Here is a 72,089-nt window from a genome sequence, read left to right as displayed (position 1 = left end):
ATAAAGTCACAGAATGTTTGGTTTTTCTTCAGCAGCATTCCAGTGTGTGTCTGGTCTCTATCTTTTTGAGTGTTGAGAGTTCATCTTGATGGTGGTAGCACTGAACTCAGGGTTCTCACATCCAGCCCCTGGCTTCAGGGTGTGGGGAGACAGTTGTGACAGCAGCAGTGACTGCTTCCTGATCCCTGGATTGCAGCCTATTGGTCTGTCTTCACCTCAAAAGTCCCAACACCACGACAGACTGCTACAGGTCCCCACCTGCATAACCTCTGCTTCCCACGAAGGCAGGTCCACTCAGGGCTTCTGTTCTGGAAATCGTCTCTGGAAGTCCCACCTATAGTTCACTTCTCCATCCCTTTCAACAATTTCATAATCACCTAATTCCCAGTATTAATTCCTTTTCTGCCTAAAATAGAGATTTTTGAATCACTGAATACTGAATGATACAGATGATTTTTTTAGTGTTTTCTATTTATATCTCACAATTGTACTGTTGTCAGAGAATGTGTTCTATATGATACTGAACCTCTGAAATTTGTAAAAGCTAGATTTGTGACCTAGTATATGGGTAATTTTATCAAATTCTATACACTCTTTTAAAAATATGTGTATTCTCCAATTGTTCACATATGTTCTTTATGTAATGCTTGCTAATCGTGCTATTCAAATCTCAGATATCTTACTACTTGATCCAAACCTTACTGAAAGTGATGTGTTAAAATCTTGCATTGTAATAATGGATTTGTCACTTTCTCCTGGTAGATCTGTCATTTTGCTTTAAGTACTGAGATGCTGTGTGATCAGATACATATAAGGTTAGTTAACTTCCCAGTGAAGTAGATCTTTAATCTTTATGCAGTAACCAGCTTTACTATCCTGTGACTTTGCACCTTTTTGTGTCCTTATGTCTCATTTAACAGTAAGATTTTATTTTTAATCCAGTCTGACATTCTGTATCTTTTAACTATATTGTAGTCCATTTACTTCTCTTTCACTCTCACTATCTCCTTTTAATGACTACTCCTAGATGTTTTAAGATGAGTATTTTTACAAAGACTAACGTTAATATCCTTAACCTCCCAAATCACACAAGAAGAACAGAACGTTTTAATTCCAATCATACACTTATAACTTACATGCTACTTTTGTTCAGTATTTTGGTTTTATTTGCCTCCACAAATATACACTTATGACTATCATTATCTTAAGGAGTCAATATTAGTTTATATATACCCATATAGTTATTTTTGTTCATCATTCTTTTTTGTTGTTGTTGTTCATCATTCTTTTTTTGTGTGTGTGTGTGGTTGGTACGCGGGCCTCTCACTGTTGTGGTCTCTCCCATTGCAGAGCACAGGCTGTGGACCAGCAGGCTCAGCGGCCTTGGCTCACAGGCCCAGCCACTCCGCAGCATGTGGGATCTTCCCGGACCGGGGCACGAACCCGTCTCCCTTGCATCGGCAGGCGGACCCTCAACCACTGCGCCACCAGGGAAGCCCGCATCATTCTTTTTTGCATCTCTGGAAGCTTTCCTTTCTTCCTGAACGTTATCTCTTTTTTTTTTTAAGATATAAATTTATTTATTTTTGGTTGTGTCGGGTCTTCATTGCTGAACACAGGCTTTCTCTAGTTGCAGCAAGTGTGGGCTGCTCTTCGTTGTGGTGCGCAGGCTTCTCACTGTGGTGGCTTCTCTTGTTGCAGAGCACAGGTTGTAGGTGCGTGGGCTTCAGTAGTTGCAGCACGCGGGCTCAGTAGTTGCAGCTCACAGGCTCTAGAGAACAGGCTCAGAAGTTGTGGCACACAGGCTTAGTGGCTCCGCGGCATGTGGGATCTTCCCAGACCAGGGATCGAAAATGTGTCCCCTGTGTTGGGAGGCGGAATCTTAACCACTGCACCACTAGGGAAGCCCCTGAACTTTTTCCTTTAATTTGATTCTGATGAAGGTCTGTTGGTAAACTCTCAAGTTTTGTTTCTCTGAAAATATTTTTTCCTAATACTTGAGATATATTTTGAGTACAGAATTCTAGTTTGACAGTTATTTTCTATTAGCAAATTAAAGCTATTGTGCTAATATTTTCTGGCTTCCATTTTTTTCTGTTAAGAATTAGGCTTCTCTAATTGCTGTTCCTTTTTAATATGACTATTTTTCAGATCTCTTTAAACTGGCATTCTATGGTTTGCTTATGATGTATCTTGGAAGATTTATTTTATCTATACTACTTGGGATTTCCTGGGCTTCCTGAATATGAGGATTGGTTGCTTTCATCGGATGTGGAGAATTCTCAACCATTGTCTCTTCGAATATCACCTCATTGACACTGTCTCCTTCTAGAACTCTGGCTGATCATCTGTTAGATCCTCTCTCTCCTCCAAGTCTTGTTACCTGTCTCATTTTTTGTCTTTGTGCCTCTGATCTGCATTATGGATAATTTCTTTGAATTTCTCTTCCAGTTTATCATTTCTCTCTTCAGCTTCCTCTAACATCTGATATTTAAACCAACCCTGGAATTTTAATTTTTAATGATTATTTTTTTTGTGCTAAAATTCTATTTGTTCCTCTTTCATATTTACTTACAGTCTCTTTTCCAATCATATTTGCAGGCTTATTTTATTTAAACACATTAGACATATCTATTTTATAATTTGCATCTGATAAATTACAATATCCAAAGTCTTTCAGGTCTGTTTCTGACATCTATTTTTCCAACTAGACCTCGGTCATGTCTCTCATTTCCACCACCCCCTTTTTAAAAAAAATAATTTTTGACCTTGAACTGCTCACTTACTTAGAAATGAAGAAATTCTTTAGAGAAAATCTCTGGAGCTGTTGAAGTTGTATTCCTCCAGAAAGGGTTTATGTTTAATTCTACCATTTTCCTAAAGACACTATCAACCATGAACCATTCTTAATTTATCTGTTTCACTTTTTTTTTAACCACACAGGTTACATAAATTTGGATCATAACTCTATGAGAACCAGCTTGTCATTAGAGATTCTCAGGGGAGACTTTTTATTCCTTCCTCGTGGCAAGGTTGAAACAGGCAAGTCTCCTTGCCATTGTCTGTAGCACATCAGGTTTATTTCTTGTTCACACTTACCCTTAGACTGTAACCTGTTGGATTCCCAACCTTAAGCAAAAGGGTCTCCTAACAAACTTCTCCCTTGGGCATGCTCTAGCCTTATCCCTTATCCCTGAGCCACCCACAGCTATCAAAGAGGAGAGTCAAGATCTCCACCCTTTAGCAGAAACTCTCTGTGCAAGCAAAGGAAACAATAAACAAAATGAAAAGACAACACACACAATGGGAGAAAATATTTGCAAACAAAGCAACCAACAAGGGATTAATCTCCAAAATATACAAACAGCTCATGCAGCTCAGTATCAAAAAACCAAACAACCCAATCAAAAAACGGGCAGATCTAAGTAGATGCTTCTCCAAAGAAGACATACAGATGGCCAACAAACACTTGAAAAGATGCTCAACATCGCTAATTATTAGTGAAACTCAAATCAAAACTACAATGAGGTTATCACCTCACACCTGGCAGAATGGCTATCATCAAAAAGTCTATGAATAATAAATGCTGGAGAAGGTATGGAGAAAAAGGAACCCTCCTACACTGTTGGTGGGAATGTAAATTGATACAACCATTATGGAGAACAGTATGGGGGTTCCTTAAAAAACTAAAAATAGAACTTCCATATGATCCAGCAATCCCACTCCTGGGCATATATCCAGAGAAAACCATAATTCAAAAAGATATATGCGGGCTTCCCTGGTGGCACAGTGGTTGAGAGTCCGCCTGCTGATGCAGGGGACATGGGTTCGTGCCCTGCTCCGGGAGGATCCCACATGCCGCGGAGCGGCTGGGCCCATGAGCCATGGCCACTGAGCCTGTGCGTCCGGAGCCTGTGCTCCGCAACAGGAGAGGCCACAATGGTGAGAGGCCCACATACTGCAAAAAAAAAAAAAAGATACATGCACCCCAATGTTCATAGCAGCATTATTTACAATAGCCAAGACATGGAAGCAACCAAAATGTCCATGGACAGAGAAATAGATAAAGAAGAAGTGGTACATATATACAAGGGAATATTACTCAGCCATAAAAAAGAGTGAAATAATGCCATTTGCAGCAACATGGGTGGACCTAGAGATGATCATACTAAGTGAAGTAAGTAAGACAGAAAAAGACAAATATCATATGATATCACTTACATGTGGAATCTAAAAAAAGAATACAAATGAACTTATTTAAACAGAAACAGACGCAGACTTCAAACACAAACTTATCGTTACTAAAGGGGAAGGGTGGGGGGGAGTGATAAATTAGGAGTTTGGGATTAATATATACACACCACTATATATAAAGTAGGGAATTCCTGGTGGCCCAGTGGTTAGGACTCTGTGCTTCCACTGCAGGGGGCACGGGTTCGATCCCTGATCTGGGAACTAAGATCATGCATGTCTCGGGGTTGGGGTCAAAAGAAAAGATAATCAACAAGGACTTAGGGAACTCTACTCAATAATCTATATGGGAAAAGAATCTGAAAAAGAATGGATATATGTATATGTATAACTGAATCACTTTGCTGTACACCTGAAACTAACACAACATTGTAAATCGATATTCTATTATAATATAAAAATTTTTTTAAAAAATAAAAGAAACTTTCTGTGCAGAAGCCAGCTTTGTTACTCAATTACCTCACAAGATTCTTGCTTTCTTTTCATTTTTTTGACCCTTGCAGATTTTAGGGAATCTCAACAACATATTTTTAAAATATTTCCCTAGCATTTTGGTGTTTTCCAACTGGAAGATCATTTAGAGTATCTAATCCACCATATGAACAGAGACAGCTATCCCACCCCACAAAGAGTGGGTCACCAAGGGGGTAGGGACCCTTTGATGCTGGGTCCACAAGTGGCCAGTGCCAGACAAGGACTGAGCCAGTATTTCTAGGGCCAGTTTGGACTCTACGAAGTCCTGCAAGAGATGACTGCTAAGGGGTCAGACTTAGGAGGGTGTGAATATCGGAGGATTACATGCTAGCAGCACCCTTCTCTAAAGAACCACTGCCACGGGAAAGCATCTCCTTATAGATGTAATGCAGCTGATAAATGAAATGAAAAAGAAATGAGTTTCAGAATACCACCATTTCATAACGCCCAACAAATTAGTGGATCTAGATATTGAGAATCAATGGCTACTAACATCACACAGTCGAAGGTTAGGAGATAAAAGAAGCTTCACCACCTGGTATCTTGCCAAACAGTTCGAACCCAAGTGGGATCCAGCCTCTGGATCCAGCTGTCAATCTGCAGGGAACACGGAGGTCAGAGGAATACAAGACATGCCATGCACACGCCATCACAGGGTCCAAACTACAGGTCAAGGGACTTCACTGGCGGTCCAGTGGTTAAGACACCATGCTTCCACTGCAGGGGGTACTGGTTTGATCTCTGGTCGGGAAACTTAGATCCCGCATGCCTCGGGGTGTGGCCAAAAAAGAAACAAAAAAAACAAAAAAACCCGTGAACTACAGGTCAAGTGGCCTAGGCTCTTCCACCGATAAATTGTAAGGAAAAAAAAAAGCATGAAGGGGGAACTTGTAGATTAAAAGTGACTTGATATATCAAATAAACTTTCAAAGGGGAGACACTACTAAACTACAGTGTCTAGAATTACACACCTGGTTGACAAACTAGAAAGACAAATGTGAGGAAGTATGGATAAATGCTATAGAAGAATAATGGTTACTTTCAGGGAGAGGAAGCAGTTGTGTTTGGATGTTTGTTCACACAAGGTGGATATTCACTTTGTAATAATTCATTAAGCTATACTTCTGTAGTTTTCTGTATCTGGTTTCATTTCACAATAAAAATATAAAAGTGGGGGAAAATGATTCCTATCTCAAAATATTATCTCATTGCATAGCCTTTACTGAGCCAATCCCACATCAACTATTTGATAGATTTCAGCACTAGTTAGTCTCTAAGAAAGCTAAGACAATCTCATTCCACTCTTTTACTAACATATGGGCACAGATATATATACATATATAGGTCTCTTATACTTGTGTGTGTGTGTGTGTGTGTGTGTGTATATATATATATATATATATATATATGCATGTGTTATGTAAGTATGTGAGTGTGTGTGTGTGTGTGTGTAGTTAAAGTGACAATAAGTAAATTCAGTTTATTAACCATGAACTTCAAACAATACCAGAATATGGAATAAAGACAGAAAAAGGAACTACATTCCTACCTGCCTTCCCCCAGCTTCTCCCTGCCACCCTACATGTGCTCTACTCTCTAGACAAGCTTGACCACTCTCCAATTCACAGCTCATCCAAGATAGCCCATTCTCCCCTCTGTTGAGACCTGTTCCTGTTGTTCATTGTCACTGGAACACTCACAGCTCCTCACAGCCTACCTGCATTTGCTGCTTGCCCGAGACCTCTCTGATCTCTAACTGAACCTGAGCACTCCCTCATCTGAGCCCCATCACGGTCTCGGTCTCGTACTGTCTCATGGGACTTACCTTGAGCCGTCTGGTTTTGTAATTACTTCCCTTCCTCCTGAATTATGTGATTATAAACTCACTGCAAACAGAAGCTGTATAATTCATTCTATGTGTCCCTCTAAGGATGAGCACAATATCTTGTATAGTATAGCCATCAATAAGCATTTCTTTTAAGTACAAGAAATTTACTGTCTCTTTTTTCTTGATTGTTAAGTTCAGTTAAAAAGCAACCATCTTCATCAGTTGCTTGTTAACAGTGATGTTACTCATTCTGTGTAAATATAGCATTGATTTTACTTAGTATTCAGTTATAAGTTACAAAGGTCTGTAACTTGAATGTCAGCTTCTCTGTTATAGAGCAAAATGAAGTATCAAGAATTAACCAGGGCTTCCCTGGCGGCGCAGTGGTTGAGAGTCCGCCTGCCGATGCAGGGGACGCGGGTTCGTGCCCCGGTTCGTGCCCCGGTCCGGGAAGATCCCACGTGCCGCGGAGCGGCTGGGCCCGTGAGCCATGGCCGCTGAGCCTGCGCGTCCGGAGCCTGCACTCTGCAACAGGAGAGGCCACAACAGTGAGAAACTCTAGTGGTGCTGGCAGTAACATTCCAGCAGAGGGCAGAAGAGGGCCGAGCGGAGGGCAGTAACCTGTTGGAGGGCTCCAGTATGCACTTGGGAGATCGATGAGGGGAGGCAGCATTTTAGTTTGGTTTTTTTGGGGGGGGCCGTGGGGCATGCGGAACTTCCCCGACCAGGAATCTGAACCCGTGCCCCCTGCGTTGGAAGCATGGAGTCTTAACCACTGGACCACCAGGGAAGTCCCGAGTTTCCCATTTCAAGGCAGAAGTTTTCCAGAGTTAGAGAATAAGCAAAGCTAGAATGCTCCACGAGCCTCTTCGATCTCAAAGTGATCACAGCCTTGATGTGATCTGTACTTATTCAAAGTTTAGACTGCAGGGGATGAGGGTGGGTTGGGGGGGAGTGGAGTAGAGGGCTCCATTATGTAACATTCTGAAGCAACCTGCCTCCTGACTCAAAACCGGCCTCCTGGAAAACCACCTTCCTTCTAAATCCTGCCTCTCCCTGGAAATTCCTCCTAGGGGCAGCTGCCCTATGCTCTCTAAGAACAGGGCCAGTTCGTGAAGCAGCCTTATGTTTTCTTCCGTGGCCTGCCCCCTGCCTTACCTGATTCTGGTCAGCAGGTTCTCTGCAGTTAAGGTCTGTCCCACCCAGGTTTTGAAAGGGACCATCATTATTGTCAGGCCCAGATAATGTATATTCGCACAAATTTTTTTCCATACTTTAAGGAGTACATGTTTAAAAGAGAGATTCCATGACAGTTCTTCTTTTTACAAGAAGCCCATCTCTGGCCATTGCGGGTCCCTGGGTCTCACTGCTCAAGGCTCTCCCCACCCCCAAAAAGGGTACAGTGTTCCCTCTAAAAACTGCAATGCCAAGCATGTCTGCAACTTTAGTGACTGTCAAAAGAATGCCGGGGGCCCAACCATATGTGAATAGAGGGAATAGGGGAATGACATATAAGAATCTCCTGCTCCTGTGCTAGCTCTCCTTGATCATCTGTACTGAGAACACTGAGCCCTGACGGACGCCAGCCCAGGGGTGGATCTGCTACACTCTGCCCTGAGGGTGAACATGGGGCTGACCAACTTGCAGCAAAAGAACCATCTTGTTGAGCAGACTCTTCCCAGGGGACTCTTTGTGACACCTTTGGTTTTCCAGTTTTTCCAAAATTCACCTTGATCCTAAGATCTCTGGAACACTATAAATTATGAACTTCGCTGCAAAAAAAAAAAAAAAAAAAAAGAGTTTTTAGGGACTTCCCTGGCAGTCCAGTGGTTAAGACTCCGTGCTTCCACAGCAGGGGACAGAGGTTAGATTCCTAGTCAGGGAAGATCCCGAACGCTGCAAAAACGGGAGTGACCAAAAAAATAAATAAATAAGCTTTTAGAATATCTGAGACTGCTAGTTGCCTGCCTAGGGCCTAGTCTCTCTCCTTCTTTAGTAACAGACCTCAGGGCAATGTGCCAGGTTGTTTGTCTACCTATATAAATAAATAGTTAAATAAAATAAATAAATTAACTAAACTAACAAGTCTGAGTCTCTTGTGAGGATCGGATGTCACCGGATACAAGTGCAAGCCTTGGGGTGAGGCCTCTTGGAAAGCATGTCTGCCTCTTCCCTCGTCCAGTCCCAGCCTAAACAAGGACACAATGGCTAAAGGTCCAGCTGTGGTCTTGTGAGCCCAGGGGTGGGGCAGAGACAATAGGAGCTTGGGCACTGAGGATCTCTGGAGCCACCACACCAGCCCTGGACTCCTCCCTCCTTCTGTTACTTGAGAGAATAGACCCCTAATTTTCTTGGGTCACTAACATTCGTCTCCACTATCAACTGCAGAAGGCGATGCTGACTGATGTTATAACAAACATCACTGCCAGATATTGAGGATAATTAGACAAAAGATGCCCCCTTAGTCTTTCTCCAATCCAGATAGACATAATCTTCTGGGTTTTTTTTTTTCCCCATATTGCCATGCAAACAACCTTAGCCAGGACCTTTAAGGAGTCGGAGTCGGGGTCGGGGGGAGGTCAGGGGTATCTTTTGGCTCTCACCCTAAAACTGAAGGAGCCCCACATTTTAGCAGCTGGTCGGTGGCCAACATGTGGAGGTAAACCTGTTACAGGTGTGTAAGTGAATGATACTTATTACGTGTATAATATGAGTGAGGCTTGATTCCAAATGCTGATTCTAATGGGAATCCAAAAATCTACCCTCATCCCAGACAAGTTAAAGGAAACGTCCTAATAATGTTCCTTCCCTTTTTATTCTAATTACAAAAGTAATATAAAAACCCATTTAACTACACAAATCTGCAGATACATACTACAAATGCAGAAAACAGAAGGACATAAAAAAGCACCAATAATTCCACCCAGAAACAGTAACTTTTATGCCATGGAAATAACCTCTCGGATCCTTTGAGACAGACAGATGCACATATCAATACATGCAGTTATCGTTAGATAGGATCATGCTATAGGTATAATTGTGTAGCTGCAACCCCTGTTCAGGGCATGGCAAACATCTTTCCATTTCATTGCAACAAGTGCACCCTCCTCCGTCCAGCTCCACCCAGATACTGGACCTAGGACTGTCCCTCCCACACCGCCACCTCCCTCTCTGTTTCTAGAAGGGCTTCCGAGGTAGCGGAGACCTTCAGGGGATGGTGCTGAGGCCAGGACAGCCAAAGCCACTTCTCTGCACTGTTACCAACTGGTATGGTTTGGGGCAGGGGCAGGCTGGCTGGCTTGCCCCTGGGCGTGTAGGCTGTTCTGGCCACTCCAGCCCCTCACTCCCCTAGGATCACATCTCTGCCTTCCTCCAGGTCCTTAGCCCCCTCCAGTGTGCTCCAGGGCACCCCCCCTCCCTGTCTCTGTCTGTCTCTGTCTCTCTCTCTCTCTCTCATTGCTCTCCAGACAGAGGTATAATCTCATTGCTCTGCTCCACAGGGCTCTTTCATGTTGGTTCCCTAATAATAAACTAAACGTACACTCTAAGTTTCTCCCTGACACATACAGCTGCCCTAACAACCCCGACTCTCCTTGAGGCGGTGCACATACCCTTGATGTGGGAGAGCTCCCCGGGGCAGTAAATACCCCATAGCACCAATAAGTAAGGAAGGGCTGATCTGAACCTGCTGTTGAACAGGACCCTGGGGCATCACCCTGACTCTCTCCACTTGTAATTTCTATGACCTTGGAAACATTAAGTTCAAAGAATTGAAGGAGTTGAGTGTGTTAGGTAGTTTTCAGCCAAGGACATAAACCAACTGTTTTTTCCCTTCATACTGCTGAGTGACAGATAATAACGTTAGGCCAGCTTGCCGATGACTGTGCAAAGGAAAGCCCTCTGCATCTAGAAACGCAAGAGAAACGTCGGTCCGCCATTCTCCTATGTGAGTCTCAAAGCCCTGGGAGGGAAGAGGAATTCTTCTCAGAAAGAATAACGGCTAACATTTACCAAGCACTTATTCTATGCTAGGAACTTTTCATGTATTATCTCATTTAATCCTCACAAACACCCATGACGTAGATACTGTTATTATCCCATTTTACTGATGAGGAAATTGAGGATGGGGACGTTAACTAACTTGCCCGAGGTCACACGACTAGCAGTTGGTATACCCGAGAACTGAACCCAAAAAACCTGACTCCAGAGCTCATTCTCTCTCCAGGGTGCAGTCCCCAGGGGAGGATGACCTCTCAGTCGGCCATCCATTTCCAAAGATCAGGTGCTTTGTCCTAAAAAGTTCACCAGCTGTTTCAGATTCAGTTGCTATACTTCAGCCTGTTCCGAGAAGTAGAATGTAACAAATATGGGGATTCCAAACATCGGACCTGCGTGGACTCAAATCAGATATTTATTTAAGACACGGATGGCAAAGTTCCTGGAAAGGACCAACTGGGAATTTAGGTAAATCACTTCTGAGAACATAGCCCCGGAAAGAATAATAACCCCCTGATCCTTATTCCAAAAGGGAAGTTCCAAATTGGAGACAGTTCTTGTGCAAAATGTCAAAATCTTAGCCAAGGCATTCTCGAAGCAATACAGAGGGAGAACTTGAACATTTGGATGTCAAAACTTAGTATAAAGCTAGAGTAACTAAGAAAATGTGTTGGCGCAAGGAGAGAAAAATAGAACAATGGACAGAATGGAGATCTCCCAACCCACACACATAGGGACCCTTGGGTCATGACGAAGGTAGCTCTATGGAGTACTTGGGAAAGGACCGACTTTTTAATAAACATGGTGTTGTGGGGAGGAAATGAAATCTTCCCTGTACCTCACGCCATACACAAAAAACACTTCCCAGAGGACTTTAGATCTAATGATTAAAGGCAACTGAGGAGAAAATCTAGAAGAATATCTTTTTGACCCCAGGTTAGGAAAAGTTCCTTAAACAGGTCATAGATATATTGATAAATTGGACATTAAAGTCAAAAACTTAAGCTCGTCAAAAGATATTCTTACAAAAGTAAAATGGCAAACAGTGAAGTGGGAGAAGATGTTTTCAACTTTTGACAAAGAATGTCACCTGCCATATCAGTAAGGCCATCAAGCCATCAGCCACTACAGCTGCCGGGACTGTGCACCCTCAGGGGATACAGGATGGAAGAAAACAGGATACCAGTCCTAGAAAGTTCAGGAGCCTATCAAAGGAATGATTTCAGTGAGCCCAGACTCTTGCATCTTTCCATACACAGAAAAGTGCTAAATTCATTAACTTGAGATGTCTGTTTTTTCTTCAGTTAGCAGTAATTTTTGATGTTCTGACCACCTGGTTTTTGTTGAAAAAACTCCTGTGTATCGTGGTTCCTCCCTTACCTCTTTGGAACAGTCCCTCAGAGCTATCTGAGGGCTGTCTCCTGGACTTAAGTCCTCAGTTTATCCACCAAATAAAAGATAATTCTCAACTTTTAGGTTGTACATTTTTTTTCAGTTGACACAACGCATATCTAGAATAAGGAACTCCTACAAATCAGTAAGAAAAAGAGAAACAACAGAGCAAAAAAGTAGGCAAGAGACTTGAATAGGCACATCACAAGGGAAGAAATCCAAACGGCCAACAAATATATGGAAAGGTGTTCAGTCTTGTTAGAAATCTAACACATGTGAATTAAAACCACAATGAGACTAGCTTAATCAAGCCTTTACACCTAACTTCCAATGTATAGAAAATACCAGGGAAGAACAAGTGAGACACCAAGAGGGGACATCAGACAAATGCACAATGTGATGCTTCTTCAAGACAACTTGCCTGGACATATCCAATGACCTGGCAATTCTCCTCCAAGGTATCTACCCTACTTAAATGTGTGTACTGGAGTACAGGGAGACATCAATGAGAATGCTCAGAGCTGATGTATTCATAAAATCCCCACATTGGTAACAAGCAGAAGTCTACAACTAGGTGGATTTGTAAACACCTGTTGATTACTCAATCCAATAATAGAGTGACAATGAATTAACTACAGCCGTGTGCAACGACGTGCAGGAACCTCACAAACACTATGTTGGTAAAAGCAGTCAAATAAAAAGAACACACACTGTATGGATCCACTGCTATACACTTAAATAGTTTGATATAAAAATCAAACAGGGATGTCTATTTACCTCGTCAAATTTTAAAGAAAAGCAAAGAAGTGAATGACCATAGACTAGGGACAGTGATTATCTTTGAAAGGGGGAACGACAATGGAGAAGGGATAAGCAGGAGGGGTCCAGGGGGCTAGCAGTGTTTTATTTCTTGACCTGATACATTTACTTTACATAAAAAATTAAATCGTATCTTATGTTTAATATATTTTTCTCTATGAGTGCTATAGCTCACAATGAAGAGAGTTAAAACAAATGGCAAAAACCATCTGCAGAAAAAATTAAAATCTGGCCTAAAATCTCTCAGTGTTATTGCACGAAAGTCCTTTGCACCATGTTTGCCTGGGGGAAGATGGCTTTTGAAATGAAACCACAGGTTTCTGGGTTCCTTCAGGGAAAGCCTTTCCACTGGCCTTGCTGCAGAGGAATAGGATAGCTGTCACCACACTCTGAGTTTTGGTGTCTAGGAAGTAAGCTAAATTACTTCTTTTGGAATTGTGTCCCGCCTACGAGAGAGGTAATTCTCATTCCTTCAGCCTGTAAGCTCTGTGAGGGAAGATGAAAATCTCCCGTATTTGTTATACTCAAGGCCTGGAGCCCAAGGCAGAACACAGAGGACATCACCCCTCTGAGAGGGGCTGGTGCTCAGAAGAAGGTGGTCCTGCCTGGACATTGGGCACCGGGGGTAGAGTGACAGGCTCAGGGGCACAGAACAGGATAACAGATCCGGACCTCAAACCCAGGCCAGATGCATCATCCATGCTCCTAGAAGGAAAGCTTCTCTCCTGTTTCTGTTCCCTTGGAGATCTTCCTTAATGTTTTCATTCACCATTAAGGAATTTTATGCAGCTGTGGGTCATGGAAACCAGTGGAACCAGGTGAGGTTTTCACTTTCTTTCATCTAACAATGAATCTTCAGGTTAAATCGTTGCTGGTGTGGGTTCAATGATTGGGTGCGGTGGGGGACAGGATACCACTGCTATTCTCTCAGCCTTTTCCTTGTGGCCCCAAACCAGGGCCAGCATTAGGACAGGTGGCGCCTTTGTGCAAAGTACACGAGAGGTGTCCTTCTGAGCAGGTGAAGCAGGACTCACCCCACCCCTGGGTGAACGGTTTACTGATGGACACCCCACCAACAAAACCTGATTTTATAGCTGTCGCTACCATACTCACCAAGGCAGTCAAGACATCTCAAGTGAACCTCAGGAGGTTTTCATATAGTACTGAAATCTGAATTACATGAAGCCTAGGACCTAAATTCTGAAATTAAAATGACCACCATCCCAAATCCACAGTGATTGCTGGAAATTAAAAAGTTAGAGGTCCATTTCCTGGCCAAACCTAGGCAATGCATCAGATGGGCTCAGAGGGTTCACTCCCAAGTTGGGTGTGTGGGGAGAAAGGGAGTGTGGCAGGTGTCCCCGCAGAGGCAGGTGCCGAGCTGTCCAGACACAAGTTCAATGGCATGGCAGTTTCAGTGCCTGTGGACATGTACTCTAGGCTATGCAGGGTACAAAATGTCACCTCTCGATGTGAGAGAGTGGCAGGGACATATACACACTACCAAATGTAAATTAGATAGCTAGTGGGAAGCTGCCACATAGCACAGGGAGTTCACCTCTGTGCTTTATGACCACCTAGAGGGGTGGGATAGGGAGGGTGGGAGGGAGGGTGACAAAAGAGGGAAGAGATATGGGAACATATGTATATGTATAACTGATTCACTTTGTTGTAAAGGAGAAACTAACACACTATTGTAAAACAGTTATACTCAAATAAAGATGTTAAAAAAAAAATGTCACCTCTGCTGTGGCATCCACTTCTACATTCTGGTCAGCTTGCTCTCGGACCTCAGGGAGGGCAAGTTCCCTTGCTAACAGGAAAAAAATCAGGAGGGGAGTGGTGTTCATTGCATACAGGTGGAGATGGGGCTAGTTGGGGGAGGGAGAGCACACAGCAGGTTAGCATTTGAATCCCCGTTCTTCACATGTGTAACTTATAGCCCACCAAACTCTAATGGGAAGGAATCTGAGTAACAGGCACAGCAACTACCTTTATAAAGTATGAATCAAAGCCCCACATTTATAGCTGCCAGATCATCTTCTACACAAGTGGAAAACTCGGGGAAGTGCACAATATTTTCTCTCCTAAATCACATCAATCCCTAAAAAGGACTTGAGAGAAGTCCTGTTTGGGTCCATTTCTGGAAACCAAATGTCCACCCTCTCTGTGATTACATTTTACCCTATTTTCAAGCTGATTAAGTTAGCCTGTTGCTGTTTCTTTCATGCTGCCAGAAGACAAGGGACAGATCAGAGATAAGAGACCTAATCACATCATAGCATGCAGCGTGAACATCAGCATCACTGCGTTGGGCCTCCCCCAGCCTCATGGGAGCAGCCAGATGACATAACCCAGAGGGACACCACACACGCAGTTGTGTGCACCACAGCCGAGGAACGCTGAGCTTGGGGAACCCACTGGTTTTATAGCAAGCAAGCCTGCTCTTTGTCCAGGAGGAGAAAATATCTTGTCTCACGAGGTTACCAACCACATAAACAGCCTGAGAAATGGCTGAGATAATACACCGGTCAGGACTTTGCATTCCGGGCAGGCACAGCCCAGCGTGTGAGCCCAAGAAGCCCAGGGAGGACCCTGTCTCCCAACACTGACCACCTCTGTGGCTGGTTAGCCAAAGCCACCTGATTAACAGCCCCACTGGAGCCTCATAGAGGAAAGTGGCAGTTCACAAAAGAGGGATTGCAGCCATAAACAAAAATGAAACATAACAAAATCAGGTATGGCCCAGCCTTAACTTAGCTGGAGCAGGGTCGTACCTTAACCAGTGTCCCCTTGTCAGCGCACAGCAGATCCTGACAGGAAACGGAGTGTCCACTGCGCTCTTCCTGCCCTGGCTCTCTCCAGGAACACCCTCTGCCAAGCCCTTTGCTCCTGCTAAGCTCCTGCCGCTGCCTCCTGTGGCCACAGAGGAGCGGCTGCCAGGGGAATCTCCGAGGTCCTCAAACGTGACGTCTGCAGCCACAGGTGGCCACCCAGGGAACTGGGAGCTCCCGCCCTTTTCTTTGCGTTCCAGTCCATTAGATGTGGCCAAAACAGTATTCTTATTGCCCAGGGTCGGACGGTTTTCAATGAGCAGATTTTGCCGTTCTTACTTCCAGCTCTCGGGCCCTCTCCTCAAAATTGACCGCAGACGTGGCGCGTGTGGGGGGGTGGGGCTGCGGGGAAATGGGCGGGGCCGAGTGCGAGGGAGTGGGAGGAGGCCTCCCGCTCTCAGCTCCTAGTGGCCCACACTCTGCGCTCACCACGCCAAGGTCAGCGCGTTTGCTGCCCTCTTCCCGGATGACGTTTCTCTCCTGGGAGATTTCTTAGCCTCTGTGTAAGGACTTAGGCTGGTACGTTACAGTTTGTGAGAACTGCCCAAACGTCACAGGGGTGGACTCTACTTAGGTTCAAATTCAACCACGTTAGTATATGTAAACACTTTTAATATTTCAGAACATAATTATCTGTTATTTTGCCTTCCTTTTCTCTTCACCTCCTGTATCAGCTGTTATGATTCTCTTTTCTCTTTCCTACTTGCAGTGGCTGAAGCCAAAGAGGAAGGGGTAGGTTAGCGTTGTCAGAGTTGGAAACTGTCCGAACTAGTGGAAACAAACCATTTCAGTTCCTTTCCCAATTGCTACCTCAAATCTTGAATTAAAGAAAATTCCTCTTGAGAAATTTAAACATTTAGGCACAGATTCCCGCAGCCCCTATGTGATGTGCAGCGTCTTTGCAGCCCTCTAGCGGTGGAGGCCTCCAGGCTGTTGGTGCTACCTGTGTTGAGGGGCACGTACATCCACCTGGAGGCAAGTAGCAGAGGGTGAAGTGGACACTGCTGACCGTACTGTGTAGGACATGGACTTTAGATGACCAGTTTCATCCACACTCACTTCTCTGTGTCCTTGTGACCAATGGATTCGATTTCTAAGAGAGCTAGCAAAGATTAATTACCTACAGAAGACAGCAAGGCCAAACTTGGCCTCATTAGCACTGTGAGCTATTCTCTAAACCCTAGCCTAACTCCAGAGCAGGGATGGCACACCAGTGTACCTTTCATTAGCAACACACAGTGATCAATACTGGCTTCCTAGAGCAGGGATCAGCTTTCCTGCATTTCAGATAAATAAGTACTTAAGGCTTTTGGACTGTATGGTCTCTGTGGCAGTTACTTAGCTCTGCCACTGGAGTAGGAAAGTGGCCACAGACAATACATAATCAAGTGAGTGTGGCTGTGTCCCAATAAAACTTTATTTATAAAAACAGGCAGTAGGTGGGCTTCCCTGGTGGCGCAGTGGTTGAGAGTCCGCCTGCCGATGCAGGGGACACGGGTTCGTGCCCCTGTCTGGGAAGATCCCACATGCCGCGGAGCGGCTGGGCCCGTGAGCCATGGCCACTGAGCCTGCGCGTCCGGAGCCTGTGCTCTGCAACGGGAGAGGCCACAACAGTGAGAGGCCCGCGTACCACAAAAAAAAAAAAAAAAAAAAAAAAAAAAAAAAAAAAAAGGCAGTAGGGACTTCCCTGGAGATCCAGTGGTTAGGACTCCATGATTCTACTACATGGAGCACAGGTTTGATCCCTGGCTGGGGAACTAAGATCCAATCCCACACGCTGCATGGCACGACCAAAAAACGAAAAAACAGGCAGTAGGCAGGATAAGGCCTTCCAGCTATAGTTTGCCAACTTGCCCCCCCACCCAGCAACCACTGACCACTGTGTTGTAATGGAGTATCAAGATGCCTCCAAGCTCAGGGGGAGGGTTGTAATCAGTTAGTGTCAGCACAGGTGCTGTAAGGGGAGTAAGAGTTTCTAAATCAGTGGTCCACAAAGTGAGCTGTGCTCCCCCCCAGGTTGTGTACCACATGATTCATTGAGTTATGTGAAAAAAATTAGAATTTCTATTTATTTTTATCTAATCTGTTTTTCATATTAGACTATTGATCTTGTCTACTTCACCATGGATCCATGGAATTTACGGTGAGTCAGTACTATATAATGTACTAATTAGAAGTCAGGCTTACAAATCTCTGAAGAGAATGTCACAGCAGATGTTCCCTCGATTGGCAAGACCTTCGCATTGCCTCTCCCTGTTGGTCCAGTCTGAGCTATGCATGTCTCCCCGGAATTTTACCCAAGAGGAGAGCTGTGGTTCCTAATTCCTCAAAGGCAGTTTCTTTGGGGAGTATGGTGGACTTGTCATACTAGAGGAGTCTTAGACTCCCAGCCTTAAATCTGATCAGTGGCTCAGCTCTTGGTCAGAACCCAAAGAAAGGGAACACGCCATCACCCCTGCCCCTGCACGCACGCACGCACGCACGCGCACACTCACACACACAGACATCTACAGCATTCACAAGAGCGTTGAACAAGTTGTGCTACCTTGGCCTCTGGTGGTCTCCCTCTTTCTTGGTAGTCAGACCTGCCATGGACAGGTGAACAGACTGTACACTGCACAAGGGGCCATAAGTAAGGTGGTATCATTCACATAGTAAATATGGTAGACTGTATTATGTCAATTTTCTGGTATATAGCAGCATCTTGTTCTAACAAGATCAGTACATCATGACAATTTCTGACCAATGAATGTAAAGTATCTTGAGGAAAGGGTGCCTTTTTAATTCCACACTGCATGGGGTTAGCAGCAGCCACAACTATATGACACCTCTAGTAGGTAAAGAATAGAGAAGAAGGGAAATACACAGAATACAATAGATTTAAACTCTTCTGAGGTAGAGGTATCTTGGGAGCAGCCTTTACAGTGTGGCGGGAACTTTTCAGAATGAGCCAGCGTTTGAGTGCTGAATCGTGAGCACAAGCCTGTAAGGATAAGGGCCCAGAGCTGATTGTCTACCCTCTAACAGCCTCCTCTGCTCGTGACTGGAGGTGAAGGGGCAAAGGCACAGAAATTCTTTCTTTCCTCATTCTGACTGCTCTGCTTTCCCACAGAGAAGAGCCAGAAGAGGCTGTCAAAACAGAGAATTGTGTTTTGATGTCAGTCCCACAGGAGCAAGTGCCAAAGTGAGACTCTCCTGAGAGAAGGGCCAGCTGCCCCCAGTATCCATTCCCCTTTCTCCTGGTAATAGCTCTCACTTCCCCTTTGGGAATAAAATCTGCCCCTTGTGCAGAGTCTCCAGAATCACCAAACAAAACACCCCGCCTTGTGCTGGCCAGAGGGGTGGTCACGTGACTCCAGCTAGGCCAGTTGTGTCCCCACTGCAGGGAGTGATGTTATGTGTCAACTTGACTGGGCCATGGGGTGCCCTGATATTTGGCCAAACACGATTCTGGTTGTTTCTGCGAGGGTCTTTTGGGGTGAGATTAACATTTCAATCAGTTGGAGTAAAACAGATTGCTCTCCATATGTGTGTGTGAGCCTCCTCCTGAACAGAACAGAACAGAACAAAAGGACCGACCTCCCAGAGTAAGAGAGAATTCTCCAGCATACTACCTTTGGGCTTCATCTCCAACATTTCGCTTCCTGCCTGACAGCCCTTGAACTGAAACAGCTGCTCTCCCTGGGTCTCCAACTCCAGTCTGCCAGCCCAGCTGCACATTGGGGTTGCCAGCCTTCATAATCATGTGACTCAATTCCTTATTGCAAATCAATCTCTCTCTGCCTCTAGATAGATAGATAGAGAGATAGATAGATCGATAGATGGATCGATCCTATTGATTCTGTTTTCCTCTGGAAAACTCTGACTAATAACACTCTCCCTCTGGATTTTGATACGTAAGTACAGACACTCAAAAACATAAGAACAGTTGGAGAGCATTCATTCCAGCAGTGGTGTCCTGATGGGAACTGTCAGGGACCGAGTTCCTGCTACCTAAACCCCTCCAGAGATATTCTCATTTTTATCCTTTTCTGAAGGTGCTTCTCATTCTTCCTAACAATTCTTTGATCCTCCCTATATCTTCTTTTAGTTCCACAAACATTTACCTATTATAGTCCATAGTCAATGCCTACTATATATTCAAGATATTGTCCTACTGGGGAAACAGCAGTGAACAAGCTAGCACCTGCACTCATGGAACTTATTTTCTAACAAGTCCATTTCTTCTTAAGTAGGTGAACTCTTAAAGAGTTGATTTCAGGGGCTTCCCTGGTGGCGCAGTGGTTGAGAGTCCGCCCGCCGATGCAGGGGACGTGGGTTCGTGCCCCGGTCCAAGAAGATCCCACATGCCGCGGAGCGGCTGGGCCCGTGAGCCATGGCGGCTGAGCCTGCGTGTCTGGAGCCTGTGCTCCGCAGCGGGAGAGGCCACAACAGTGAGAGGCCCGCGTACCGCAAAAAAAAAAAGAGTTGATTTCTTTTGCTTGCCACTAAAGCGTCTTAAGTGAGAGTAACATTCTCCCTCCAGAGAATGCTAGCTCTGCCCCTTCTCTGGGTCATCTTGCATAAGCCAGATGCTAGTCCACCAGAAGAAGTCAGAGGAAAAGATCCCAGCTCTGTGCAGTTCTTGAAAGACACTTCTCTGTGATTACTCCAAGGAAAAACCTGAGAACCGACCAGTGAACTTGTCCAAAATTGGATAGTAAATGGCTCAGCTGGGACACTACATCAGAGCAGCTCCTCAACTGGATGCCTACCATTGAAACCACCTTCCCTCCTGCTCAAGCCGGAGAAGATACAACACAATGAGCATTAGAGCATTATTACATTGCTTGTACCACTTGTTTCAAGTTTAATCTTCTTCACCAGAAGCCTTTTTAATGCCCTCCCCCAAGGCCCACAGGATTTATTCTGGGATTAGACAGGAGACAAGATGAGAGAAGGTGATCGAAGTGGCCAGACATAGCTTTCTCCTCAGGTAGCAAGAGACAGTTATTAAATACTACTGCAACTCTTTCTTGCAGCAAGTAAGCATGCTGTTGGCTTCACTGAGGTGGGGGGGGGGCTCTGTGACTACGGCTGGCAATTGTCACAGTTGAGTTTAGCACTCCTGGTAAAATTGGGAGCCAGCCTGCATATTGCAGTGTCTAAAGAACATGATTCCAGTTGAACAGAACATGTTGGCAGTTATAAAAAGGACTTGGTCACATAACAACTCATACATAAACTGTGAGGCTGGGGGAGGAACCAAATGAAATAATAGTCACTGAGGGTTCCTGCACACCTGCCCCTGTCACTCAGAGCCTGCACTCACTGGGAATTGCCAGCACACAGAAACCAGCCCTGCCCTGAAGTCAAATGACAAAAATAAACAGACGTACTAACCCAGTTAAATCAAGAAACATGAGTGCACCTTTAAGCAGACAGCAATTCAGGTGGCCTCTCCAGGTCAGGCCTCCTCGGGGATTTAGCTTTGTGTTCTAAGTGAAATAACTGTTGTAGATCCAGTGGCTTGAAAGCTGAGGCTGCGTTCGGTGTGAATTCCACCCTCACTGATGGGTTTTCACTGCACGTTCACATGTCGTGCTCTGTACAGAACACGCCAAACTGGCGGTCCCTGACTCCTTCTAAACAGATAACCCACTGCTCGGGCTGGCAAAGTGGTAAGAATTACAAAAGAAAGAGTTGGGCTTCCATACCAGGAAACACATGAAAACAGGATCATGGGTGTAATTGGAAAGGCCGTCCTGGAAAAAGAGAAGAAATCTCACGCCTGGGTATGTGCAAACAAAACCATCAGTACGGTTGATACTATAATATACTTCCAGAAAAAAGGATGTGGGAGAACTAAGAGAAAAGGAGGCTGTCTCCTACCCCAGCCCTGCCCTCACCAGCCCTCTGGCCTTGGCAAATTGTTTCTCTTCTTTGTGCCTCTCTTCCCTGTCTTTAAAATCAGTCTGCAATGCCTCTGTCCCTTTCAAACTCACCAAAATTGTGGAAAGTTTAATTGGACGCTTGTGGCAGTTCTTTGTTTCCGATTGTGAAATTCTAGAGCAGTAATACCCTCCGATTGCTTCATAGTCACCTGGGGAGCTTGTAAGAATTACAAGTACCTGGGATTATAATACTAGAGATGCTTGGGTGGTGGGTCCCAGTCACAGGTAGATTTTTAAAGCCCTCCAGGTGATCCCAATGTACAGCCAAGGTTGAGAACCGCTGAGCCATGACGGGCAGAAAAGGAGCTCTACTGCTTCCCCGGAGAATGGAGGAAGACGAAAGACACGTGGATGTTCCTTCTCCCTCCAGATCTTCATGGGTTGGGCAAACCTTCATTCCCAGACCTTCTCTCACCAACTTCCCCCACCCCTCTGCCAGCATCGCTCAGCAAGGGAATGAGCTAAATATCTTGAAAAGGTGACGAAGAACTTTTTATTGTTTTTAATTAAAGCAGACTCCTAAGTTGCATTTAAGGGTATTAAGGCCTTTACCTCCAAGAAGTTTATCTTTTCGGGTTTACTCAGTATTGGAGCGTTTGTAACCAACCAGAGGATCCTACAATCCTCAGTCTGTGCTGCCATGTTCAGAACAGTCTGCTGCCTTGACACCCGCTGGTGACATTGTACCCGCTGAGCCATAGGTCATTAGTAAAGGATATCTTGGTGTTAAGCAACCCATCTGCCTACAAAATGCAAACGATTCAGGGTAGAGGATCCATAGTAAGTCCCTTAGTGGGGGACTTAATGCCTCAGTGTGCACTGTTCAGCCCCATTTTCCCTGTCCCCGCACTGGGCTCCATGCCCCTCCTGACTAACGCATTCATATTGTAGCTCTGCTCTACTGGTCAGTTATGTTTCCTGCCAGAACAAGTCCTGGAAGCCCCATGGTTCATTCTGTATCCTCCCACAGCCTGTGATTCAGTTCTTTGCCCTTGAAAGCACACTGTTTGCTACTGCTCTGTGGAATCAAACATTTGGAAAGAGCTGGAAACCTTGAAAGAGAAACCAAAGGACACAGCAAGGTCATAGAGTGGAGTGATTAAGAGCTGGGGCATCAAACAGGCCTGGGTTTGAAGCCTGTCTCCATCACTTACTAGCTATGCGCCTGAGATAACATACCTAACCTCTCTGAGCTTCAGTTTTCTCAACTGTAAAATAAGTTTAAAGTCCATATCATAGGATTGGTATGAGGATTAAATGACATGTACCTGTCATCCTGTGACTACCCCAAATGCCAGCCACCATACCCCTGTTCTTAGTAATAATGTAAGAGCGAGGGGTGCAGAATCAACGCGAACAACAGGACTTGGGGGGAGAAAATCTGAGTTTAGACCCGTTCCCTTTCTCTATGATTTTAGACGAGTCGTATCACCTCTTTAAGCTTCAGTTTCCCCAGTTGCAAAATTGTGATAATAATAGTAATAATAATGCCTGCTTCACAGGGTGATTGGAAGGACTAAATGCAATAATGCATGTAGATATGCTTTGCAAACTACAAGGAACCATATAATATTAGTAATTATTACCCACACCAAATTCTTAACATTTTCTGGGTCTAGTCCTGACAACTGACAAAAGGAATGAATGGATTCTCTAAGATTAGAAATGGAAGAAAATGAGGCTTGACTCACATGCCTAAATAAAGTCCAGGCCAAAGGGTTAGCCCCACAGAGAGTGAAGAACCTGATTAAAAGGGGCTCCCTACTTCCCTGGTGGTGCAGTGGTTTAGAATCCGCCAGCCATTGCAGGGGACACGGCTTCGAGCCCTGATTCGGGAAGATCCCACACGCCGCAGAGCAACTAAGCCCGTGCACCATGACTATTGAGCCTGTGCTCTAGAGCCTGCGAGCCACAACTACTGAGCCTGCGAGCCACAACTACTGAGCCCACGTGCCACAACTACTGAAGCCTGCACACCTAGATCCCGTGCTCTGCAACAGGAGAAGCCACCGCAATCAGAAGCCCGCGCACCGCAATGAAGAGCAGCCCCTGCTCACCGCAACTAGAAGAAGCCCGCACACAACAACGAAGACCCAATGCAGCCAAAAATAAAATTAATTAATTAATTAAAACAAAACAAAACAAAACAAAATGTTTAAAAGGGGCTCCTGTACTGGGCCAGTTTCATTCCTGAATGAGCCCTTCCTTTGATTCAGCAACTGCCTACTGTTTACTTACCACATTATCTCATGTTGCCTCAGGAGACATCCTAACATTAAAGTTACTGGTTTTCATAAGCAATGACCTTCATAAAAGATGGCCCAATATCACAGGGCAAAAACCAAAAAAAGTGAGGGCAGAAAATATCATAGTGTATGTTTCTTCTTTTGAGGAGCCTTTTTTCTTGGCTTTTAGGTTTTTTGTTTTGTTTTGTTTTTTTGGCTGTGCCACGTGGCTTGTGGGATCTTCGTTCCCCGACCAGGGATTGAACCCGAGCCCCCTGCAGTGGAGGCACAGAGTCTTAATCACTGGACCACCATGGAAGTCCCTCTCAGGTTTTTTCAATGTTCAATTTTTTTTTTTTATGTTGCGTTTTGGGTGACACTTTTCTGGTGTTTTATTTTTTATGGGTTCCCCCACCTCTGCTGACTTCACTAACCTACACTATTTTCCATGGTTAGCATAAACAAACATTTCTAATTTGAAAGTTAAAGGCAGGGAACAGCTATGCCAGCAAGAGAGGGAGAAATCAAGGTCCAAATGTATCTTGCCGCCTGTAACAGGCCCTGATGGCTGCTATCAAAGCTGTCCTCCAGTGTACTTACTTGGTTTTTAGTAGCAATCAAAATTCAGCCAAAGGAAAGAAGTTCTGGTAGTAGAATTCCAGACTCCTGAGGGCCCAAGAGGCATTACAGGAACAGGCAGAAGATAATTTCTCCGGTAATACTGGGGTCAGTGTTATGAGGTCTTCAAATGACTTCCTACCCCTTGCCCCCTGCCCACTAGAGAAAAATTGCAGCCAAATGCATCTGTAGACATAGGATGTGAGCCAGGAGAGGGAGGCCGAAGGAAATTTGTGAAGAGCATTCAAGAGTGCCACTCCTCCAGAATTTTTTACATGTTTGTGGAGGCCACAGGGTTAATTCCAAGGGAAGAGAGGCAACCTAGCGATTAGGAATGTTCTCTGTCCTCAAAAAGGCTCTGAGGAGGAGTGTCTCAGAGTTGGAGCATGTCTAAAATATGCATTAATGATAAGGAGAGCCCCTTTTGAAAGCTTCTTCCAGCCCCCAAGTAACTTTGTTTTCCCCACAAATTAGGTAAGAAATTAAGAACAAGAAAGGAAAATTTTAATTTGCTCGAACCTATAAAATTAAAACCTCCACGTCTGCAATACTACATTTCACCAGCAAAAGAGCAGTGTGTGTTTATTTTAGTCGGTGGCAAGTATTCACACACAAGAACCTTTGGAGGTATTACGAAAGGCACTGCGCTTCATTGTATAAGGCAAGCAACTCAGGAAATGGATATTCTTAAATGACCAGAAACAAAGGGGATCCTGAATTCAAGTGATGTCGATCAGCTACCAAGGGGTCCGGCTGACCTAGTCACCCTTTGAGGGGTTCTAGACACGTAAAGGAATGACCTGGTGGACAGGTGGCCAGTGTAGCAAGTCATAAACGGCAAACACATCTTTGAAGTGAATTGGAAATGTGCCATTGGTGACCTCAGATTCTCATGTCCAACTCTGGCTACACTGGTGAAAGATGGCCAGTTCTGCCCGCAACCAAAGTAAATACTGGACAAATATTTGAAGAATATTGTTTTGAGGTGGTGGCAGATTATTTGCCTGCTTGAAGCACACATCTCTGTAAACATAATAGCTTTTCAATAGCTTTTCAAACTGAGAATGCAGAGGAGAGGTACAGCCTCAGGACTACGGGTATTGGAAAGGGGGTAAAAATTGTCTTTTCTCCCTCATCCTAACCCACAAGTGCCCAGTGCCCTCGGGCTGCCCAGAGTCAGGAAAGGGTGAGGTGGGATGAGGAGACGTGAAGGGGAATGAAGCCAGGTCTGCTCCTGCACCCAGTACTGTCTCAATTCTGCTTGATGCCGTGGGGCAAGATCAAGGGGAATTCCACTTTTTTAGGACTTCTTAGGTGCCCAAGATTCTGCTGTTTGCATTATAAACATTATCTCTTTTGAGTTCTCACAACAACCCATGGAAGTAATTGTCACTATTCCCATATTCCATATGAGGTTCAAAGGAAGTTAAGGAATTTATCCAAATTCACACAGGATTCAAACCTGGGTCTGACTCTCAAGCCCCTGCTCATATGGGACAGGTCTCATGCACTTTCAGACTCCGTCCGTACCATCCTGGCTTGGATACTCGGCCACCAGCTCTGGCTCAGTTGCCTCCACATCCCAGGAACTTACTCCACCTGGGGTCAACCAGAGTCTTGCCTGGAAGGGTCAGGACCTGCCCCGTGCTATTGTTGGGCAGCTGGGCCAAGAAGCCACATGGCCTGAGATTTTTGGCTTCTCCCACTACTTCTGGACTTAGCTAAAATGCAGGCTGTGAAATCTGGTTTCCCTAACTGCCACCAAAAGGGGCCAGAGAAGCAACCCAGAAGTGGTGGCCAGGGAAAGTTACCTTCCCTTTGGAGAGACCCAGACTGACAATTTTCCTGTCTCTCCTCCCTCCCAAGGACTGCTCCAAGGCACAGACTCTCTGAACATCCTCCCTGAAGACTTCCCGTGTGGCTAAACAGACACACGTGTGGACTCACTGGCCCTGTGTCTTCAGAGCTGCTCATGAAAACATTCCTGGCATCACCTCCCACCCTCCTCTGCCTCCCTTCACTTTTCCCTTACCATCATTACTCTGAGATTGCACTTTCTAAGTCAAGCACCAGCATCAGGCTGTTTCCTAGGGAACCCAGGTTTTCTGGTTTTGTTTTCACTTACTTGTGTATTTATTTCGTTGTTCTTAATAACGTGATAAGTAGCTGCAAGCCTACGGTTCAAAACAAATGCTAGAACCTCGACATAACCGTTATCTAACCATGTGGTTTCCCATCCCATTCCTCACCTTTCTCCACACAAATACAACCATGATCCAGAATTCCTTTGCTTTTTCAAATATATAGTTTTACTGCAACTACATATTTTTCTATAAAGTATACTCATATTAGTTGTTCTCAACTTTATAAAAATTATATCATATTGTATACATTTTGAGCATTTACTTTCTTCACTTAATGTTTTGTTTCATTGCTAGCATTTATCCACATTGCTGAGAATTAGTGTAGTTCATTTGTTTTTATTGCCATAAAATATTAAGTTGTGTGAATATATCACAATTTATCCATCCGATCTCCTGTTGATGGGCATTTGAGTTGCTTCCAAGTTTTTGCTTTGTGATCAGTGCAACTATGAACATTCTTTGACATGTTTCCTGCTGTATATCTGCTTGGGTTTCCCTTGGGTCCATCCCTCAGAGTGAATTAATTGTTGGGTCATGTGTATATGAATGTTCAACTTTAGGAGACAATGCCAAAGTGTTTTCCAAATTAGTTACACAAATTTGTGCCCTTTCTAATCACACTAAGAGTGTTCTCTAAAATCCAATTTTTATAGTTCCCCTTGTTCTGATAGCTGCCAAAAATGAGAATTGCTGGCTGACAGGGAAATACCTCACGTCTCTTCAGGTATTTGCATTTTTAAAGAGGATGCTTGGAGAGGCAGTGCTTTAATCCAAAGCAATGAACTTCTCAGGCTGAATATTTCAGGGCCTCTAACTCTATACGCTATATCAGATTCACTCACTCAGTGCTTCATTGAAATGCTTGAGTTCCGGGGCTGTGCTAGGTGTGAAAATCCACTAGCGGGTGGTACAGGACCTGCCTTCAAACATCTTAAAGTCTGATGTGTGAGAAAGATAAGTAGACTAATTATATTGGACTTGGATGCTATCTTGGTCTTCCTATTTCTTCTTCACAAACTTTCCCAGGTGAATAGAGTAATTCTGGTTGACCTAAGGCAGTGGGGGACACAGGAAAGCTTCAAGGAGAGTGGACAGGTATACATACACTAATCTTGAAGCTGCGCAAAGACAGGTAGCTTCAAACAGTCCCATCCTGGTTACTTGCTATCGTCAGTCCCCTTCCACTGTAGATTTCCTGGGAGAGCTTAGCTCTTCCTGACAAGGACAACTGGTTCTATAGTGAGCCACAGCCCTGACTGCCCCATCCTCAGAGACTGCTAGAAACCTGGCCTTTTACTCAGCTTCACCCACACAAGAATCTCTTAGAATGGATATATCAATAGTATCAGTTAGGACCTCTCTTCCCCCACCCCCTATCCATTGTTTGCCTCTGCTGGGCTTCCTCACGTTGACTCCATGTGGCAGAAAGATGAACTACTGGCTGTCCCAGACCTCTAGAGTTCTTAGACCCTGTGATCCTAGAGAAGGGTATTTTTCTGGATAGCTGGTGAAATACCCAGAAAGACTTCTGACTGGTACAACTTATATCACATACTCTTTCATGAGCCAATCACGGTGACTAGGGAGATAAAATACTCTGATTGACTGAGCCTGGATCACATAGCCATCCTTGGGTCAAACCACCTGACTAGGAATACTTTGGAATGAGGGTGGAGGATGTGTTCTCCCAAAAGGATATGCTGTCCCTCAGCATTCTATCAACTACAGCACAATCATCCTTCCAATATAAAAATAACATAAGTCATCTTCCTACTTCTAATGGCTTTAGTAATCACATGCATTAAAGGATATTTAGGACTGTGCCTGCAGCCTGCCACAGTATATATTTCAGTCCCCTCTAACAGCTGAGCAAGCGGGGACCACAAGTGGCTTCCCACACTCTACCCTTCAGTTTAGGAGGAATTCTCTTCCCCGCCCTGCCTCTTCTCTTTACCTTGGTTACTGCTCTGGACCTGTTGTGAGTTCACTCTCCTACATGGAACATTTTCAGTCAGTTTTCTTGTTTGCTTTTTTCTGGGGCTCTGGGTATACTCCTTATTCCTCTCTCTCTTTCTTGTCACCAGCATACGACTAAACACCTCTTTCTGTTTTCCTCTCCTTCAGGACAGTCTATTAGAATTCTCAATCCTGAAATTTCTGGAAATTGGCCAAAGGATGGGCATTGTTGGTGGTGGGGCTAGCAAACAGAAAGTAGGTCTTTTTTTTAAAAAAAAAAAATTATTTTTATTTTTTGCCCGCACTGCGCGGTATGTGGAATCTTAGTTCTCCAGCCAAGGATCAAACCCACGTCCCTTGCATTGGAAGCATGGAGTCTTAACCACTGGCCCACCAGGGAACTCCCTGAAAGTTGGTCTTGATATAAACCTCACAGGCAGCAGTCATCCTCACCGACTTAATTATTAGAATTGGCTCTGAGGAGCCCCTCAGTGCTTACAATGTTGAGTCTACAGAATATCAAAAGATTCTGTGAGTGTCATAATGTTATCCCTGGAAATCCTACATGGAATTTCTTATATAGGCCCTAACTTACAGAGGATCTAAGCCAACAGTAGTTGATTATGTAAGTTATGAAGATGGCAGTCATTGCCAACTTATTTCTGTTTTACCACAAATTTTGTGGGGCAGTAAAATTGAAGAACAGAAAACAAGAAATATAAAAAGTATATGTTTTGTGTTCTTCATTGCACATACCACAACGTGAAAAAATATTTTTGTTTACCACTTTTTTCTTTCAGCCTATCTTTCCTTTTAGAAAGTAAACTCTTTGAGGACAAGACTATCTTGTTCCACTTTCCATGACTGAAAATGAGCAAAGTGCCTGGTCCGTAACGGTGATCAATAAATATTGGAAGGAACAGGTCTCTCTTCAGGTCTCTCCTTCTCAAATGATTGGCAACCATTGAAATGAAATATGCTAAGAAAATTCAGTCTTCCCTAAACTAAATTATGCAGGAATCCAAGTTTGCTTTATTTCTGCTTTCCCATTTTCCTTTTCTTCAACACTGAGCCGCTTCTCCACCATACTTCCCAGGCATTCAGAATCACTTTTGCAACTCCTTGGCAGCCTGGAACTTTTTCTTTATTTAAGACTGTCCTCCTGGGATGGTGCCCCAGATTCTAAGATTACTCCTTCTTTCCTACACTCCCATTAAAACTCCCATTTTTCTCACTGCCAGGAGAAAAAAATAATCATATAATTTTCCATTAAAGTGCTATGCTGTAATAGATTATTTAATGCAATAATCCTCCAGGGTTGTGGGGGGTGGCTGGTGCTTTCCTCATTCTCTTAGGGTTATGCCTTGATAACAAAGTCAAAGTCAATAAATTCCTAGGCTTCTCACCGTTTGGTCATTCTAGGAAATGAAAAAAAAATGAAGACAAATAAGAAATCAGAAGAATAAAAACAAACTTTGCTTTTCCCTCAAGAAAAATAACAACAATAATCAGAGAAATTGTTTCAGAAAGGAAAGACCAATTTATTTACCTTGTAAGAAAATTACAAGTGCTTGTTGCTTTAAAAAAAATGGGATGGGTGGAGGGCATAAAAAATACAAACCTATGAAGCATAAAGAATGATCACAAAGAGGTTCTCCAAAAGAATGCTTTAAATGGCCAACTCTTGAAATGCATTTAAAGTAAAATTCCATTTACAAAAATTACATTTACAGTTGACTTTCCAGAAAACAAGCTACTGTCTAAAACACTTTTTTCTGCCTCCTAGAGAAATTATAAACAAACTTGCATTGCCGTCATTCTATCAGCGTTGGCTTTTTCCTGGCCAGTCCCTACTTGGGCCTTTCTTTACCCTTTTGTATCACATTAGAAGATTGGTTTTTGTTGTTGATAAGATGACAGGCTTCCTGGGCATGTGACTGGTCAACACTGAAAGTCGTCATTTTGGTGATCTGTTCTCTCGTAATAAATGCTGCAGTGTCACTCAGAAGATCATGGTGGTCCTGACGCAAAATCGACAGGGCAAGCATCAGGAGGGAAGAGTTCTCGTGCATTCCTTTGGGTTTCTGATCTTAGGTACAGGAAGTTCAGATCCTGAGGCGAGCCCTTCCAACTTGCTAAAAGCAAAGCATTCCATCTGCTGACTTTACTGTCCCACATCTATCACGCCCTGTTCTTTCCCTGGCAGGAAGTCAGCTCCCTGCACTTCAAACAGAATAAACAAACCATCCATACAGAACTAGTGGACATTTTGGGTTTTGTTTCCCACCTGATTTCAAGAGAGTAAAATACAATACTAAACTTAAAATCTCTGTATAAAACTTAGGGGGCACTCTGCTTTCCAGGGAGACAATAAAATATGGAAAAATAACTAATTATCATAAAAACGGCTCAGAATTGGACTCTAAAATTTCCATATCCATCGTGCTACATAGCCTAGGCTGCCTCTACCCCTCCATCCCTGGATATCATTCTGAGACCAGCCTGTGATATCTTCACTTTTGTCTTCATTCCCAAGTCCTGATTGTTGTCAGAAGTACTCCTTTGGAAAAGGGAACCCTCATACTGTTGGTGGGAATGTAAATTGATACAGCCACTACAGAGAATAGTATGGAGGTTCCTTAAAAAACTAAAAATAGAACTACCATACGACCCAGCAATCCCACTACTGGGCATATACCCTGAGAAAACCATAATTCAAAAAGAGTCATGTACCACAATGTTCATTGCAGCTGTATTTACAATAGCCAGGACATGGAAGCAACCTAAGTGTTCATCGACAGATGAATGGACAAAGAAGATGTGGCACATATATACAATGTAATATTACTCAGCCATAAAAAGAAACAAAATTGAGTTATTTGTAGTGAGGTGGATAGACCTAGAGTCTGTCATACAGAGCGAAATAAGTCAGAAAGAGAAAAACAAATACCATATGCTAACAGATATATATGGAATCTAAAAAAAAAAAAAGATCATGAAGAACCTAGGGGCAAGACAGGAATAAAGACACTGACCCACTAGAGAATGGACTTGAAGACATGGGGAGGGGGAAGGGTAAGCTGGGACAAAGTGAGAGAGCGGTAGTGGATATATGGACATATATACACTACCAAACGTAAAATAGATAGCTAGTTGGAAGCAGTCGCGTAGCACAGGGAGATCAGCTCTGTGCTTTGTGACCAGCTAGAAGGGTGGGATAGGCAGGGTGGGAGGGAGGGTGACGCAAGAGGGAAGAGATATGGGAACATATGTATAACTGATTCACTTTGTTATAAAGCAGAAACTAACACACCACTGTAAAGCAATTATACTCCAATTAAAATGTTAAGAAAAAAAAAAGAAGTACACCTTTGATATTAATCAACATATGCAGAGTTGGTGCCTTACAAATATTCCCCTCAAACAGAAGTAAGCCAAAGGAAATCAGATGGTAATGCTTCAGGAAGATTTGTAGATCTGACAAAGCCAGGGCAGGAACCAGTGGTCTGTGCATCTAAATCTTGTGCTTTTGCTGCCCGCAGTATAGTGCTGCTGGTGCGAACCTGCCGTCTGCTCTTGTTCATAGTCACCACATCTGGGACCTGAGATCTCATGACCAATAGGGGTAGAAAATATCAGCTCTCTTGAACCTATCTGCTAAAGATCTTTCAAGTTTATCTTCTATACTACTGCTGTAGTGATTTTCCTAAACTGCAGTCTGACCATGTTTCTCTCCTTTGCCTCAGAGCAACTCACTGACAGAGACTAATGTCCAAACTCCTAGCCTGGCATATAAAGCCCTGCCTCCACGCTGCTCCCCTTACCCGTATTGAGGTATCTGGTGCTTCAATAGACTCCCCTCTCCTCTGCCACCATGCCCTACCTTCTGCTGCACCCCTGTAGGGAATCCCCTCATCTACCTGTGGAACTCCCTTCACATCTCTCAAGCTTCACTTCTTCTATGAGGCCTTTCCTGATAGGCTGTCTTCCCCATGAGCTTCCCTCTCAGCAAAATGTGGATCATAATTCCTATACCCTCCCTTAATTCCAGGATCACGTGAAAAAAATGACTATGAACAGTCTCTGAAAAACACAGAACACTATATAAACTCCAGGTTATTATAAAAGTTATTAAACAATAAGCCTTTTTTCTTTAGAAACCTAATTACAGTACTTGTGATGATTATCATGAAATTAGCCTCTACAAAGTAGAATATGTTTCTCATTTTTCATTGCTTAAATGTGAGCTAAATTTAAGATGGTGATGAGAACTGTGCTTACTTCAGCTTCAAATAGATTAAAACTGGACCCGTACAGAGAGGATTAGCATGACCTTTGCCCCACGATTTTCAGTAGTGAAAAATTGCATTTTCTTTGTTTTCTGGAATTCTATTCCCAAGTTTCATATTTCTTTCATTAATGCAATAGTCTTCCTTAAGCTCGGTGCTTTGTGACCACCTAGAGCGGTGGGATAGGGAGGGTGGGAGGGAGGGAGACGCAAGAGGGAAGAGATATGGGAACATATGTATATGTATAGCTGATTCACTTTGTTATGAAGCAGAAACTAACACACCACTGTCAAGCAATTATACTCCAATAAAGATGTTAAAAAAATAGTCTTCCTTAGAACTCTAATTCTCTTCTAGCCAATAAATAAAAGTTTGATTTCCTTAAATGACTTTCACCTCTCACATTGAGTCTTTTTTGCTTCTTAACCACCCAGCTGGGAGATTGATCCAGCCACTATTTCTGGAACACAGTGATTATAACAGGTAACACTTACTAAGTGCTTACTCTGTACTCCTCTATATGATCTCTAAAGATTGTAAAATTTAAACCTCACTACAACTTTCATTTCCTCTTTGCAAAATAAGAATGAAAAAAATAGGGGGAAAAAAAAAGAATGAGAAAATGGAAACTTAGGTAAGTTAAACCCCCTGCTTTAAGTCACAAAATAGAGGCAGGGTTTAAAGCCAGGCGTCTGAGAACACAGCCCTGCTGCTAACCACTGAGTTTTACCACATCTCCGAGGGACTGCAAAGCAATGGGAGGGTTCCCTTGCTCTCCAGAAACTTACACTTAGTACAATGGGTGGTGAGGCCCAGGGCTATGAGAGCTGACGCCATGCTTTAGGCATGCGCCTGAATCAGTCATATGCTGCAGTAGTTCATGGCCACAAATCTGGACACCATCACCTAAGAGAGTCAAAGTGGGGCAGGTACTGACAGCCAGGCAGCAGTCACAGAGCAGGGGGCTACTGGGCTCAAGGCAATTTGTCATATACTGAAACCTTCTCATACATTTTGCTCAATTTTCAACAGAATGGAAAGGATTTTGTTTCACACATTTCCCTCCACTCCTGAACACCCCTTCAAAAAGACCTCATTAGATTAAGTGTGGTATCCCGGATCAGATCCTGAAGCAGTAAAGAGACATTAGTGGGCAACTGGGGAAGTTTGCAAAATTCTGTAGTTCAGAGAACAGTAATATACCAATGTTAATCTCTTTGTTTTGACAAGTGTATCTTGGTTGTAGAAGGTGTTAGCATTAGGGGAAACTGGCTGAAGTGTATACAGGAACCCTTTGTATTCTGCAACTAAATCTAAATCTAAAATTATAAATCTAAATCTAAAATCTAAATCTAGATTTAGATCTAAAATTATATTTAAAATTAAAGACTTCCATTTAATTATTTTGAGATTAATTTACTGGGTCCATTGAGTCAATCTACAGTCTATTGTACAATTTACACAAATTTAGATTGATTTCTGGAATTTTCTAAAAATGATTGTTGAATTCATCAGTGAAAAAGAACTGTGTTTAGGGCTTCCCTGGTGGCGCAGTGGTTGAGAATCTGCCTACCAATGAGGGGACACAGGTTCGAGCCCTGGTCTGGGAAGATGCCACATGCTGCGGAGCAACTAGGCCAGTGAGCCACAATTACTGAGCCTGCGCGTCTGGAGTCTGTGCTCTGCAAAAAGAGAGGCTGCGATAGTGAGAGGCCCGCGCACCGCGATGAAGAGTGGTCCCCCCACTTGCCGCAGCTAGAGAAAGCCCTCACACAGAAACAAAGACCCAGCACAGCCAAAAATAAATAAATAAATAAAATTTTTTTAAAAAAAGAACTGTTTAAAGGCAAAACTCAGATTTTGAACTCACTGGTATTAAACACTATCTTTTCAGAAAAAAGGATAAACATGGGTTGAGAATGAGTTACTGTCTCATTTTCCCAATAAAATGATAAGAACACCGTATTGCCATTGAGAAACACATAAGAATGTTATAGTTAGCCAATGATATGATCTCCCTAAACACAGCTTCCTCCTGACCTCTGGCACATCCTTAAATCCCAATATCATAACCTGGCACGTGTTTTATAAACAGCAAAGAGAGAGTAAAACAATAACAAATTATGTAGGTAACTTAGCCATAATTATACTACCAGAGATAATTCTCAATAATACTACCTCAGACAGGGCAATTTTGCATTACAAGTATTATTTTCCATTATGGCCCTGGTAGAGGGTGGATCATGCTGTGCCCAGAACTTCTGTGTCTTTCCTCAGATTTGAAGAACAAATCAGACTATGACCAGTGTTGTAGTCAATGTTATAGAGTCATCTGAACATTCTTCCCAGATTTTGAACAGTTGGGCCTTCAGTGAGATGCTATTGTTTAAACACTCATGTTTTCCCAGCATTCAAAGAATTCACAACTATCAGGCGGCCTAATCAGATCTCACTTGCTCTGCCAGCCAGTACCAGCTCCTTCTCAGGAAAGTAGGACCTCCTCTGAGCTCACCCGACTGGCCCAAGCAGTGCTGGGCTATACATCACTGAGGGTAACAGCAGTAGCTCACTCCTGCTTGGTTTTGCCCAGTCAGAGCCTGTAAATGAGTTCTGATAAGTGACCAGACACTACTCTTCTGCTACCTTAAGTGATCTCTATCTTTTCAAAACTAGTGGCACATGGCCAAGGAGGAGAGAACTTCTTTTTTTTTTTTTTTTTTTTCCCTGAAACAAGTATCAAACACTTTATTCCAGTTCCTGCTAAGCGGGAACAAACAAATTATTCCAGTTCCCACAAGGCAGGTTGATCTGAAAGAGGAAAACTCCCCACATTCTTGACCTGGACATCAACGCTCCAGGAGAGTGAAGAGGGGGAAGAGGAAAAAATTTAACTAAAATGATGGTTTTTAATGGGAAACAGAGATATGGTTACAGTTACATAGTCCGACACAAAAAACCCGTGGGTGATCAGGAGTTGGAAGGTTACAAAATAATGAGGGTAACACTGGGTACTGGAAGCAAGCTGCTCCAGAACTTCAGCAGCCAGGCTAATACGGCCTCTCCCTGCGATCCTGTCTGTGCTCACCCCTGGAGTCCATCTTGCCAGGGCCAAAGCCACCTCTGTCCCCACCACCCCGGCCCCCTCGGAAGCCCCCACGGTCCCCGCCTCGGCCTCGGTAGCCGCCCCGATCATAGCCTCCTCTGCCACCACGACGATCGTCTCCATAGTTACCCCCCATATGAGAGCCTCCTGGTCCCCCTCCTGGGCCATCTGGTTTAGGGGCCTTACACTGGTTGCATTCATTCCTCCAAGAGAAGTTCATGTTCTCACACGTAGGATTAGGACACTTCCAGTCCCCTGCTCGCTGCTGTCCTCCACCGCCACCGCCGCCGCTGGGGAATCCTCCTCGGCCACCACCACCACTGCCACCACCTCCATAGCCTCCACGGCCCATGGGTCCTCCCCGCCCTCGGCCTCCACGACCATTGCCACCCCCCCGATTGAAGTCTGCTCGCCGAGTAGCAAATGAGACCTTGATAGGATTCCCAGAGAATTCTTTACCATCAAACCAGTCAATAGCTGCTTTAGCAGAAGGTGGGTCATCAAATGATACTGTTGCCTCTCCCTTCAGCTTGCCTGTTTCCCTGTCTGTGTACAGATTAATCATGGGCTGTCCCGTTTTCTTATTTGTCTTAATGATACCAATCTGCTTGAAGTAATCAGCTACAGACTCAATTGTAACATTCTCGCCCAGGCCTTGCACGAAGATGGTGTTGTTGTCTGAATTATCCTGTTCAGAGTCATGACGTGATCCTTGGTCCCGAGGGCCATCAAATTTATTGAAGCCACCACGGTCACTTCCGCCCATGCCGCCTCTGCCTCCACGGCCACCTCCACGACCTCTGGGTTCATAGCCACCACTGCTGCGGCTGTAACCACCGCCACCGCCCCGGCCACGGCCCCCACGGTCCTGCTGGCCTCCCCCGTAGCCGCCGCCACCACTCTGGTCCTGATTGCCATAACCGCCGCTGCCACTACTACTCATGGAGGACTGATCTTGGCCATAGTTACCTCCACCACCCCCTCCACCTCCACTGCTGCTGTTGTACTGGTTCTGCTGCCCATAGCCCTGAGGGGGATTATAGCTTTGCTGCTGTCCATAGCTTTGCTGCTGTCCACCATAGCCAGACTGCTGCCCATAGCCCCCACTCTGGGGCTGCCCATAGCCGCTGCTCTGAGAACTGCTACCGTAACTTCCCGAGGTGCTGCTAGGAGCTGGCTGCTGGCCATAGCCAGGGTATGAGGACTGCTGCCCGTAAGACGACTGAGAACTTTGGCTACTGCCATAGCCACCAATTGAGCCATATCCCTGGGGAGTTGACTGTGTGCCATAGCCTGTGTTCTGGGTCTGTCCATAAGAACTACCATAGCTGCTCTGGCCATAGCCTGAAGTGTCCGCTGACTGGCCGTAGCCACTGTAACTCTGCTGTCCATAGGGCTGATTGCTCTGCTGGGAATAGGCCTGCCCAGGCTGGGTTGGGTAGGCCCCATAACTTTGGGTTGCTTGTTGAGTGTAGTCGTTTGAGGCCATGTCCGCGCACGCGCGCACAGGCCGACAATCAACAAGATTCGAAGACCACAGCACCGACGCCTCGAGGACTGAACCGAGAGAACTTCTTAATGTTCAAGGTGCATACTCTAGCACTAAGGGTTTCCTGAAGAGAAACAACTATGCTTTCCACTGGTGGGAGTGAACCAGAAGTAGGAGAGAAAGCAAAAAGAGGCAGAAGAGAGGAAACAGAAAGTTAAGCTTCTCAGAAGTTGAGAAAGGGCCAGGCCAATTCCGATTCCTGAGAGCTTCAAAAAATGAAAAGAAAAAAAACAAAAAAGGAGAAATGCCCAAACTGGGTTACTACATTACAGCATAAGCTGCAAAGTGAGCATTGTTTTAATTTGTCAGCGTACATCTCATTTGGAAATAACGTGACAGTCTAATTTGAATCTTTGTGAATATGAAGGCCAAGCCAAATAGCATTGCTATCCACAACCCAACTCCAGTGCCAACCCAAAAGCCTCAACAGAATGGGAGAAAAATGGACTAAAGAGAACACAACGAGAAGAGTAGCAAAGAAGCAAGTAAGGAAATCACTACCTTGGGGTTCCCATAACTGGGTGCCAGGAGAAAAGGTGCAGAAACAAAGTAGAAAATTTTTTAAAAGGCGGGGGGAGCAGGAAGACCTGAAGTATCAGTTATACTGGTCTCAGGTGCACCTTCCACTGATGCATGGTCACCTTCCACTGATGCCTTCTTTTTAAGTAAGAGGAATGTGCAGTCATTCAGCAGGTGCCCACTGAACGTAAGGCACTGTGCTGGGGATGGAAGAATGGAAGTCAGGATCAAAAGGATAAGGTTGTCTCTGTGGACCACGAAATTGAAATATGTTCTCTGTACTCTCTGGGAAGCAAACAAGGAGGTAAATAGGTCTCAAATGAGAAAGGGGTAGATTCCTAGAAAGACGGTCACTAACAGTTGAATAACTTCAATGAGAAGGAACTTAATTCATAGGTAAGTGCTTGGAAAATCAGTTAGTATATATAGGTAGGTACTTCGAAGTCGGTATATTGAGATTACATTGCTAAACGCCTTTCTTCCTTATTTACTTAGTGTTACATGGTGTCAGCCCCCTTACCAAACACGCCAAAAGGCCAGCATTCCAACTCTCCAATAACGTCCAAGATACTGGGGAAGGCAGTAAGGAGATCACTTTTTCGGGGCTCTGATAACTGGGTGCCAGAAGGGAGGCGTCGAAGGGGGAGCAGGCATTAGCCTTCTGTAGAAAGACTCCAAGACCGCCCCACGGAGAGAACTTGACCGACAGGGTAGGAGAGCTGGGTAAGTGAATCAGGAGACGCCTGTCCGGCGAAGCCTTTTTCCGTTAGGTATAACCTTGCTTGTACATCCTCCAACCCTGACTCCAATGATAACTCTGACAATAAATTTAATTTCTGTAAGAATGTTTGATGAATCACGCTTCTGAGAGACCCTACAGCAAGGTCGCTCAAAGTCCGTTGTTCTGCAATAACTTTCCACCATTTTAATAAAAGGTCCCTAACATCAGCCTTGAATCACGGCTTCATCTGTGTTAATATTTTATAAATCCAGCTAAAAGTTGGGAACTGTGAAGGGAAGCCAGGGGAAGACAGCTGTTGCCCGGAGAGGCGCGAGGAGACCTAAATGAATCCTGGGGTTTCGCGCTGGGCAGCGGCCCCCGCTACGCAGGATTGGGACTGGGCGCGCGCATGCGCGACAGGAACCCAAGCGCCGCGGGCTGGACTTGACGGAGGGGGTGCGGCGCACGCAGCCTGGCGTCCAACATCTACTTAGTTAGCCAGCGGATCAGCAGGCTGGGGCAGGTGCGGCCCGGGGAGACACCTCCCCTTCCCTGCCTCTGCCCGCCCTTGCCTCCCGCGGCCGCCCCTCTCCGTCTCCGCCCCAGCGCCTCGGCGTGCGGCTCAACTGCCACCGCCCCGCCCCGCCCTGCGGCCTCCCAGGCCCGCCTCCCGGAGCCCGCCCCGCTTGCCCTTTCTCGCGGCCGGGCTGCTCTGTCTTGTCGGTCCCCCTCCTCCTCCGACCCGCCGTCCTGACTCTCTTTCCCTCGTTCCCTCAGAGGATGTCCTCCTTCCAGCTCAACCTCAACCCGCTCAAGGAGCCGCTCGGCTTCATCAAGGTCCTCGAGTGGGTGAGTGCAGCCCGCGCCCCCCGGGCGGGGAATCGCGCCGCCGCTCCCGCTCCCTCTCCGGTTCCGGCCAGGCCGGCGCCCTCGGCGGGGAGGCTGGGGGCTCCGGGAGCCGGGGCGCGGCTCGCTTCGCGCGGGGGAGCGAAGCCGCCGTCGTCCCCGAGACGGGACCGGACGGGACTGGAAGCGCGGGGAGGGGACAGGAGGCCGCGGCCTGGGCCCGCGCGGGGCGGGGACGCCGCGGTCGGCGTCGAATCACGAGTACTTCGGCTGCCTCCGTCCCAGGCGGAGCCGCCCTCCCACACCGAAGCTCCCCTCTGGGTATCCCTCGGGGAGTGGTGGTTCAAATTTCTCTTTGGCTTCACTGCTTCCCGCAAGGGAAGAGAAAACTTCCTCTTGCGGTCTAACCGAAACCCGGCGGGCCGGAGTAGCGCCCCGGCCGGCGCTGCCTCTGCGCCTCCGGTAGAGCCCGTGCATTTCTGCCCCGTGCGGACTGGAGGCCGCTCTCAGTCGAAAGCTGGTGTGCCTTCCCCAAGCGATCAGACGAGCTCTCGGGTCTTAATTTGCTTTTAAGATTGGCCCCAAGTTAAAAATGGATAAAAATAAACTGTGGGTCAGAGAAGCGGGCGGGGGTGGGCGGAGTAGAGGAGAAGGTCTAAGCAAAATGCGTTGTTAGTCCGGTCGACTGAAACACAAGTTAGGAATCGCCATCCAGTTTGTTTTAGGTATTTCCCAGCAACCTCCTGCAGTCAGCTCTTAGTCCGTCCCTGGGAACACTCTCAGTCATTAGCTTCGAAGCAGATTTATTACTTCGACCTTGGTGATGATCAGTCACTTTGGAGGAGTTGGTGAATACACCAGGCACTGCACAGTGCTTTCGGAGTTCGTGGCCTAGGACATATTCCAGTGGTGGTTTTCAGGCCCGTATTAATAGGCAGCTGGCATCTGTCCAGCGTGCAGGCAAGTTGCTTGTCTAGCCAGCAGCATTTACATCCGTAACTCTTCAACCCCGTATGTTAGTGATAAAGTGGTGAAGAGTAAGAATTTAGGATTTTCTGTTTTAAATAACCTGCCGAGGATGTTTTTTAAAGTAACACAGAAACTCACATTCTCTAATGAGTGCTCAATCTGATTTCCTTCCTGCACCCAAGGGTTCCTACGTTTTCCCCAAAGTTTGACTTGGTGTTTTCTGAAAGCTGAAATAGTGCTAATTTCACACAAATGTTTACTTTAAAGACACCTAAATGTATATATTTAGGGTTCTGTTAAGCCTAAGCCCAGATTTAAATATAAAGAAGATTATTATTTGAGTATATAAAAATTTTAAATTGCAGGAGGAAAAACACATTTAACTGAGCTAATCAAATATCAGGTTTAAGAAAAAGTCTTATTATTTACCTAGTAGTTTAATGTCGTTGAGGATTATAATTAAATTTATAATTAACTTTAAATTTCACTTAAATAAATGAAGAGGCAGTTGTTTATATTTATGCTTATATTCGTCAATTTTTTAAATGTAGGCTTAATTTTTTTCTTTATTTTAAAACAGTGATAAGTTTATTAGTGATCATAGGTCTGACATATTTTGAAAAATGTCCTTTTTAAGCTTAAGGAAATACTACTTTCAGTTTGAACAACTTACTATTACACAAGAGAATCTTTTATGAAAAGAGTATTCGTTGTTCATGGTGTAGAGAATATTTATTCAACAAATATTTGAGTGTGTATTATATACAGGTGCTGAGCTAAGCACTAGCACTAGACCATGTGAATAAAACTTGGTCTTTTCCTCATGATGTAATAAGAAAGCTATGAAAACAAATATGAATATGCCATATGGCCAATACTATAATAAAGGTATAGGCAAAGTGTAGTAGGTGAAAGGAAGGAGAAATCGATTACTTGGAGGTGCTAGAGAGAATTTCATAGATGAAAGAACACTTGAAGGATGAGTACTTGTTCGCTTGGGGAGTGGTTGGGGAGTGGTTGGGGAGTGGCTTTCCAGGCAAAGAGAATCTTACGTTCAGTGGTGTGAAAAGTTGAAGCAGCATAACCCTATTTGCGAATTTAAAAGTAATTGGGGTTGACTGGAACGTATACTGGGAGGGAGGATGTGGTTTGAGATGATTCTGAAAGGTTTCAAAGAGCTTGCAGAATAGTTCGAAGTTTATCCTATTGGCCAGTGGTTCTTAATCCGTTGGGTTAACCTTTGATAATCTGGGCCCTTTCCTTAAGAAAATGCATATGTGCAGGTACAGAATTTTGCGTTGTTTATCGTACAGTTTCCATCTAAGCCCAGAATTCCTACCGTGAGGGTGGATTCACTCATTCAAGAGTAAATAAACAAGTGAATAATATAATTAGATTTGCCTTTTAGAAATTTTTGTTTTGTCAGCAGTGTGCGGGATGAATTGAGAGGAAAGGTCATAATTGAAGAAAGGGAAATCTGTTGTTTGAAACATAATTTTGGCCTAAAACTAATTGCAGTGGGACTAGAAAAGAGAGGTTTCGAAATTAGAATATATTTGTAGGGTGGGGCGGTAAGATGACTGCCGTATTTCCGACTCGGATTAGTAGTGGCACATCTGTCTAAGACAGATCACTAAGGAGAAGCAGCAGATGTTTGGTGGAAGGTCAGTAAGCTTTTGAATGATTGAGTTTGTGGTCTCTTTAGAGCATATAAGTGGAGGTATCCTGTAGGCAGTTAGATACATGGATCTAGAGTTTAAAAGACAAGTATGGGCTGGAGATTCAGCAGGTATTTGGCAGCAAAGGAAAAAGGTATTGTTAGGAAGATGGAGAGAAATAACATCTTAGCATCACTATTAGAGATATTTCAAGAAAAAAGTACTCAGCAATATTAGGTGCAATAGGTTAACAAAAATAATTACTAAAATGCATCCCTTGATTTTGGTAATCAGGAGGCTTTAGTAAGAGCAGTTTCGGTAAAATCAGAAACCAGATGGTAGTAGGCTGAATGGATGTATGGTAAGAAAGAGAAGACAGTGAGAGTAGACCACTGTTTGACTGTGAAGATGGGAGAGATTGGGTGGTAACCTGTTTTAAAGATGGGAATGATTGAATGTGTGTATGCACTGTAGAGAAGAGACTTGTGAATAGAAGGTTTAAAACAGAGGCAGAGAATCATATGACAAGGTTCTAGAGGAGAAAGGCCCATAGTAGGAATTTTTAAACGTGTTTTGAATGAACTGTTCAAGTTTCATAAGGTGTTGATTGAGATGTATGTGTTACCTCTCAAAATAGTCAATAGATACATTTACAAACAAATCTAAAATCTAGATAAAGGCTGCTTACTATCCATATAACTACAAGAATAATTCCCCAAATCAGCTTACCTTTAGCAGTGTTCTAGAAGATGTTAGACTAAGATATAACCTGATAATATGTTACTTTGAAGGGGTCACAAATATGAAGACCTCATAGACATGAAGGCAAGTACCCAGTAAATATTTATTGACAGAATAAACATACAGTCACCAAAGCAGAAGCATTTCTATTTTGCTTCTAATTGTAGCCACCATGTTTTTATATATATATATATATATATATATATAAATCTACTTTAATCTACTTCTGGCCCTTAGTTACAGTGCCTGGCAGTGACATTGCCTTAGTTCTGTTTGTGTAATAAGTACTCAGTAAAGGTTGAATTTTTGTTGTACTTATATGGGAATAGCAATACTTCACAGTGCTGTTGGAATGACTGAGTTATAAATATGTGAATGATGATAATGTATTTGAACAGTTCTTAGTAGGTTCTTCAGAACTGAAATGGTGTGTTTCTAAGAAGACTAGATCCAGACAGTGGATACAATTTGAGCCCTATATGACTAACATATCTTCTGGTCCTTCAAGATCACTAAGTTCTCGTTTACATATTTTAAACTTTAGAAATGGTATATTGTAGACTTTTCATTTGTTTTTGTGTTTTCCCTGCTTTTAGCAGCCTGTCAAGGTACTAAGATAAAATTTAGGTGAGATTAGATGCCCCATGTGTAGGAGTTGAACATGGAAGTAAAAGGCAAGGGTTAATGTTATCAAAGCAGCTTTTTCAATTATTTAATATTTTTCTAGTAAACTTTAATTTGGATCTTACTTTGTAGTCAGTTATCACTAGTATTTAGATTAAAGTTTTTCATTAAAATGACTTTATCTCCTTTTAATATTGAACACTGTGTTTTGGACTTTCTTGCTACTTAGGGTGAACACTGGTGAAATGTTTAGTTCTAAATAAGTCTAAGTAATATGCTTCCCTAATTCTACACACACAAAATTGTGGAAGAGATACTGTTTGGGAGTATATAATGGAATTATAGACTAATTAGGTTGAATTTTAGAATTATGAATATTTTTGTGCTGGCCAAGTTTACTCTCAGTGTTAACAGGAGATATTTATTGAGTTCAATATATGTTCTAGGGCTTTACCTGTATTTTCTCATTTAATTTTCTGACAACCTATGAGGGTTGTTATCTCTATATTACATGTTACCATTGTCATCTCCGTGTTACTGAGGCTTAGAGAAATTAAGTAATGTACTCAGATCCCATGATTGTTATTACTACATCCCGGACTCAAACAGTCTGTTCTTAGTCTTTTCAGTAACTTACCTTTGTGTTTCTGATTGGTCTTTCAATAAATTAATGAAAAGATTACCCAAAATTTTGGGCTTTAGAAACAAAAACGTAAGGTACCTGAAGTAATTTTTTTTCTCATTACATGCATGTTTATAACGGGATCTTTGGAGGAGTTAAAAACAAGTAGGGTTTTCTTGATTCATTTTTCAAGTTTGAATTTTTTTCTGATTTTATACTTATAATTAATGAGCAAATTCAAAAGAACATTTAAAGACATTACTTTGGGGTAAATTATTATCCAGGAAAATTAGTGTGAAAAACGATGAGTAAGAAAACCCATAACTGTTTGAGCATTACATATATCAATTTGTTTAAAAAACAAACTTTCAGAAATATGTACTAGTTTATCTAAAATACTCTAAAAGTTTAGTCATCCCAAGTAGATTATAGGATTTTTACAAACAGGGACCATGTTTTATTCTAATTTTGTGGTTATAATATAGCACAGAGGAGCAGCCTAGGAAATACAAATGATATTACGGAGTATAGGGGATGAGGCATACTCAGAATGATGTTTGTTTCATCCATTTGCGTAATACTTAAATTTTTAGGCTATCAGTCTATGGCACAGAGTACCTTTTAAGAAACTTATCTTTCTCTTAACCTTGCCATTTGTGTTCACTTTTTTCCCCTATTGTAGAAAGGGAAAAAAGGATTTCAAATGGCATTTTGTGCCTACCAGGACTCTATCTATATACATGTAAAACTTGTAATAGACTTACTGACTTACCACTATGCCTTTGCTCTCCGTTTCTTCTACCTGGAATCCTCTTAGTGTTTGCCTTGAACCCTCTCATGGGATATATTAGATGTTTTTTTCATAGACTATATATATATATATGTTGTCAGTGGTTTTAGAATGTACATATATACATATACACACTCACTTCACACATACAAATATCAATCTCTTATAAAACATTAAAGGGAAAATTAAGATAACAGAGCAGTGCTTTAATACAGTGGTTCTCAAAACGCTTTGGTCTGAGAACCCCTTTATACTCCTAAATATTGAGTGCCTCAAAGAGCTTTTGTTTATGAGGTTGTATTGATTGATACTTACCATGTTAGAAATTTAAGCTGAGACATTTTAAAAATATTTTTTAAATAACAATAATTAATCACTTGAAAGTTTGATTACATCGATGGCAACAAATGCTGCTGGTTTTCCTTGAAGTGAAAGGCTTATCTTTTTCAAGAAAAAGATCTGACAAATATGCAAGTCTGAATACCTGTATTTTGTTTATTACTTATTTTTTCAAGTAAAAATAGTATTTAAGGAAAAAAGTGACTAGTTCAGCAAACAACTCAGTTGTTTAAATGCTTTCCCTGCAGACAACCATTGTTTTTAGGTATGCCGTAAAAGTGGGTTTTTTTGTTCGTTTGCTTTGAAGTATAGATGATTTACAATGTTGTGTTAGTTTCTGGTGTACAGCAAAGTGATTCAGTTATACATACATATATATGTATACTTTTTCATATTCTTTTCCATTATGGTTTATTACAGGGTATTATAGATCCCTGTGCTATACAGTAGGACCTTGTTGTTTATCTATTTTATATATAAAAGTGTGTATCTGCTAATCCCAAACTCCTATACCCCACCCCCCTATTTTCCCCTTTGGTAACCATAAGTTTGTTTTCTATGTCTGTGAGTCTTTTTTTATTTTGTGAATAAATTCATTTGTATCATATTTCAGATTCCACATATAAGTGATATCTTATAATATTTATCTTTCTCTTTTGGACTTCATTTAATATGATCATCTCTAGATCCATCCGTGTTGCTGCAAATTGCATTATTTCATTCTTTTTTATGGCTGAGTAGTATATACCACATCTTCTTTATCCATTCATCTGTTGATGGACATTTAGGTTGATTCCATGTCTTGGCTATTGTAAATGGTGCTGCTATGAACATTAGGGTACACGTATCTTTTCAAATTAGTTTTCTGCGATATATGCCCAGGAGTGGATTTGCTAGATCATATGTCAACTCTATTTTTAGTTTTTTAAGGAACATCCATACTGTTTTCCATAGTGGCTACGCCAGTCTACATTCGCATAACAATGTAGGAGGGTTCCCTTTTCTCCGCGCCCTCCCCAGCATTTATTATTTGTAGACTTTTTGATGATTGCTGTTTATGTCATTGTCCTTTTGATTTGAGGTTCCCTGATAATTAGCGTGAGCATCTTGTCATGTGCCTATCAGCCATCTGTATGTCTTCTTTGGAGAAGTGTCTATTTAGGTCTTCTGCCATTTTTTTTTTTTTTTTTTTTTGCGGTACGCCGGCCTCTCACTGTGGTGGCCTCTCCCGCTGTGGAGCACAGGCTCCGGACACACAGGCTCAGCGGCCATGGCTCACGGGCCCAGCCGCTCCGCGGCATGTGGGATCTTCCCGGACTGGGGCACGAACCCATGTCCCCTGCATCGGCAGGCGGACTCTCAACCACTGTGCCACCAGGGAAGCCCTCTGCCCATGATTTTATTGGGTTGTTTGTTGTTTTGTTGTATGAGCTGTTTGTATATTTTGGAAATTAAGCCCTTGTCGGTTGCATCGTTTGCAAATATTTTCTCCCAGTCTTTAGATTGTCTTTTCAGTAATAAAAGTATATGCACATACTACTTCATCACACAGAATATTAAGAAGACTCAAGTGTCAGAATTTAATAAAAGTAACAATTTTTCTGCTTCATCAAAGACATTCTTAAGTAAAACTGTCTTTTTTTCTTTAACTGCAAATGCATGGAGTGAAATAACAGTTTGATGCTTTTGCTGATTCTTACTAAAGCCCAGCAGTTTTACCCACCAATGCTTTTGCGCAAATCAGCACAAATGTCAACGTAGTGTAAAAAACAAATAAAGTTGTAATAATATTGTAAAAATATTTTTGACCTCATGGACTCCTTGAAAGAGTCTTGGGTATTCCCTGGAGTCCACAGACCACACATTGAAAATTGCTTTTCTAATACAGGATAAACGTCATTGGGAACCAGCAATGGAATGGAAATATGGGTGGGAGAAGGACTGTTCCTGGATCTGGGGAATAAATCTGAGAAAAAGCTTCAACCTGTTGTTTGGCTTTATAACTTCCATGGAGTGGAGTACTTAAAGAAGTAGAGAGAGACAGAAATAGCCCCCTAACAAAGACCTGAATCAACCTACCTGCTTAAGGTCTGGATTTGTGTTAACTGCAATATTCTATGTTGGTAGTTTGCGGTCCCATCATAGGATAAGGTATTTGTGGAGTAGGGCAGGGGTTCCCCAACCCCAGCAGGAGGCGAGTGGTGGGCGGGCGAGCGAAGCTTCATCTTCCACTCCCTGTCGCTTGCACTGCCACCTGAACCATCATCCCACCCCCCCCCACGCACCCCACCCCCGTCTGGGGAAAAGTTGTCTGCCACAAAACCGATCCCTGGTGCCGAAAAGGTTGGGGACCGCTGGAGTAGGGGATTAAGAAGGCCCGGTAGAAATGACCAAACAACTACTGGGCAGGGAGATGACTTATAAAACCACTAGACCAGGATGGGGAAGGGGGAAATAACATAATCTCAAGTTGAGCTTACATCAAATATCCTAAAATACATGAAGAAAACTAATGTTTGCTTAAAAGCTCAAATTATATCAGTGTCAACAAATACTATCAGTTTTCCATGAAGTGACAGACTCGCTTCAAGACAGCCATCCAGATCAACAATCGGAATATTGATTTGCTCCAAAAGACATAAAAATAATAGAGCTGTCTGAAATGATTTTAACATAAGTATATTTAGGTTCCTCAGAGATTTCTAGTTCCATACTCAGGTTAACAATTGTTTAAGAATAAAGGTGACATAAAGATGTTTTCAACAGTAATAATTGAGCTAGCAAAAATCTTCTAGCTATTTATTTCAGCAGGAACTCAAGTTTACTTCTCATGATCCAAATTCTTAAGGGTTTTGGAACTGTAGGAGAAGGCTGTTTAGAGCTTTCTATGATTGTACTTTCCAAGCAGAGGGAAATAATAGAAGAGTGAAATTGAAGAACTTTGAAACTGACTTCACTGCTCAGTGCACAGTGGGAATAAACTGAAATATTAACATCAATAACAAAATGTTTTTAAAAATGAATATCTTTGGTAAATGCTTGAGACTTTGATTTAGAAAAGTCAATACCTTGGCTCTAGGCATTCTAATCTGACTGATTGTAAAGGCAAACATGCTATGATAGTTCATTTAAGTACTGAATGATCATTTAATTTAGTAAAACAGCATGCATTTGATTTGGCACATAAACCCTCATATACAGTATACTTTTCGATCTATTAATATTTCTGAAGATTTCAATTATATCATTTTCCTGAACAGATTAATCATGAAATTAAATAGCAGTGAGGACCCTGCAACTAGAAACATGTGAAAGATACCCATAAATTAGATGAGTACCAGTGTTCTCCAGTAGAACCCTCTGTGAGCTGAGCAGGGTCTGAGAAGAGGAACTAGGAGTGGGACTCTGGCTGACTCTGCCACTGTAAGATTTTATACGCAAAGCCATAGTGTGCATCTATAACTTAGATGCATGTTTTACTATGTCATTATCTTAAGGCATATTATTTATATACACTCAGGGTAAATTTCATTCATATTTTAAATTTTAAAAAATCCTTATTTCAGATATTTGTCTAATAATTTCTTTTTCTTTCTTCTTTTTTTTTTTTTTTTGCCAACTTCTGAGCTGATGAAGTAGAATCTGTTTCTGTAATGTGGCTCATGAATGCAGCTCATATATAGAGTATTAATGCTTCTATTTTCTCTTTTGGACATGAGGTTTTGTATTATCACTCAGTAGTTTCTGTGAAGACATTTTTAAGCCACCAGTCCATTTTGTGAAGGTTAGTTTGGTTAAAAGTACATAATTTATTCCATAAAGACCCTTAGCCAGGCACACTCACATTATTACATGAACTCTAAAAGTGGAAGAATAGGTGAAGGTACCACTGTCTTCCTTCCCTGTTATGGGACTTCCTTACCTTCAGGATACCCAACATCAGGATACCGACATCCCAGATGTCGGATGCCCCGACATCTGACTCTCTGACATACAGACCCAGCATGGGTTTCAGCAGTATATTAATTTTAATAAAGCTTTATTTCCTTGTTTAAGTCTAAAAGTAGATATAAATAGGCATATTTTCTTCTTGTACACCAGTTAGCTGAGTACTCCAGTCTATTTTAGAGAGTAAGTATTCTAGAGGACCAGATATTAGATATAGAATATAGATATTCTAGGTATCTAAATTAGTGAGGCATCTGTCGTGTCACTAATGTGGGTCCAGTGGGCAGAGAGATAAGTAGAACTTGAGGCTGTCATAATGAATATGGAACCTTTGCTGTCATCCTGTCCCTGGATTCTTACTAGTTACTGTACAGGTGGAATTTCATATCAGCAGTTTCAGTCATTCTTTATGGGATAGAGAGAGAAGGGGGAATTAGTCTCATACGTGGCAAGGAAATATAAATCAGCATATTAGAACACCTCATTTTAGACTAGAAGTGCAAACTGAAGTGCTGATAGGAACCCCTCATAAAGTAGATGAATGAAACAAGTGTTTGGGAGAAAAAGGAATAGTGAAAGTTCATTGATTACTGGTAACTAACACGCATCCTGAGGGTTGTAGAGACAGTAGAGAGCGACAGCAGTCTGGAAAGCACATACCCTGTCTTAGGCGTCATCTGTCACTCATTTCCATGTGATTGTTGCTTTATGGGGATATAGGTCTGATACTGGCATATCTTTATCCACACCCACACAGGAAATCCAAATTTTTATGTGCAGCATGCTGATAGGAAAATATTGACAACAAATTCACATTTTTCATGAATACTGGAAAAACCACAAATCTATCTTCTGGCCAGCCCATGGGCTGCCAGTATATAACTTCTCATCGAAATCAGAGTACTAGTGCAATATAGGGAGAGGTGAGATGGTTGGATGGTTTACCCTCAGATTGTTTGTACTTCTAAAAATTGTGTACCTTATCCCTTTTTTTTCCCATAAGATAAAGACCAAAATGGCAAACATGTCATTTATTTATCCTCATAACAAAAAGACAAGCTTGAAATAATGAGTATGTAAGACTTGAAGTATGGTTTTATTTGTACATTATTGGAAATTAATTTTTTTCCCTTTAATTAACCAGTTATTTAGTGAGCATTTGGTGTATGTCAGGCCTGCTAGGTAGGCACTGAAAATCCTGAATAAAAGCAAATGCAAAGACCTGACAGCCTGCCAAGGGAGAGATAAAGGCAGTAGTCTTAAAAGCAATAAGCTGTGGTACAGTATGCCATTTATATACTAATTTTTGTATTAAATGGGAAACTAGTTTTTAATCATTTTTGCTTTTGGGTTTTTATTTTGTTTTTTTAATAAGGCAAGATATACAAGAAAAATGCCTATAATAGAGGTAGTGAACTCGTCTATCTATTCAGCGCAGGAGACAGAATAGTACCACCACAAGAAACTGGGCAGGGCCTTAAAGGATGAACTTGTTGGAGAACCAGGGTGGGGACAGAGGTGGGGAATCCTGGCAGAATAAATACATATATCCAAGACATAAATACTTGGTGTGTTTCAGGAACAGTAAGTACAGCATATAGTGCAGTGTGACAGAGTTGTACAGGACCTGGCAGGGAGTATAGCATATAAATCTAGAAGGATAAAGTTGAGGCTACCTCAGCCCTGCCTCTTATGCCAAATTAAGAAGTTTGGGCCTAAAAAGAATTTTTTTTCCCTTAAATTTAGATCTGAAAAGCCATTGAGGAAATCTCTTCAAACAGGGAGGTGACATGACCAGATTTTTATTTCATATCAGCGTGACATCACTCTAAACAGCTCTGTCCGATAGAAACACAGTGCAAACTACAAATGCCAGCCATACAGTAACTTTCAGCATCTTACTAGCCACACTGAAAGAGTGAAAAGAAACAGGCGAAATTAATTTTAATAATACATTTTACTTAACCCAGTATATCCAAAATATTATTGTTTCAACAAGTAATATAAACAATTATTGATGAGATATTTTACATTCTTTTTTTCATACTAAATCTTCATAAACCATGGTATATCTTACACTTACAGCCATCTCATTTTAGACTAGCCATTTTTAAAGTGCTCAGTGGCCACATGTGTCTTATGGCCCCTTACTGGATGCTGCAGCTCTAAAGCCCGCAGTAAAAGATGAATGGTGTTGGGAATGAGCTTAAAAGTGAAAGGAGGAGCCTGCTGGGTTAGTCCCAGGGAAACATGGTGAGGGCCTGAGCAAAGGCAGTGGCAGGAGTGATGCAGACAAGTAAGCAGAGATTTTAAAAGAATGGCATTATACCCTGTGTAATCTTTTTTAAAAAAATTTTTTTAATAGAAATTTATTTTTGGCTGCGTTGGATCTTCGTTGCTGTGCGCGGGCTTTCTCTAGTTGCAGCGAGGAGGGGCTCCTCTTTCGTTGTGGTGCTTAGGCTTCTCATTGCTTGGCTTCTCTTGTTGCAGAGCTTGGGCTCTAGGCACGCGGGCTTCAGTAGTTGTGGCACGCGGGCTCAGTAGTTGTGGCTCGTGAGCTCTAGAGCGCAGGCTCAGTAGTTGTGGTGCACGGGCTTAGTTGCTCCGCGGCATGTGGGATCTCCCCGGACCAGGGCTCGAACCCGTGTCCCCTGCATTAGCAGGCAGATTCTTAACCACTGCGCCACCAGGGAATACCCCCTGCGTAGTCTTAGGCAACTTTTTTTCTTTCCCACTCAGCGTTAGGTTTCCACAATTCATCCTTGTTGAAGTAGGTAGCTGTAGTTTGTACGTTTTCATTGCTATGTAACTTCCCATTGTTAAGTACTGTATATCAATATATTTTATCTCCTTTCCTGCTGCTTCCCCTCCCCACATTTTGATATTATAAACAATGTTACTGTGAACATTCTTGTGCACATCATGTAGTATGCATGAGCAAGAGTCTCTCTTACGTCTGTATACATAGATACTAATCGTTTGTGACATTATTGCAAATACTTTCTCCTAGTTTATAACTTGTTTTACATTCAGAAGCTGACTTTTGATTTTAAAAAAAACCTCTTTTTCTGTAGTTGAATTTAACAATCTCTATGGTTAGCTTTTTTTTTTCTTAAGAAATTCTTCCCTTCTCTGTGATCACAAGTTTTCTTTTATATTGTCTTCATAATTTTTAGACTCACTTTTTACCTTTAAGACTTTAGCCCATCTGGACCATCCTTCCTTGTGTTAGTTATCGATTTCAAGTAACAAATTACCCCAAGTTTAGCACTTAAAACTATAGACAGTTTATTATCTCACAGTTTCTGTGGGTCAGGAATCTGGGAGTGGCTTAGCTGAGTTGTTGCAGCTCAGGGTCTCTCAGGAGGTTGGCTTGGGTTGCAGTCATCTCAGGCCCCCCTCTGGTTCACTAATATGACTGTCGGCAAGCCTCAGACAGTATACTTTCAAGGTCCTTCACACGGTTGATGGTAGTCCTCGGTTCCTTACCACTTGAGTCTATAAGTTCCCTGAGTATCCTTCCAACATGGCAGCTGGCTTCCCCCAGAGCAGGTGATTCAGGGGAGTGAGAAATGAAGACAGAAGCTGTAGTCTCTATTACCTTACCTCAGAAAGGACATCCCAGTCCTTCTACCATATTCTGTTCACTAGAAGCAAGTCACTGTATCCTATCCACATTTAAGGGGGGGGGGGGAATTAATCTCCACCTCTTTTTTTTTAAAAAAAAATTATTTATTTATTTATTTTTGGCTGTGTTGGGTCTTTGTTTCTGTGCGAGGGCTTTCTCTAGTTGTGGCAAGTGGGGGCCACTCTTCATCGTGGTGCGCGGGCCTCTCACTGTCGCGGCCTCTCTTGTTGCGGAGCACAGGCTCCAGACGCGCAGGCTCAGTAGTTCTGGCTCACGGGCCCAGCTGCTCCATGGCATGTGGGATCTTCCCAGACCAGGGCGCAAACCCGTGTCCCCTGCATTGGCAGGCAGATTCTCAACCACTGCGCCACCAGGGAACCCCAATCTCTACCTCTTGAGAGGAGGAGTATCAAGGAGTTCGTGGTGACATCTTTAAAACCACCATTCTCTTTTCCTTAGTGCCCTACAATGCCAGCTCTGTTAGATATAATTTGTCTATACACAATAATCTATTTCTGGCCTCTTTATTCCATTCATTCAATTTTTGTATCCTGTTTCTTTTTCCTAATTCTAAACGTGGGTATATACCCAAGACTCATTTCCTGGCCTTCTGTTTTCACTCTGTGTATTCATGCACATTTATGCTAAGAGGGTATCTATTCTTCTTTCTTTATTTTTTAACTCTTTTAACTGAAGATTCCAAACTATGTGTGGACCTTATACCAAACTCTTCATATCTATAACCAGACTCCTTTTCATATATCTCTTCTTCATGGAAAAAAAATTTTGTGGATGGTTATGATCCTGATTATGGCCTGATTCAAGGTCCTGGATTAATCCATGAGAGGCATTATATCAGTGTTCAACAGTATAGGCTTTGATACCAGGCCTGTACTGAATTTTATCTATTTGCTAGATGTCTGTGACCTTGAGCAAAACAAAGTTCCTGCCCTCTTTGAGTTTACATCCTAGAGAAAAGTGGGCGAACAAATAATGAAGTACTGTCAGGCACTGGTAATTACAATGGAGGAAAAATAGAGCAGTACAAATAAAGAGAATAGATAGTGTGGGATGGGAGGGGCACTGTTATTTAACATAGTGAGGTTAAGGAAAGGCCTGGCCTCTCTGATAAGGTCACATTGGAACAGGGATCTGTGAAGTAGGAAGTTAGCCATGTATTCCAGGCAGAGGGAATCTTTCAGTGCAAAGGTTCTGAAGGAGTTTATCCCATGTCTTTAAGGAATAGCAGGGAGACCATTTGTGTAAAGAGACTTGGCAAGGGAAGAAGTAGCAACGTGAGATGAGAAATGTTAAAGGAGGAAAGGATCTTGTAGACCATTATATGAACATTGATTTTATTTGGAGAGAACTCAGAAGCCATTGGAGAGTTTTGAGCAGACAATAAAGTTTTCTGCCTTATATTTTTAAAAGATGACGCTGGCTGATGTGTTGACAGTAGACTGAAGCAGGGTCAGGGACAGAAGTAGGGAGCATCAGTTTCAAAGGCTGTTACCATATAATTCAGGCAAGAGGTAATAGTGGTTTTGATCAGGATGTTGTGATGGTGGTGGTAAAAAGTGATCAAATTCCAAATATATTTTATAAATAGAGCCATCAGCATTTGCTGAAGGATTGAGCTCTTGGTCACTACACTGTATCTGGGTTTTTTGTTTGTTTTGTTTTGTAGAAAATTCGTAAGATACAAATAGAAAAAGGAATTATCTTTTGTCTTCTGTTCAGAGGTGACCACCTAAAATTTTGATGCATAGACTTTTTAGTTTTTGTTGTGTGTGTATGCATAGATGTAGACTCATGCAACAACGCATTGCTTAAACAAACTTTATATGTATTGAACCATTTTCTTTATCATTAGATATTTCCCAACATTTTAATGACTGCATAATGTTCCCTTGTGGAAATGAATTACAGTATATTTGATTCCCTGTCAATATTTAGGATGCTTTCAGTTTTTTTCCTGTTTGAATAGCATTTGAGAAAGCGCCATTACATTTCTTTAAGCATATTTATCATCAGGAAAACAAATTTCCAACTCCTTTTTGAGACCTTGAAATACCCACAAGTGAGGCCTTATAAGCTCATGAAATAAGATCTCTTCTTTGCTTGTAGTCTCTTGGCTTTATAGTTACCCTTAGGTTCCAAATAAAATACCTTCAATTTACCCCCTTTTGATTTTGATACTAATAAATAAGACTTCCTCTGAATTTCATACTAATATTTAGTGGGTACATTGTAATTTGAGCAAATGTATTTTTTTAACTTCTTTATTGGAGTATAATTGCTTTACAATGGTGTGTTAAAATGTATTGTTATATGGGCTGTTATACCAGTTTCTATATTACACTCAGGGGAAAATAAAATCATATTTGTTGAGAGTTACAAATAAATTTTTAAATAATTTTCACAATCTTAATTTATAAATAAGAATTCTAAGAATATTAGCAAGCCCATTTTTAATAATCACTATATTTAAAATTTTAATGACCTATGTTTGGGTACAGTAATGCTTCTTTTCTTTTTTGGTCTCACTTTGTGTAGATTGCTTCTATCTTTGCTTTTGCCACCTGTGGAGGTTTTAAGGGCAAAACAGAAATTCAAGTGGCTTGTCATACTAAACCTTCTGACAATAAAACAATTACAGCTACTTTTGGTTATCCATTCAGGTGAGTTATTTGTTTGTTTTTATGGTTTAACAACTCTTTTTGACTCATTAAAATTTCCAACAACTTACTGATCTTGGGGGGTAGAAATTTTTTAATTGCATGTTCATTTATAAGTAGTGATCATTGCTGTTGAAAGTGTGGTGCGTGGGACCAGTACTTGTCTGCAGACTATTTTCCTGGACTGTGATGAAATAAATACAGAAAATGACAGTAAGCATTTAGAAACTTTCATATGATGTTTCCTTGACACTTTTATTCTATCATCCCACAGTGGACTGGAAATATAAAAACAAAACAAGCCTGTTCTGTCACCTTAGTTTGAGAGGCCATGTTTTGGAAGCAAACACAACTTACGAAAAATCCAAATTTCTCATGTATTTGCAATTACTAAATAATAATGTGCATTATATAGCTTTAAGACATGTATTTATATAAAGTGAAGAGCTTCTTGTGTTTCTTTCACTAGCATAAAACTTTATTTTCTGAATATTTATTTTATGACTATTTTGTTTGTAAGTTCTATTTGACTTCAGTACTCATTAAAAGGGTTATTGGGTGTGTCCTGTGTTTACGTCAGGGTGTGCATCTTCTTCCACTTACTAACTACTTACTTGACCTCTCCAGGACTCAATTTTTCTGTTCAATAAATTTAAATCTTCTAAGGTTGCTTTGATGATTAAATAAAATCTTACATTAAAGATATGTCAGATAGCAAGTGCTTGGTAATCAGTCATTTCCTCTCCATCTCTCAATCCTTCTCTTATAAAATTCCAGTACAAGGAACAGTTACAGCCTCTTTGGTGATAAGCGCTTTTGTGATTGATTTATGGATAGGGAAGATTAAAGACTTTGTGGAGTTAGCAGCTAATTAATGCAGAGTTAAAATGTGAATCATTACAACTGATTCTCCTGGTGCTGGTCACACAGACTCTCCCTCCTAGAATGGAATATCATGTCTCAAAGTGTAAACCATTTTGTAACAGCACTCTTAGTCTGCTAAGTTTTTATTACAGGAAGATAGTATCTGGGTGTGAAAGTGTTTAATTCAATCTATATTCAGTCTATCATAAACCAATTATGAGGTGTAATTTGTGATTTATGTACATTTCTTATGAAAATTTTAATTTACTTAAATATTTGAATTTTTCATTTTTTTAAAAGGAAAATGTTTTAATATATTTGGGGAGTCGTTTTTTGAAATGTTATTTCAATATTCTGCCTTTCTAATATTTCTGTATTAGAAATACAGAAGATGTATTTCTGTCTCTGTTGGAAGAGTCCAAGTAATTCATAAATTTATTTGAGACTTTTTTTTTTAATAGGTTGAATGAAGCATCATTTCAGCCACCTCAAGGTGTAAATGTGTGTGATGTAGATTGGAAAAGTCATGTCCTTATTGGAGATTACTCTTCTTCTGCACAATTCTATGTTACTTTTGCAGTCTTTGTCTTCCTGTACTGCATTGCTGCTCTTCTGCTCTATGTTGGTTACACGAACCTGTATCGTGATAGTCGAAAACTTCCCATGGTTGTAAGTAATCACTTTCATTTTATAAAAAAATAATTTATGTAAGATATAAGTACACATTATATTTGAATTTAAATATGGATTTTCTTACACTGGAAAAAAAAGTTCTTGGCATAAACCAGTTTCATTGTGTTTTGACCTGTGTTTGCCAAGAGGTTGAGCTTGCTCTCCTTGTCATGTTTAACCCAATTCTTGTAGCCTGTTTGCAGCACTTTATCTGTACTCTGTAGAGCACAGAGGTTTTTTTGTTTGCTTCTAACTCTGTTTTAACCTGGAAAGAACTCAAATATGTGATAGAGCATATTAGGTTGCAAGGAGCAGAGAAATTAAGTAGAAATTAATGCCTTTGATTCGAAGAATTGCTGACCATGCTAGTTGTCCCATAACTGTGTTCCTGTTTCTTATCTTTTTTCTCTTTTCTCAAAGAGACCCCCTTTGTGCCTTAATTCAACTTAATAGTCTATATCAGAAATCCACAAACTATGGCACACAAGTTAAATCTGATTCACTGATTTGGGTTCTTTTTTCAAATAAAGGTTTTTTGGAACAGAGCTATAGCCAAATAATTTACAGATAGTCTATGACTGCTTTCATGCTATAGTGTCAGAGTTAAGTCATTGTGACAGAGATCAAAAATATTTACTGTCTGGCCCTTTTCAGGAAAAGTTTGCTGACTTCTGGTCTGTATTCTTAAATTCTTTAATTTACAATCTGACCCAGGTAATTCTGTAAGAATTATAGAATTTGGCATTAGTGGCATTCATGAGCTAATTTTGAATCTTTAAAATGGCAACAAAGGATTTGGATTTGAAGTCCTGATACCTTTTTTGGCTTCAGGGTCTACTGAGCTAGATATAAAAATAATCTCTGAGACTTAGTTAGTAAAATTGTCCTGGATTATTGGTGGCAAATCCAGAGATAAGCTGTGGTTTTAAACTGGACCTCCACTACCAAAGAATAACTACAACGTCAGTATTAATGTTACTGACTTGAAGGGACAACAGAGGTGTTTTCATGATACTGGTCGTTTATATCCTGAGAAAACACTGACCATTGACATCTGCTTATTATTTGTGAAGTTACTTTAAAGGGTAGGCCAAATTATTAAATAACAGGTTTTATTTATTTACTTATTTTTAATCATTGCTGCCTGGATCATAAGAATGCAGATGGTAAGTAAGGAATAAAACAATATTTTACCCTTCATATTTATTCCATTTCATATATCTGAGAAGAAATTCTCAAACCTGACATTTTCATAAAATATTTCTTGGTTGTGAGGTGCCTTTCAAAAAGATAGACATCATCTTTTTAAAAATAATTTATTTTATTTTATTTATTTTTGGCTGCATTGGGTCTTTGTTGCTGTGTGCGGGCTTTTTCTAGTTGCGAGCGGGGGCTACTCTTCGTTGCGGGGCGCCGGCTTCTCGTTGTGGTGGCTTCTCTTGTTGTGGAGCACGGGCTCTAGGTGCGCGGTCTTCAGTAGTTGTGGCGCACGGGCTTAGTTGCTATGAGGCATGTGGGATATTCCTGGACCAGGGCTCGAACCCATGTCCCCTACATTGGCAGGTAGATTCTCAACCACTGACCTACCAGGGAAGCCCAGAAATCAACTTTTTTAATTTACAGTGCCTAATCAACAGAAATTATGTATCAGTAATCTATAACTTCTGTGAACTTTATAAGCCTTATTTTAAAAAAACTATGGTGATCATATAGTTATTATATTTTGTTAAAATTCTTTATAGTTCAAATTCCAAATGAAGAAATTTCTTGCCAGTTTGTCATTATCCCAACAAATTTAAGTTAAATCTTGCAGTGAGCCTTTTATTTCTTGTATTTTGTTTATTAGTAAGCTTTAAAAATATGACAGTTAAAAAAAATTATTTATTTATTTATTTATTTATTTATTTAGACTGCCTTGGGTGTTTGTTGCTGCACGTGGGCTTTCTTTAGTTGTGGCGAGCGGGGGCTACTCTTTGTTGCGGTGCGCAGACTGCTCATTGCAGTGGCTTCTCTTGTTGCGGAGCGTGGGCTGTAGGCATGCGGGCTTCAGTAGTCGTGGCATGCAGGCTCAGTAGTTGTGGCGCGCGGAATCTAGAGCACAGGCTCAGTAGTTGTGGCTCATGGGCCTTGTTACTCCGCGTCTTGTGGGATCTTCCCGAACCAGGGCCCGAACGCATGTCCCCTGTATTGGCAGGTGGATTCTTAACCCCTGTGCCTTCAGGGAAGCCCTAAAAATATGACGCTTTTTTTTTTTTTTGCGGTACGCGGGCCTCTCACTGTTGTGGCCTCTCCGGTTGCGGAGCACAAGGCTCCGGACGTGCAGGCTCAGCGGCCATGGCTCACGGGCCCAGCCGCTATGCGGCATGTGGGATCTTCCCGGACCGGGGCACGAACCCGCGTTTCCTGCATCGGCAGGCGGATTCTCAACCACTGCACTACCAGGGAAGCCCAAAATATGACACTTTTTAAAGCAGCATTCAGGTCTATTTTTGTAGAGGTTTTTTCTGTCTAATAAAACTATAAAACTGATCTAGTTGTATCATTCAGAACGTCAAAAGTAATTTTCCACCTCAGAGTAATCAATTAGTTGTCATATAGAGGAATAATCCAGAATTAGTTCCATAAGTGTTTTTTTGTTGTTGGTATAATGTGTGGTGGATACTTCTTAACTTGTAAAAGTCTAGCCTCTAAATTAAATTTCGGATTCTACTTTTAATTTAACTGTATAAATGTAAAAAAATTTTTTGTGTGATACCTAAATTTTTAACTACAGCCAAATACGACATGGATTTTTTTTTTAAGTATTATTTGTTAATGAGGGTATGCTCTTTTATCAATGTTCTCAATTCTCTGCTAAGGTATTTCTAGGAGAATTTCAACTGTGACATTTTAAAATCAGCTTTAGTTTTTAAGTAAATGTAGCACTTTTTTGTGGTAAGTAGGAGGAGCTTAAGGGTTCTAGGCCATGTGGAGGATCAGAAATACCATAAAATGAAACTAAACAAAGATAGGGTATCACAAATCATAAAGATCGGTTATGAATCATATCCTAACTTATTGGTAGTACTAGGGCTGTCACAGGCAGGTTGTGCATTGCATAGCTCCAGAGCTAACTAAGTCCGAGTCACACACACTGTCTTCAGGGCCCACATTTCTCCCACCTCCTCCCCTCACCCTAAGATTACTTCATGCATCATTTTCAGAAAAGTGCCTGCTTTTGAAATACAAGAATGTCATGCCTTAAGCCATCAACGACGTGGACTTAAAGAGCAAAATCAGAAAAAAAAAAAACCAGTGTATTTTTAATTAGGAATTTGGAAGGAAGAAACCTAAAAATTAAGAGGATTTGACATCTGTTGGTCAAAACTATGAACTTTAGCCCAGAGAGAACTTGTTTAACATGTGGTAACCTCATACTAATTATCAGTTCTTCAAAAGGCATTGTTATTTCTAGCAAGTGCTTAGAAAATGTTTACCAACAGCACAAAGTACAGCAGAGTACAGCAGCAAGAAGGGGAGTACTCCCACAGTGCAAAATATTTAAGCGATAATGTTTCTGTTTTCTCTTTGATATACATTTTTTAAGAGGGCCAGTAGCAGTGGGGAGCTCAAATGCAAAATGCAAATACATTGTACCACCATGCTTGTAAAATTAGTCATTGTTTTGGTTCTCTAATTACAAGATGTTTATTCAGTGCCATCATGACCCGGTGGGCAAGCTATATATATCACAGTTTCTAGATCTCATACATGACCACTGGTATTTATCCGACATAAATGACTAAAAGTTCGTTGGCAAAAGTAATTTTAAACTAACCAGATTTATTTAAAAAACAAAACAATTCTGTGATAAGCTCCAAAACCCGTTTCTGAGCTTGGAGAGATTTTTGCTGCAGATATGTAAGAGCTCATAGTCTTGAGCATATCTGAATGCTTAGAATACATAACATTAAAAGATACAAATTTTATATTGTTCCCACTTTGGTTGTTAATTTAAAGGAAGACCAAATGAGGTGGAACTTATACTTTACACTATCCAAATGCATACCTTAAAAAAGTATTACTTAGATCTTTGTAGCCAGTACTAGTTGACAGAATTCTAGTTCCCCAGCAGAATAGATTAAGGAAAATAAATTTTTTTCTTTCTTTATCTTATTAGTTCAGTAAAAGATTATCCAAAATATTAAAAACTTCGGTCCTATTCTTGGAATGTAATAAACGGCAAAGACTTTCTTAGAAAACTGGTAGTGACAGGGTGTCTTGAGAGATATTTTTTTTCTTGTCCCTTTCTTAATATAATGTGTATTCTTAAAATTTTGTGGTCATGAATTTAAAAAGAAACAAGTCATCCAGGATGTGTGCTTTTCACCATTTCACTATTAGAGGTAGATTTCACTAAAGTTAGAGGTTTGCCAGAACAGTATGAGGAAGCAGGTGAAGGGTTAGGGAATTGAGAGTATATGTAAGAGATTATAATGAAAGACCTCAGAATATAAATTAAAGAGGGAAATGAAGATGAGATTGTAGATCTCGGTGAGGTCAAAGGATTTTTGAGGTTGGGGTGCCAGAGGGAGTAAGCTAGAAAGAGAGAGGTGATATTGGAGAGGGGGTGATTAAAACAGAGATGATGGAGGTATACAGTTATTAGTGATAACAGGATCCAATATATGATCCTGAGAGGGAGAGGCTTAGATAAGTTGTGAGAGGGCTGTGTAAAACTTTGATTTCTCCATGTGAAAATCTGACTCCTCAGGAGATAACTAAGTCTTGTTTACTGTTGTATCTCAGGCACTGGGCTGGCAATAGTAAACAGTAATGTTTGCTGTGTTGACTGTGGCCTTTTTTATGAAGTGTGTCATGAAGGCCATTTCTCAGTACCATAGGGTTCATTGTGATCTCAATTCCTTCATCATGGATTTGAAATTTCGTACCTTTAAATTAACTGTTCATTATTAATTCATACTTATTTTTGCTTTAGGACTTTGTTGTTACTCTTATTGCCACTTTTTTGTGGTTGGTGAGCACTTCAGCCTGGGCTAAAGCTCTTACAGATATTAAAATAGCCACCGGTCGCAATATTGTCCAGGAGCTTCTGCCTTGTAAACAACCAGAAGTGATATGTCATTTTGGCTCTGTGACTAGTATGGGATCCCTAAATGTATCTGTGGTAAGTATGCAGTGTTTATAAAAATATGTTATTTCGCTTATTAGAAAAACCTTATTAGTGATTTAAGAAAACAGTAGTTTTTAATAAATCTCTGGATGAATGTGTTTTATTTTTACCAGCCTTATCAGAATTCTAGTTATCATATAGTCTTTACCTTTATAACAACAACAAAAAGTTTGTGAAGAAAATTATTACTTGTAAACAGGTTTGAACAAGATCATGGTTGAGTCTTGCTTTTCATTAACATTGATTAGGCAAGACTTTGATCCAAAAGGCACTAATAATAGTCACTAACATTTACTAAGACTGTGTGCTAAGGTCATTACACTCATCTTATTTAAGTTATCCAACAATTCTGAGAGGAATGTGGAAAGTGGTATTACTGTCTTCATTTTACAACTGGGAAAAAATGTAGCTCATATGTTAATTCACCCAAGGTAATGCAACTAGTAAGTTGACAAAGCCAAGGTTTGAACCAGATCTGACTTTAAAGCAAACCCCTTCTCTAATCTGATTTGCTCTGGGTGTATGAAAAAAAGACTTTTAGAGTTCCTTAAAAAATCCTAAAATTTTGGTCTATTTAAATTTAAATATTATTTTGTTTGTTATTTTATCCCAATACAGATATATTATTAATATAACAAGGGTATTATTTTTAGGGAGGTCTCATGTCTTTTCAGGAAAATATTTTTCCAGTGGATAAAGTCAGTCCTGCCATATAAAGCAATTTAACCAAACTTTTGTTTTATAACTTTGTAATCTAAAAGTCTTTTTTGCTATATATTGACAGTGATCTGAGATGGACAATTTCAGAAATGTTGTTTTTATATCCAAATGTACAAAAAGATAGAAAGCAGTTGGCCTTCAGTAATATGATAGTGCTCAAGCTTTTTACCTCACTCTTACCTCATAAGTCACTATTATTCTTGTATTTATAAAAAACTGAAAATAGGGTATCTTCAGTTTGTTCATCTCTGGGACTTTCATCTTGTCAGATTTATACCTAGGAAAGCTAATTTCTTTTAGGTTGACTAATGCAGGATGTGAAGTAAAGTTCTGTGACTCCTTTTCTCTTCTGGCTGCAGCTGTGGAAGTAAGGGAGATGGTAGTAGGGGGATAAAGTAGGGAAATAGGAAAAGATGCACAAAGGATGTTTATAACCATTCAGATGGGAGAAAAGTAAAAGCCCTCCCAAAGAAGGAACCATGGATTCCTGTTGTTCCTCTTCACCTGGAAGCACTGAAGTCTAAATATAAAGTAATAAAAGGAAGGTTTTCATTACTTTTCTCAAATTTAATCCCATCTTATAATAATGAGCATGCAAAAATAAGATATCTTTTAGTCATGATTTTATATGTTACAAATTTAGAGATTTCTTTGGGAATAAGTCATTATGTATCCAAATCTGGCATTGAAATGCAAAGTCTTCCTTTTTAAATTCCACTTTATGTGTAGTTCAAACTTTAAATGAAATAATGGTATGCGGCCTGAAGATATTAAATATTTACAGGAAAACAAAGATAGTTATGAAATTTTAATTATATACTAGATTTTCATGTTTTTTTCTCTTCCTTAGATCTTTGGCTTTCTGAATATGATACTTTGGGGAGGAAATGCATGGTTTGTGTACAAGGAGACCAGCTTACACAGTCCCTCAAATACTTCTACTTCCCATAGCCAAGGAGGTATTCCTCCTCCAACTGGAATATAATTGAAGGGAGAAGTACACTGTTTGAAATAGATGTCTATACTATGACCTGTTGCCAACATCTTGAGAAGCATTTTTTGTTTCTAATAAAAGTAATGGCTTTTTCAATAAATTGGTGGGTTTAAAATTTTGCTGCTTTTTTACATAAAGCTTGTGCCTTTCCTCGAAATTTAAGATGTAAATGTATTCTCACATGTGAATTTGAAAATTCTGGGGCCTATTATGAGATGATACACATTTTTAAATGAACAGTAATTTCTTCACTAAGTTGTTTGCCTTCCAAAGTGTTTACACCTTAAGCCTTAACATATATCTTCACTCAGAGAAGAGTTATATTATAGCACAATAGGAAGAAAATCTCTATTGGAATATACACTACTGTAAGTTTGTACGGATCATATTCCTAAGACCTGTCTTTGTTTAAGAAAGTCTTGATTACATAAATCATATTTAGAAAAAACATTTAGTTCACAGTTTATATCTGAGCATTGTTTCTATGTTATGAAAAATTTTTAATACAAAGGCTGCCTGTATGTTTTATTTCTGTTTTTCTAAATGACCTACAGTACTTGACAGGTGTACTAAAATTGTTTTGGGAGTGGGGTTTAGAAGTTTCTAATAGATGTATAGTTAATATAGTAATTCTCTCGCATGAGGCGTCGGCTTCCATTATGCTGGTTATTTAATAGATTGGCTATATAAGTAGAAGTGGTTCACCGAGATGTTTTGATATGTACGGGCATTACTCCTCACGATATTTGCTTGCTGTCCTTTGTTGCCCATACTCCTTCAGTGCAGGCTGAGGCCTCATCTCCTTGTAAGTACAGTAAAGTAATCTACCTTTTTTTGCAGACTCTATTCATAGGATTACAAAAAATTAAGGTTGCCTTTTACTTTTGAAACATTTAACATTTATATTCAATGAAGTTGCTATTTTGAGTTTAGTATTGATATTGTGAAAGTGAATGCAATTTGGATCCCATGTTTCTTAATGTTATTCTTATTTCACAAATGGATAATTAAGGAATTATGCATAATAAACAAGGAACCTAAGTGGGCTCTATTATGGGTGTGCTGTCTTTGCTCACGCATTCGGGTATCTTCTGAATATAGGGCTTATTCACATTTTGCTACCTAATATTTTTGCTGTACAGGGCCAGATTTCCTACTACCACATAACTGTTTATATGTGAAGCACATCTTACTATTGCCTTATTTTTGTTGCTTTTGTTCATGACAAGAATTGTCGATATGAGAATGTATATCTTTTATGCAACCAGCTTAATAAAGAAGTTAAAGGAAAGAGTGCACTGATTGTTATATTACAAAGGAACCTTCCTCTTAAAGGCATGAGCAATGCAAAATGGAATGGATTTACAAAGCAAGAAATAGAATATCACAATAGTGGTTTTTTTGTAATATTCGGCAAGAAATAAAAGAAAAAATGCTTTGGAGGCACTGGTTCTATCCTTTTTTCTTTCAATCTCATTTTTAAAATGCTTATTTTTAACTTTCAGATTAAGTTTTACTGATAAACCTTTTCTAATTGACTGTCCAGTTGGCAGGAGAGATTCTTGATTAAGAGTGTATGCTCTGGAGCCAAACTGCCTGAATTTGAATCTTGGCTTCACCACTTACTAGCTGGTTAACTTTAGGCAAATTACTTACCCTCTGTATGCCTCAGTTTGCTTATCTGAAAAACAGGAATAAGAATGCTCACCTCACAGAGTATTTATAAAGTTGAAGTGAGTTAATAAATGTAAAGTCCTTGGAACAGTGTTTAGCATTACTTTATAAATTTTGCCTATGATTACTAAGTTCTGATAGCATGTAAGATAGAGATTCTTGAGTTCACAGGGCTAAGGTCGGGGGAGGGTGGTGGTCTTCGGCAGAGAGGTAGGATGAGCTTCAGGATTATGTGGGTCTCCCTTTATATTCCTCAGAGTCCTAGATGTTTTGATGTATATTTTTCTGTTGCTGTTAGATGTACATAAAGTTAATGACATTAAATGTTAATAGCTAATCAGATCACAGATATAGGAAAGAGTCGATTCTGTTGCCTTTCACTCTCTGATTTTGAGTCAACATTACAGGGTTAAAGTGATTTATAGGATAATTTCCAGGACAGAAACAATAAAAGCTTTGACTTACTAGGTGATAGGTTGCAAAGAATTTTTTGTAAACAGCGTTATTACTCATGTTTTTGTGAATTGAAGTCACTTGGATAAAGATACTTAATTTTTAGCCTACTGTAAATGTTAAGGTCAGTTACTTGTTATGTCCTTTATGTTTCACACTTAATTTAAAAATTTAAAATTGTGTAGCATTTAAGATAGGTACGTATAAGAAATAGTATATAACCAAGTCTCCACCACTAAAGAAAACACATGTTAATATTTTGTTTTATTTATGTCAGACTTGGTTTTGTTTTTTTAAGGAAATAAAACATTACAGATACAGCCTTTTCCTTACTGAAGTAGATTTTTCTCACCTTTCACTATTAGAAATAGCACAAACAGCACTGAAATAAATATTTTTGCAAAATGTGTGAAGGCTTCTCTAGGACATATCACTAGAAGTAGAACTGTTGGAATGTGAGGTATTCACATTTTCAGTTGTAACCTAGGTATTACAAAATTGTTCAATAAGGTGCATGTATCATATCAGTTTAGTCTCCCACTAACAATATGTAAGAGTCCCTGTGGACCCTGTATTCTTGCCCATGCTTGATGTTATTGTACTGTTGCCAGTATGATGGATTTGAGATAGTGTCTTTGATGTTTTTAAATTTGTATTTCTCAGATTGCTATTTGAGTTTGGTGGTCCCTTTCTGTATTTATTGGCCACTTAGGTTTGCCCTACTCTGCACTGCCTGTTCATATCCTTTGCCAGTTTTTCTGTTGTTGTTGTCATTTTCGTATTGATGTCAGGTTCTCTTTATTCTGGATACTAATAATCCTTTGCAGATATCTTCTTCCTGTCCATAGCTTGTATTTTCACTTTGTGCTTTTTGTCATACAAAAGTTTAGCGTAATACTGATTTCACTGTCTTCATGCTTTGTGCTTTTTGTGTCTTAAGAAGTCCTCTTCTCACCATCACAAAGATATCCACCCCTGTTTTCTTCTGAATATGTTAGTTTTGTTTTTCACTTGTAGGTATTTAAGCCACTGGGAGTATATAGTTTGAGGTAGGGATCTAATTTTTATAATTTTTAATATTCATACCCAGCTTTCATAGTACCCTTTATTTCAAAGTCCATCTTTTGGGCCTTTCTCACCTTCTGAGATGGCCCACACTTTGTCTGTGGAGTGTTTCTAAATAAATCCACTTCTTACCTAAAAAAGAAAAAAAAATTTTTTTAAGTTCTTTTTGTTCCCTCTTTCATTTATCGTTTCCATATTATTTGTAGCTCTTTATGTTCTATACCAATATCATATCAGCTCTATCACCCTTTAATTATGTAACTTTATGGAAAGAATTACCATCTGAGAGGATATGCGCCAGAGCACCATCATTATTGTTATTGACAGTGGTCTTAGCTGTCATGAGCCCTATACCCTTTCATGGAAATTTTAGGATCAGCTAGTCAAGTTCCTAAAAACCTTTGTTTGGGGTTTCCGTTGAAAAGAATTGCATTGAATTTATAGATCAATTTGGGAGAATTGTCATATTTATAATGCCAAGGCTTTGTACTTATGAGCAAAATATATCTCTCCATTTATGTCTTTTATGTCCTTCAGTAAAGTTATAATTTTCTGCATAAAGACTTAGATTTACATTTGTGTCTTGTAGCCTTAGTAACTATTATACATAGTAACACTTAAGTTATATTCTAAATTAAATTGTAATTTTTACTGCTGGTGTACAGGATTTCTCTATTATCTATTGATTTTCTACAAGGCAATCTTTCTATACATCTTGGTAATTTTAATTATTTGTAGATTCTCCTACTTTTTCTGTGGATAATTATATCATCTGCAAACAATGATTGTTTTGTTTCTTCATTGTGTTTGGAAGTTAGAGTAAGTTTTTTTTCTCCTATTATCTTTCTCTAATTATAGTTACATTCATTATACTTGTGATTGGAATCCATGAAAAATAGAAAACTATATAGTTATTTGAAAATATAATAGCTGCCATTTTGTTTCAGTGTAGTAAACTTAACCACAAAACTACAAATTTACACCATATTGTATATTGGTCATTCTAGTGATATGTAAAATTTGATCAATATCAACAATTCTTGTGTTGTGGAACGGACAAATAGATGGAAAATACTTATCAGTTAAACTGATTAAGATGATACTAATATATTTTATAATATTGTCATACAGAGTCTATTTCTTAACTGTTAAAATTTGGATTTTACGTGTATAAGAATAATAATTACAAGTGAAGCCTTGCTTGCTAATCAAATTTGAAAAATATAGCTGTTTAGATTTTTTTTTTTTTTTTGGCTGCACCATGTGGCATACAGAATCTTGATTGCCTGACCAGGGATCGAACCCATGCCCCCTCCAGTGGAAGCACTGAGTCTTAACCACTGGACCACCAGGGAAGTCCCTAGCCCTTTAGAGCTATAAAAACAGTTTTATTCAGATATAATTGTTATACAGTAAATGCATATCTAAAGAACACAATTCAGTAAGTATTGGGTTGGCCAAAAAGTTCATTCGGGTTTTCCTATAACCTTACAGAAAAACCCGAAATGAACTTTTTGGCCAACCCAATATGTATATGTGTATTATTTTATTTAAATATACACATATACATGTGTATATGAAACTGTCACCACATCAAGGTAATGATCCTATTATCTATTACCCTTCAATATTTTCTCATTCTCCTTGATAGTCCCTCTCACCCATCCATCCCACGTATTTCCCAGCAACCAAAGATCTTTGTTACTGTTAGTTTGCATCTTCTAGAGTTGTATGTAAATGGATTCATTCAACGTGTATTCTTCTTGTTGGACTTCTTTCACTAAGCATAATTATTTTAGATCCATATTGTGTATATCAACAGCTCATTCTTTTTATAGCTGTTATTCCACTGTGTGGATATACCACATATGGTTTATACCTTCACCTGCTGGTAGATATTTGGGCTGTTTCCAGTTAGGGGCTAATAGAAATAAAGTTGTTACGAACATTTATATAAAAGTCTTTGTATGAACATATGCTTCTCTTGGTAAACAGCTAGGAGTGGGTGGGATAGCAGAATCCTGGTTGAAATGTTTAACTTTTTAAGAAACTGCTGAAGTGTTGTGCCATTTTAAATTCCCACCAGCATTGTGAATGTTCAATTACTTCACATCTTCGTCAGCACTTGATATGGTCAGTCTTTTTTCATTTTAGTCATTCTAATAGATGTGTATATCTTTGTGATTCTAATTTGCATTTCTGTAATGGTTAATGTGCTTATTTGCCATTTGTATATATTTGGTGAAGTACCTATTCAATACTTTTGCCTACTTTTATTTGTTTTTTATTGAGCTTTGAGAGTTCTTTAAAAGAATACCGTCTAGATACAAATCCATTATTGGACTTGTCATTTCATTCTTATTCGAAGAGCAGTTTAAAATATTGATGAATTCAAATTGATCATGTGTAGATTGTGCTCTTGGTGTTGTATCTATGAAATGTTTGTATAACCCAAGGTCATAAATATCTTCTTTTTTTTCTCTAGTAGTTTTATTGTTTTTGGTTTTACATTTTGGACTATGGTTCATTTTGAGTTGATTTTTGTACATGATGCAAGATATTGATCAAAGTTCCTTTTTTTTTTTTGGCCTATGGGTATCTGATGGTACTGGCACCATTTGTTGAAAAGCTATACTTTCCCCACCAAATTGCCTTTGTACGTTTGTAAAATAATTAGTTGTTCATACATGTATGGGTCATTTTGCACTATATTCTGTTCCACTGACCCATATCTTGATGCAAATACCACAGTCTTGATTATTGTAGCTTTTATAATAAGTCTTGAAATCAGGTAGGCCTAGCCCTGCAACTTTGTTTTTCTTTTTCCAGTTGTTTTGGCTATTTGGGGTCTTTTACATTTCCATATGAATTTTATTTATTTATTTTTAAATGTATTTATTTATTTTTGGCTGTGTTGGGTCTTCATTGTGGTGCGTGGGCTTCTCATTGCAGTGGCTTCTCTTGTTGCAGAGCACGGGCTCTAGGCACATGGGCTTCAGTAGTTGCAGCACACGGGCTCAGTAGTTGTGGCTCACGGACTTAGTTGCTCCATGGCATGTGGGATCTTCCCAGACCAGGGCTCGAACCCGTGTCCCCTGAATTGGCAGGCGGATTCTTAACCACTGCGCCACCAGGGAAGCCCCCATATGAATTTTAGAATCATCTTGTCAGTTTCTACAAAAAAGGCCTCATGAGGTTTTGATTGGAATTGTGTTGATTCTGTAGATCAATGTGGGAAGAATTGGTATCTTGATACTGAGTCTTTCAACTCATGCACATAATACAGCTCTCCATTTATATGGGTCTTTAATTTCTCTCAGGAGTGTTTTGTAGTTTTCAGTGCACAGGTTCTGTACGTGTTTTGTCAGATTTATCCCTAAGTAGTTAATATTTTTGGTGCCATTATAATCAATATTTTTATATAGAAATATAATTTATTTTTGTATATTGATCTTATATGCTGCAGCCTTGCTAAATTCACTTATTCTAATGGATATGAACTATCTCGTGTGTTTCCAAGGGATAGCTTTGATTCCCTGTCACACACTGATAGTCTTTGGGTATTCACAGTACCCCATCAGCCATCATCATAACCCCAGGAGATTGAAATGACAAATTCATCATTGGTTCTGCTGAAGCTTCATTTCCTTGGTGGGAAGATCACTTCCAAATGGGGCATGCTGTTAAGGATCACCTTTTTAGAGAGGGAAATATTTAATCTGGTTTGTCCACTGTTTAGCAGCCATCAGCATCAATTTGGAGCCTGAAGAAATGCAGAATTTCAGACCACACTTCAGATCTACTGAACCAGAATCTGCACTTTAACAAATTTCTCCAGTGAGTTTGTATGTATATTAAAGTTTGAGTAGTATCGCTTCCTCTTGACAAAAAGTACCTTCTGGACAGAGCTGAAAAATTAGATTTGTCAACAATTTACAGAAAGGAGTCTCAAGCCATTATTCCACATGGGGAATGTAAAGTCTGTTCTGACCATTACCAGATTGTTTTAAGAACTAGAGAAATTGATTTACATTAAGTTAAAGTTTTTTTACAGCATGTGTTGGTCTATCATCAGAACTGAGAAGGGAGGTATATGACCTTGGTAGAGATCTCAGATGAATGAATAGGGCCTTAATCACAGTATCATTCTCAAGGGCCTGGGCGGTGCTCTGCTTTTCCTTGACTCCATTACACTTGATTCTCTTAGCTCCATAACCACACACTAGATCTCTTTACACTAATTGCCCCACCTCTGAAATCTTTCTTACCAAACCAGTCATCTTTCTAGTTCCCTCATTCTGATTCCTATTGCATCTGTTCTTTGATCTTATCAGAATTGCTGGTCAGTCTCCTTACTTTCTGGCCACCTTTTCTGGTTTCACTTTCTTCCCTACCTAGCTACTCCACTCTCATGCCAGCATTCTCTACTTCCTTGCCTAGCAGAAGCCCAACCACAGATCATTCTTTCAGCTTTCTCTGTTCCTACATTAAGACTGCAGAATATTGCTGGACAAAACCATTCAGCTGTGCAGATTGATCTTACTATAAATGTCTGGAATTTTACTAGGTCTCCTTAGCAACCCTTCTTAGGCAGCTCTCCCATTCTTCACCATTTGTATGCATTTCCTGAGGCTTCTATAACAAATTACTACAAACATGATGGCTTGGCACAAAAATTTATTCTCTCACAGTTCTGGAGGGCAGAAGTCCAAAATCTTTTCATCTGTGAAATAAAGGTGTCTGCCCTCTAGAGGCTCTGGGGAAGAATCCACTCCCTGCCTCTTGCATCTTCTGGTGGTTGCCAGCTTCCTTGACTTGTGGCCACGTCACTCGCATGTGTCTCCATCTTCACATTGCCTTCTTCTCTTGCGTGTCTGTGTGAAATCTCCCTCTCCCTCTCATACGCACACTTAACAATAGCATTTAGGGCCCCCTGGATAAATCCAGAGTAATCTCAGGATTCTTAATCACCGCTGCAAA

General features: G+C 41.0%; 1 protein-coding gene and 1 pseudogene across 1 annotated transcript; one reads left to right on the top strand and one right to left on the bottom strand.

Annotated features, from left to right (window-relative positions):
* Positions 1-35,487: 35,487 nt before the first annotated feature.
* Positions 35,488-37,414, bottom strand: LOC131762761 (RNA-binding protein FUS pseudogene; annotated as a pseudogene).
* A 1,711-nt stretch (positions 37,415-39,125) lies between these two features.
* On the top strand, positions 39,126-64,017 carry SYPL1 (synaptophysin like 1). Its single transcript, XM_059074559.2, has 5 exons — positions 39,126-39,500; positions 55,373-55,497; positions 56,820-57,027; positions 62,009-62,197; positions 63,774-64,017. Exons 1-5 carry the CDS (start codon positions 39,432-39,434, stop codon positions 63,906-63,908), a joined length of 726 nt encoding a protein of 241 aa, XP_058930542.1. The 5' UTR covers positions 39,126-39,431; the 3' UTR covers positions 63,909-64,017.
* Positions 64,018-72,089: the final 8,072 nt, after the last annotated feature.

Source organism: Kogia breviceps, chromosome 9 (assembly GCF_026419965.1).
Source record: "Kogia breviceps isolate mKogBre1 chromosome 9, mKogBre1 haplotype 1, whole genome shotgun sequence".
Classification (NCBI taxonomy): Eukaryota; Metazoa; Chordata; class Mammalia; order Artiodactyla; family Physeteridae; genus Kogia; species Kogia breviceps.
Note: the sequence above shows the minus strand (reverse complement) of the source record. Positions and strands in the feature narration are given on the sequence as shown.

Coding starts and splice junctions, on each gene's coding strand:
- SYPL1 (XM_059074559.2), top strand. CDS start 39,432: ATGTCCTCCTTCCAGCTCAACCTCAACCCGCTCAAGGAGCCGCTCGGC. Junction 39,501..55,372: donor TCATCAAGGTCCTCGAGTGG/GTGAGTGCAGCC, acceptor CACTTTGTGTAG/ATTGCTTCTATCTTTGCTTT. Junction 62,198..63,773: donor GATCCCTAAATGTATCTGTG/GTAAGTATGCAG, acceptor TCTCTTCCTTAG/ATCTTTGGCTTTCTGAATAT.